The 72,089-nt window shown below is 44.6% G+C and overlaps 1 protein-coding gene across 1 annotated transcript; it reads right to left on the reverse strand.

The window, feature by feature from the left end:
* Positions 1–10,345: 10,345 nt before the first annotated feature.
* On the reverse strand, positions 10,346–52,501 carry LOC133806901 (uncharacterized). Its single transcript, XM_062244998.1, has 4 exons — positions 52,073–52,501; positions 51,508–51,879; positions 10,745–10,881; positions 10,346–10,436 (listed from the first exon to the last, which is right to left on the reverse strand). Exons 1-4 carry the CDS (start codon positions 52,499–52,501, stop codon positions 10,346–10,348), a joined length of 1,029 nt encoding a protein of 342 aa, XP_062100982.1.
* Positions 52,502–72,089: the final 19,588 nt, after the last annotated feature.

The following is a 72,089-nucleotide window of genomic DNA, read 5'->3' on the forward strand; positions in this document are numbered from 1 at the left end:
AACCCTTAAATCTCGGCAGCTCTGATACCAAGTTGTAACGTCCTCCTAATCCATGACTGTTACCCTATGTACTTTAAATAGTGTCAAACTTGCTAATCAAGTCATTTGATCATAAACGTGTAACTAAGATTAATTTCAAGGGTTAGGGTTAAAAATTTTGGTCAAAGGAACATTGACTTTTCATTAAAACATTTCATACATACATGTGAGCCCAAAATATTACAAATAAACATTTAAAAAGGTGTATACATATCAAAAGTTACAACCAGCCGGCCTAAGCGGAAAAATAAGGGATATAGTACTAGTTCTTCTGAAATACCCTCGACAATGGTGGAAGTGCAATTGCATATGTACACGCCGCCACCGAACCTCTCTAACTCATGGCTGGTCAAGCTTTTCTTTTCCCTTACCTGCACCACATAGCACCCGTGAGCCAAGGCTCAGCAAGAAAACTTAAACATGTGCATGAACAGTATATGCAGATTCCAAATACTTATCTAGCATGCCCAAGAGTAATAACCTACTCATGCATGCATACAATTACAAATAAATTATCATTGGACCATAGAGTCAACCTGAGGCCCTATGCCCTAGTTATGTGATCAAAGAGTCACCTGGGGCCCTTGCCCTTAGCTCTGAGAAACTAGCCATGGAGATAGCCAAGCGCTTTGTTTTCCAATGACCATAGGGTCGGCCAACGTAATAGCACGTTCCTAATTGGGCCAAAGCCTTTCGACTAGCACACAACGCACTATTGCCACCCTTGACTAACAAGTCAAGCCTTGAGCCAAGTATTCAGATGCAGATACAGATATAGATACGGATACAGATATAGATACAAATAAGCATACTTCAGACAATACAAGTATGCATACATAGTAATTATATAACACCATCAATTAAATGTAAACATAGTAATAACCATGTTCCTTAATGGGACCAACCCCTAACTACGCAAACCATGCGAACAATCATATAACACTTAGCCAGAAACGTAGTATTCAAGTATGTTTAATCAACAAGCACAACCATAACTCAATCATGTTCATTCTCAGGGGCGCGTGCCCTAATCACATATATCACGTATTCGGTGTAGTTGTCTTACCTCAGGTCCGAATGCAAAGTATAATAAGAACGAACCTAGAGCACGATCCCGGTTCCGAGCCCCTAGCAATATCCTAGTCACAACCATAATATAGAATCCCGTCAATAATGAGCAATTAAAGGCTTCTAGACTGTGTCCTAGCCTCCAGGATGTTGAATTCTACTAAACCGGGTAGTATAATAGATCCTGAGCCCTTAGGTTTAATTCTCTTCACTAAAGCCCTAAGGTGTCCAAAGCTGCCCTGGCGGGCCGTGACTTGTCCCTAAGGGTCGCGGCATGCCTGCTAGACAGAGATCCCTCCTGGTTGGAATAAGGACACGGGCCGCAACTTTCCCTTGAGGGTCACGGCACGCCTCTGAAACTGAACCCCCCCACATGGCCCTAGGTTCACATGGGTCGCTATGCCCCAAGAACAGGGTCGTGACCCGACCCTACGAACCCAAAATTCCTCTATTTTTCCTCAGCCAAAAACCCACCAAAATCCTCCCAAATTATTTCTAAAACCGTAATTCAATCCTCAGAACAATATCAACGTATTACCAGCAACAAAACCCAGCATTAAGTACAGCCAAAATCCTACCAAAACACAAAATCTACATCTTGAGCCACAAAGCTCAAGAACACTCCAAGAACTCTAGGAAATCCTGACAGAATTCAACAAAAATAGGGATTAGAGCTTTACCTAAGTTGTGTTTAGTGGCCTCCTAGCTGCAACAAATCCAAACCCAAGCCTTCAATTCCCTTTGGTTTCTCAAGGATTTCACACCAAAGTTGAGAGAGAGTGAGAGTGAGTGTGTCGGTTGGGAGAGGAGAGAAAGCTGAGTGTTTTGTTTTATGTGGTTTACTTAAGGTTCAAGTAACTTAAGCTAATCCCGAGGCTCGGGTACCAAAAATGTCCCCAAGGGAAAAATGGTCAAAGTCCCTGATATTCCCTCCTAATCTCACTAACTTCAAATATATCCTCAAATACTTATTCCTATAACCTTATAACCCGGTATTGTACCAGTTACCCAAAATACCCCTTGACTCACCCTGAGTCGGGTATTGGGTCCCGTTATGACTTTCCCGCTAACTTTCTCCCTAGGATCGTCTCGTGCCGAGTAACCCAAATAAACCCACATAATAATGCGGTCTCTCAAATATATCACATATATGCCCTTAACGGGCCAAATTACAAAAATTTCCATTCTAATAAGAAACAGATCCACAAGCATATTTAATACACCTAAACATGCATATCTAGTCATATTATCAAAAAACTCACATAATTACACACAATTATATCTCACATAAACATATAATTCCATAAATTGCCATCCTAGCCCCCTAATCAAGGCCCTAAGCCTTATTAGGTAATTTGGGACGTTACAAAACCCATATATCTTGTCAAAGCCCATAAATGAAGAGCCCCTCTTACTCTTCATGGCTGCCTTAAAGAGAGTCATTAGTGCTGCCTTAGTGCACGAGGAAGGCCATGTCGAGCACCCCGTGTATTATGTAAGGAAAAGACTCCTCAGAACATAGTCCAAATACCCGCTCATGGAGAAGCTAACCTTTTTCCTAATGGTAACTTCTCGAAAGCTAAGGACCTATTTCTAAGTGCATCCCATCAAGGTCCTCATGAACCACCCATTACGGCAAGTCCTCCAAAATCCAGAGTCATCCGGGAGACTCCTGAAGTGGTTGGTCGAACTTAGTTAGTTTGACATCACATATCACCCGAGGACTGCCATAAAGGGACAGGCTCTAGCATATTTCATCGTCGAGTGCACCATAAACCACAAGAGACCTGAGGACGCCCTGGTGGTTGGGCCCACGTGGAAGCTATTCGTAGATGGATCGTCGAATGAAAATGGTGTCAAAGCAGGCCTTATTTTGGTATCCCCTGAGGGCCACAGGGTTCACAGTGCTATGAGATTTGGGTTTGACACCTCAAACAATGAAGCAGGGTATGAGGCACTCATTGTTGGGCTCCGAGTAGCACTTGAGCTCATGGTCGAGAGCCTCAAGATTTTTAGTGACTCGTAGCTTATAGTTAATTAGGTACTGTGGGAGTACCAGACCCGGGGGACAAAAATGGCCACTTACTTGGCGAGGACCCAAGAAATGCTATACAACTTCAAAAAATTCACCATTCAACAAGTGCCACGAGAATAGAACTCTAACATTGATGCCCTGGCCAAGCTTGCAACCACCAAGGATGCTGAACTGATCAATGTAGCCCCCATTGACTACTTGGCTGCTTCGAGAATCTCAGCCCCCGAGGAAGTGGAAGCAGTCCAACCCCACGACAGTTGGATGGAGCCCATAGTAAAGTATCTTGTCTCCGGTGAGTTACCTCAGGACAAGAAAGCAGCTCAAAATTTGCTTTACCAGGCGCCTGGGTATGTTATCATGGACAACAGACTATACAGGCGAGGATATTTATTGCCCTTGCTCTGATGTGTGTCCAAGTAAGATGATGGTCTGATACTCTGGGAAATGCATGAGGGCTTTTGCAGGGACCACACTGGGGGACAAAGCCTCGCCAAGAAGATCTTGAGAGAAGGATACTTTTGGCCCACCATGAACGGAGACGCGATGGACTATGTCAAGAAGTGTGACAAATGCCAATGCTTCGCCAATATACCTCAAGCTCCTCCAAATGACCAGTCCTTTGCCCTTTACGGTCTGGGGCATTGACCTTATCGAGTCATTGCCCACGGGAAAAGGAGAAGTGAAGCATGCAATAGTGGCGGTCGATTACTTCACAAAGTGGGTTAAGGCCGAGCCACTTGCTACAATCACTTCTAAGAAGGCACTGGACTTCGTCATTAAGAACATCGTCTGCCGCTATGGGCTCCCAAGGAAGATAGTCTCCGACAACAGCTAGCAGCTTAACAGTGAGGTGTTCACGGACTTTTGTCAGTGGCACGGGGTTATCAAGAGCTTTTCCTCTGTGGCCCACCCACAGGAAAATGGGCAGGTGGAAGCAATCAACATGACGCTCAAAGCCACCTTGAAGAAAAGGTTTGAGCAGGTGAAAGACATTTGGCCCGAGGAGCTACCTAGGGCATTGTGAAGTTACCGCGACACTGCCAAGGCCTCCACTGGCCACTCGCCATTCTCTATGCCCTATGGGTATGAGGCCATGCTCCTGGTTAAGGCAGCAATCTCCATGCAATGACGGGATACGTATGATCCGACCACAAACCACGCTTTACTCCGAGAGTCCCTAGACCTTGTGGAGGAGCTCCGTGAAGCTTCTCCGCTCCGAATAGCATCCTACCAACAAGAAGTGGCCAGATATTTCAACTCTAAAGTAAAGGATATAAATTTTAGGGTCGGAGATCTAGTGTTGCGAATAGTCTTCTTAGCCACTCGAGACCCCGATGTGGGAGTGCTGGGACCTAACTAGGAGGGCCCATGCCAAGTTGAGAGCGTTGTATGTCTGGAGACATACAAATTAGCCAGACTGAGTGGGAAATTGATACCCCACGCCTGGAATGCCAAGCATCTTTGCCAGTATTACCAGTGATATGAGTAGTAAATTTATTTATTTTTGTAATCTCCCTGTAGCCTTCGAGCACAATTAATGGAAACTGTGTAGACAAAACACGGTAAAAAAATTTGAGATTCTTCTTATATTTGTTAGTTTCCTTTATTCTATATGTACTACTCGTAGAGCACTCGCTCGCTGGCCTGGACAAGTGAAGGCTTACTAGTCTCCGATCACTTGGGGGGCATGGAGTTAGGGCAGCCTCGCAGAGTACCATGCCTCGTAGAGGATGACCTAGGAAACTAAGCTTGTCAAAAGCGGAGTAAGCTTAGTGTCAATACCAAGAGAGTAGAAAACCCAAGGAAACTAAGAAGTCTTGAGTCCACGACCTAAGTAACCAAGCTTGTTCAGAGCAGAGTAGGCTTAGCGTCTAGAGACTGAAGACTAGGAATCCTAGTATCACGAGAACAGACTTAGGTCACCTCCCGCGGACATTGCGCCCAAGGAGCACTGACCAAGTCCCTTGATCTTGAAATTTGAAAGGAAGACCGAGTCCTCTGTACTTGGTTTTGAGGCATGGACTTGGGTTACCTCCCATGGACATTGGGCCTGAGGAGAATTGACCAAGTCCCCAGTAAGTTGTAAGAGAAAATAACATCGGGAAGTCGATGACCTATGAAGTTAAGCTAGTCAACGAGTGAAGCGTCCCTAATGTCATGAGACCCCATAGCTAAGTGGCTTGAGAAAAACCCAGTGCCGAAGAGATCCAAGTAATGCGAGATTAGATTTAGTATATTCTCTCAAGGACAACGTGCACCCGAGGAGTAATAACAAAGTCCTAATCCTCGAGATGTGAACGGAAGCCCAAGTCGTCTGTACTCGAACATGAGTCTAAGTCACCTAAGACTTAAAAACCCAAGTAGTGCGAGTATGGACTGAGGTTGCCTCTCGAGGACACCATGCCCAAGGAGTAATGACCTAGTCTTATGATCTCGAGATGTGAATGGAAGCCCAAGCCATTGGAACTCAGAGCTAGACCTCGAGTGCTAAAACTTCAGTATCGCGAAAAACCTAGTCTAAGGGCGGGGAACTCGATTACCTGAACCTAGGATGATGATTTCATGACTTCCACATGATTAGGACCCGAGTTATGCACTCAGGGGGCAAATGAAAAGGCCAAAGCTAACCCACCGGTGACCACGTACCCAGGGGCAAGTAGCTTAGTTCGATTGACCTCCTAGGGGCCCGAGTCATTGGGACCCAAGGACACAAGACGACATTAAAGTTACTTTCAAGGACATCGAACCTGGAAGACAACACTAAATGTCCTAAGCCTCAAGCACTAAGGCAAAACCCTACAGTACAACAGACCTCCTAAAAGCATGAGTTGTTGAAACTCGAAGGCATAGGATAGCCAAGTGCCCTCACTTGACACTGCATCAAAGTTACTCTTAGGACCACAAGCCAAAGAAAAAACACTAAATGCACAAGCATCTAGACACTTGCAGGAAGATCCTCAAGCTCTAAGTACCGTTGGATGGCCTCGTCCTGAGTCGTTGGAACCCGGGGACGTAGAGCCCCATCAAGTGTATCACCTGACCTCGCGTTAAAGTTACTCTCAAGGAACATGAGCCTACAGAGAAACACTAAATGCCTAAAAATTGTCTAAGTACTAAGAGAAGTCGATAAAGACTTAATTCTTCAAGACTCGAGTACAAGACCAAAGTCAATGACTTAGGACTCCAAGGGCGAAATCATCATTTGCCACATTCCTGCTAATCCTCAAGTAGTCCTATAAATTCCTGATTAATCCCGACATTCCCAAATAATCGTTACATAGCTATTTGTTACCCGGTAACCCCGAACACATGCGCTACATTCCAAAAATACCCCTAGGCTCACCCCGAGCCGGGTATTCAACCCCGTTGTGACTATTCCGCTAATCCGCTCCCTAGGACCGTCTCAAACCACACATCTCAAATATATCCCCATAACACTGGGGTCTCACTCCCAACACATACATAATTACATTTATACCCTCAACGGGCCAAAATTACAAACATGCCCTAATTTATCGAAATTGGCCCACATGCATATTTAATACACATAAACATGCATATCCAGTCACATTACCACACAAATCATTTATATCACATAATCACACGTATAATCCATTAATCACCCATATAATTCCAATTAGGCCCTCTAGGCACAGTAATCAAGGCACTCAGCCTTAATAACAAATTCGAAACGTTACAACTATCCCCTCCTTATTAAAATTTTGTCATCGAAATTTATTCAAACATCTCAGGATACTAATTCCACAAACCTGACTATAACTCCAAAATCAGATCCTTTACCTTGCCATTTCTTTGTAACACCTTCCCAAGAAGGATAGTCTTAGTATGTATGACTTTATCTCTTTTATCCAAAATTTCCACTGCCTTTTCCTTACACAATAAACTCCACTGAAATCCCAGGGCCTCTTTTCCCAATCAGGGGTAGTACTCAACACTTCTTCCCTTAACAATGGCACCAGTAATTCCTCATGAGCCTCTACCCATGCTGGGGTAAGGGTAAAATGTAGGCCCCTGGCCTAATCCTTATTTGGATCTCTTAGATCTATCCAAATTTATGGTCAAAATTCCTTCCTTCTTTCCCAAATACTTTTACCCTACTTAGTCCACAATATTCAGAGAAGCACAAAGTCTCCAATCTTGGAACCCTATGTTCTCATACTTAAATTTGCGAACTCTTATGTCCTTCAGTAAAGCAGACACTCCTGCCCTAGCAATCCTTAATAATTTCACTAGTCCTTCAAATCAATTCTGAATCAGGATACTTCCTGTCTCTTGTCTCATTTTCCCAGAATAAGTACTTCTCGCTCCTTATCTCACAATATCTTACTCAGAGCCACTCTAGTCGTCGACTGGTATTCATCACTGTGACAATCCACTCCATGGGACCGTATTTACCTCAAGGTCCCAAAACTCACATATTCGAAGTAAAACACTCAAAGTTTGAGTTATTCCTTCAGGTTATCAGTTTGTCTGAAGGTAACCATTAACTCTAAACTCCAATCTTATACCCATCACCCTCTATGACCCTTTCCCAGAACCTGGGAATCTAAGGGTCTCAGTCTGACACTATCGACTTCGGTGTCTAGTGGATGCATACGGTCTCCTTTTGTACACACTCCCTCATTTGATTTCTCACTCACACAACCATAGTGTGTTAACCCAATAGGTCAAGTCACAACTTCTCGCATCCACTCACCTCATCCACAATCTGAGGTGACCCACCCTTAGGGTCCATAATTATATTCCTCCATACTAAATCCTGGATACCCTAGAGTAACAATAGCCCTTCTGGCTTTTGTTTATCATTTCTCACTTACTAAAATGTTAGGAAGTGCGCCTCCCAGCATAAAAAATTTAGGTCTTAAAACCCATTCAATCTTCTTGGATACAACATTTATAAGGGGTAACCTAAGACTCATCCTGAATCTCCCCCTCAATGCCAACATCCATTGGATCACTTATCCAATCTACATATCTTAACCTATCTATGCCAAAGTGATAGGATTCTTAACGATTCCTACAAGATCTTTCTTTCTGTGTTTCACCATTATTAATAGAAGTATATCTGCCAATTATTAATCATAGGTTCCAAACCAATCCCGGTCATTACTCCACCCTAACCATGGCTAACTGGCATTACTGTCAACTCTACATCCTACGTAAACCATCTAAGTCCTTAACTCTTCATCCACTGTGAGGTACAAACGATCACTCTTTTAGTTACACATGGGCGCACCCTAATGCTTAATGCACCGCACTAATACTCCATGTTTTAGGCAAGGATAGTGTCCATCGCACCGTCCTCCTGTACCAGCCCATCACATGCATATCCTAATACCACAGCGTGTGAATCAACCCTTATTTCAACCTCTGAGAATCTGGCGCACAACTATCCATTCAGACAAACTTTAGGTTTCTATGTTACTTTAATCAATGGTATAACAATCCCCGAAGATGCTTCAAGTAAAAGTGGAGGTGTCTCAGCAGTCTCACCGTGCTTATAACCCCTAAGGCGTTCCTTTTGCAATTTCCTTGCGGCTTCTATCTTAACTTAATCATATGTAATCCTATCACTTCCCATAATGTGACCTTGAATATCATCCGGAGAAATTAGAACTTATCCCTTCTTGAGCCTTACCTGTAATCCCCGCTTCCTCAGCCTCAATAGTATCATTACAGGTATTACTCATATTGTATTCTTAACTGGAAGTAGTCCAAAACATTCTTGATCAAGCTAGATATGACTTATCCAAATCATCCATGTATTCTTTACTTGTTGAATTCACATGGGCCACTGAAGCATCAGTCAGTTCAAGAGCCTTTACTGGTAACCCGTCACATCATACTTAGTGTGAGCGGAAATTCTTGAAATGTCTCTTTCCTTGATCCTCATTTGGTAATAACCAGATCGAGGGTCAATTCCTGAGAGAATTGTCCTACTTTGTAATCGGGCAAATAAATCCATCATTCTTGGAAATGGATACCTATTCTCAATAATTACCTTATTTGGCTATCCATATGCAGTATGCACTCTCGCAGACTTGGCCTTCTCCTTAACAAATGGCATTGACATGTCCCATGGTGAGATGCTCCGTCTAATCACCCTTAAGTCAAGTAACTCCTTTGACTGGACTTTTAATTCTGGCTGCTCAACTAGCGTCATTCTTCATGATGTCTCTGATACTGGTTTTATTCTTGCCTTATTCCCGTATCACACTCAATTTCCTAGTCGCGACAAAAATCCTGGCGAATCCTTGTAAACCCATCTGAAATCCCACTGACTGATCCAGTTTCCCTCTGGTCTAACTGACATAACCCTAGTGGTACCTACCAAAACGACTAGGCATCCTGTAATCACAGCCGGGTCGTTTCCTTTTAAACCCGGAAGTAAACATTCTCCCTTACAATCCATGGTTGTCCCTTACTTGGCAAACTAATCCATACTTAGGATCATACTGAGATCCTCATATAACCATCTCGCCCAATTATTACTACTAACTTTCTACCCATAATACTCTGACCCACTTCCTGGAAATCACCCACTTTCCCTAGCACACACAAGATCGCAAGCCCCATAGCATATAACCATACAGTATGTACCACATATTCGTGTCTCCACTAAGAGATACGTAACACCAAACTCAATCAGTACAATGTAAAAGAATGAGAACTAGAAAGCCAACCTGTTGTCTCTGAGGAACCAGCCTCAGGCTCTATCTGCATTAAGACGGACAGTCGGACCGGAGTCAGGCTATCTGCACTCCTTGGTTCTCCCCTCGTCGATCTCAGGCAATCCTCGTAAGGTTCCCAACTATTCCATATAGAATACATGCCTTCATTTGGCATTCTCCTGCACCTGGCGCACACCGGATAACTACTCCAGACCTCGTTGCCGCCCTGATGGCCGCCCTGAATACTATGACCCCTCCTGCCAGGACCAAGAGTAGTAGAACTGTCAGGGGTCTTTCTTTCCTAGTTACTAGGGCCTCCGCCCCTACCTGCTCCTACAAATGGGGGTACCATTGTCTAAGTTTCCTACCCCACAGCAATCTCACTCCATATCTCACCTCATGCATTCTCTATAGCAAGGGCCCTCCATACAGCTTGAGTGTAGGTAGAAAGCTCATGCACTGGAGCAATCCTAACTCCCTGGGCTACCCCAGGGTTCAGTCCTCGAATGAATCATTCCTTCTGAGAAACATCCATTGTTACAAAATCAAAAGCAAATTTGGTCAACCCATCGAATTCATTGACATATTTTGTCACTATCTTACTGCCTTAAACAAAATTCATAAACTCATTAGTCTTTGCAATTAGAACTGTGTCACAGTAGTACCTCTCGTTGAACAATTGTCTGAATTCCTCCCAACCCATCATAACAACATTCCGGTCTGAGATACCACTTCCCACCATGCTTGGGCATCCTCCCGCAGCATGTACGTGGCATAAGCTACTCTATCATTGCCTACCACTCCCATATAGTCAAGGATGGAGCTAATCATGCCCATCCACTGTTCAGTTCTGAACAGATCCAAGCCTCCCTCGAACACTGGAGGATAATGCTCATGGAATCTTTCATACAGTAATTCCCATCTATTCCCACCCTCAGGTTGAATCGAAACTAGTGCCATTGTTGTCAAAACATTTGGAGCAGCGTTCCCTGATGGAACCCGCTGTCTCAACCACCTAATCTCTTCTTCTTGCTTTTCCAATCTAGCCTGCATGTCAGCTAACATCGATTGCCAATCCCAGGGGGAAAATGGAGGATTCTTGCCCCGACTATCATTCGCAACCCCAGTATTAGCAATGCCTTATCCAGTTGACTGCCTTGGAAATATAGCTTCTAAATCTGTCTGCAATCAATGACTTAACCTATCAGGCATGATACCCATATCTGAAACTACTCCACGAGCAGGGCCAAACAACACAATAGCCACATACAATAAGCATACCAAGACATAAGTGTATAATGCTCATGCTTCCTATATTAACAAGCAGATAAGGCAATCCAGATGAGCAACTAGAAAAATATTTCACTTAATACCAACTAACCCTGAGTCGAGCTTCTCTCTGCAACAAGCGTACATGTTCGGTCAATCTCCAGGAACCATAAATCTTGGCTCGCTCTGATACCAAGTTGTAACGCCCTACTATCCTAGAGTCGTTACCATGTGATTTTTAAAAGGTGCAATTAGCTCGCTAATCAAGATATTAGACTAAAAAGTATACTTAAATCAAAATAAAGACTCGTTTAATGAAAATTAAGTATAAAAAGGTTCATTAAAATTATAAAAGTGTACATTGGGATCCCAAAATATAGTTTCAAAATATATTTACAACTCAAAAGTTAGGGTACAGTTGACCTAAGCGACAAAATAAAATGTTTATAACATGTCCCTCAAAACAACTCCAGTCATGGCAGCCAGGTAGGCCAAACATGTATGCGCCGCTCCATGCCCTCTAACTCATGCTTGGTCGGCCTCTCCTTTGCCCTTACCTGCACCATAGAGTACCCGTGAGCCGAGGCCCAAGAAGAAAACTTCACAACACAGAATATAATAATTTATTTCAACAAATGCATAATTAATCAAGCACAACAAACAATTACAAGTTTCTATCATAATTTACAATAACGGCCTACGTCGAAGACGATGCGTTACCAGGCACCATGTTCACGGTCTTCACCGAGCGAGTGAGTACAACACCCTTAGAGGGTCTCACCTTGGCAGCCTGCATTCAACATGCTTAATGTTGATCCTGGCCTTTGCCGCTCCCAGCCTATGTCATTTCTGACCTTTGTCGTTTCCGACCTCTGCCGTTCCTGGCCTTCGCCGCTCCCGGCCTTTGTTGATCCCAGCCTTTGCCGCTCCCGGACTTTGCCATTCTCCGCCTTTGCTGCTCCGTCACAAACACATGTATGACATAATAATTACAAACAATATACATAACACTACAGACAATATAGCTCTATGGGCACAAACAGTTTTCTTACCTGAGTCCCGAACTGACCGTATAGTGCGATCCCAAGCACGATCCCCTAAACCTGAGCCTGAGCGGTAAAACCTAGTCATGACGCAACAAGGGATAACCATTAAGACCTAACCCATTTTAAAAGCTTCAGAATAATATACTAGCCTTCGGGACCTCGAATTCTACTAAACCAAGTAGTAGAATCCTTCCTGAGCCTTTAGATTTGAGTTCCCAAGCTTAAAACCCTCAATTGGACAATATTTTCTATTTGAGTCGCAGCCCAACCCCTTAGGTTCACAGCACGCTACAATTCAGAGAGCCCCGAGGCTTTCTTCTGGGGGACACGGGCTGTGGCGCGCCCTACCTATTCTGCGGCGCCTGGGCAGCATCAGGAACCCCCAAGGCCCTCTGGGTTCATGCGAGTCACGACGCCTGAAAAATAGGGCCGCGGCTCAAGCCTACGAACCCAGTTTTTCCCAGCATTTTTATATTCCTAAACTCCCAAAAATCAATCCAAACATGCTCTAAGGCCAGAATTAAGTCCCAAAATATCTTTACTACACCTAGAGTAGTACATAACCCAAAAATTTAACTACAATCTCACCACAACTTAAGCTTAATCACTTGAGTTCAAAATCCTAAACACTCAAAGTAAACCAAAGAAATTCATAAAGAAAACTTTTTCTGAACCTTACCTCAGCGATGGTTCCGGCCCTAATCTAGATCCCCAACACCTCCAGCTTTAAATCCTCAACTCCCAGCCCCAAATTCTGAGCTTTTCCTTCAAATTCTCCAAAAACCCTCTAAGCCACCAAGAGAGGGAGAGAGAAATGTTGAGTGTTGGTTTTAGAGTTGTCTGAAGGTTTCCTACAGGTTCTAAGTCTATCTAAGGTTAGGGGAAAAGACTAAAACATCCCTAGCCTCAATCTTAGTTCTTTAATGCCTCCAAGGGAAAAATCGTCATTTGTCACATTCCCGTAAATCCTCAAGTAGTCCTATAAATTCCTGATTAATCCTGACATACCCAAATAATTGTTACATAGCTATCTGTTACCCAGTAACCCCGGACATGCTACATTCCCAAAATACCCCTAGGCACACCCCGAGCCGGGTATTCAACCCCGTTGTGACTATTCCGCTAATCTGCTCCCTAGGACCGTCTCGGACAACACGTCTCAAATATATCCCCATAACACTGGGGTCTCACTCCTAACATATACACAATTACATTTATGCCCTCAACGGGCCAAAATTATAAACATGCCCCAATTTACAGAAATGGGCCCACATACATATTTAATACACATAAACATGCATATCTAGTCACATTACCACACAAATCATTTATATCACATAATCACACGTATAATCCATTAATCACCCATATAATTCCAATTAGGCCCTCCAGGCACAGTATTCAAGGCACTCAGCCTTAATAACAAATTCGGGACGTTACAGTAACTAATCAATATATTAAGATAACTAATTTTCTACAAATAGGCTTTGAATAACATTAAAGTATCTTAAATAATAAGACACCATAATATAACTTAAATGAAGTTATTGTTCGTGTTTTCAACCAGAGGACATGTGACATTCATTAGAGGAGTAATTAAGCTCCTCGTGCACTAGTAAGGTTTTGTACTATGATCTGGCCAGACACGGATGTCTCCAAGTGAGGCAAGGCCCTGAGGTCTGCCTCGAAGCACGGATGTCTCAAGGCGAGGCCACATCCTGTGATCCATCTCCTAGTTGTGGAAGTCTCCAAGTGAGGCCATGCCCGAAGAACATTAAGATGGTCCTCGCTCTCTTCATTCGCCCGTCTCCCAAGTCTAGGATTCTTTTCCTTGGACCTGGAGTAGCTGTCAAGTGTCAGTCGCTACAGCTGTGGCCCACCAGATCATTTGATATCTTTTGGTGAGCCTCGATTAGTGGTGTCGAGTTTGTACCCTTGACAATTGGTATTTCCCACAACATTGCCTAAAGTGGGCGAACGTGCACCATATGCTGACATGGTCAGATGCATGTTCCCCATAAGGTTGGTAGGCAACTTTCTGCAAATGGGCCCCTTGCAATCCGCCTGGGCCCATGGTCTTTGTTAGTGCATCCCTATGTAATTAATTAGTAGTTTTCACCCCAAATAATGGGGAGTGTTGTATTAAATGTTCATTAAGGGCATTGATGACCCAGGCCTCTATAAATAGGGCTGGGGTATCTCCTTGTAAAGGGTTCAGAACTTTGGCTAGTTAAGCATTGTAAACTCAGAGCAATATATGCGCTACCTGAGACTCCATTGAAGCTTGCTCAAACAAGCTTCAAACTCACTAATACCAAAGACTCGTGGACTAGGGCTTTTTTTATATCCTAAACCACGTAAAATCTCTATGTTATTTTCATCTAGTTTTTATTAAGTTCTTAGATTAGGTTGATAATGAAAAAGGCAGTCAACATTTTGGTGCTTTCGTTGAGATCCATAAGAAAGATTGAAGAAAAATGACCATTGTGACCACTAGACGGAATGCACCAGACGACATAGCTCCTCACACGGGAGCTGAGGGAGGATAAACTACTCGTCCACCTCCACAAGACCTCCTAGAGATGGTCTAGGAGGATTATGACAAAAACATCGATTACGACGACATAGACGACAAAGGTGATGATGAATATTATGAAAAGGATTATCCTTAGCCTATGGACACAGAGGATCCACCAGAGGCGGTGGTGCTCCGCAACCAGGTGGTTACCCAGCAGCAAAATCTCGATGCCCTGGACAAGAATATTGCCACCCTATAGGAGATGGTTAACGCCATGAGAGCCACTCTAGCGGCTCAAGGGCTGCGAGTGGACCCGCATGGTGAAGTACCATCGAGACAACCAACTGGTGCGCCACCTGTGTACCCAGCTAGAGTGTCGCCTGTTAACGCATCAGGTGTGCCTCCCAAGCACCCTGCCGGCGTGGCACAAGATCCTTCAGCTAGTACGCCGCCTGCGCACCCAGCTGGAGTTGGGGCTCCACCTACGCCAAAGGAGTGTGGCAAGGGAAAACTTGATGATAACCCTACTTTGGGGTAGAAGAAGGCTTGCTGAGCCCCCGAACAGAACAAGGCCCTGAGGCCAGCAAGCAAGAAGATGGGGCAAGGTGCCCGAGGACATCGCCAGGCCACCTGCACCTGTGGTGTCGCAAGGGTTCTGCCTAGGTGCATCGAGATGGACCACGCTAGACCAGAAAGAGTTGTCCCCCCAGCACCTCGCCACCCTTGCAGAACCCCTGGCCAAAGGGCCATCTAGAGGAACGTCTCCATTAATTGAGAGTAAGGCTTCAACATCTCAGTTAATAACGAAAACATCGATTCTGATAGGGAGACCAAAGTAAGATATCCAAAGGACAATGATTGCCACCCAGGTCAACCAGACCTACGAGATGGCTTAAATGATCGTAGGGGTATAGCAACTTCCGGGAGAAACCCCAGGAAGAAAGGTCAATCAGACCTTTGAGACGATCTTAATGCTTAGAAGAGAGAACACCCGACATAGAGTTCCAATCAAGACCGCGACCCTCACTACGCAAAATTGGAGATTAAAAAAGAATATGCTGAGGATGGTCTAAAGACAAGGCCAGGACCACGACTCAAAGGACAAGGATGGGGAGTCGTGTGCTCCCCACATAGTGGAAGCCCCATTGCCATGAGGCTTCAAGATGCCTGCCATCATGTCTTATGATGGCAGCACAGATCCCACTGACCATCTATCAAAGTTTAATCAATTGATGTCGGTGCATCGTGTCTCCGAGGACGCAAAGCGCCACGTGTTCCTATTGACCTTGATGGGTCCAGCATACGAGTGGATCAAGAAGCACAAACCAGGATCCATTCACTCATGGCATTAACTCTCCTCCTCATTCTAAAGACAGTTTATAGCGTCTAGAAAGGTGAGCTTTGAGGTCAACGCCTTGGCCAACGTAAGGTAAGGACCCCTCGAGACCCTCAAGTCCTACATCAAGCGCTTCAAGGAGGAAGCCGCTAGGACCAAGAGGTTAGACAATGGCCAGCAATTGATGGCCTTGCAGGCAGGCATCCGAGCAAGTTCTCCTTTCTGAGATGACCTCAAATGGAGGGGATGCCATAGTTGTCGAGCACAAGAGTACATAAACTGGGCAGATTGGGGCGTTTGGCTGACCCGTCGCTTTCCCTACTTCGTTAGCTCCGAGCCCAGTGGCTCTGGGGACCCAGTACCCCCCTTACACTCCCATCCAACAGAGTGTGATGGGTACTCTGCTGTTCAGCCCGGCTGTCCAGTCAGTTGTCTTTAGTGTCATGCCTCATGCTAGCTTTAGTGCCGCTCCGACGGGATATGGAGCCGCGCCTAGTGGATACAGTGTTTTTCAGCCTGCGTTCAGTGCTGGAACTGCAGCTCTAGCCCTGTCATTTGCACCAAGCAGGACCCCTACTAGAAGTAAGCGCAGGGGCAAAGGCAAGGGTAGAAAGCCCAAAGTAACTGGACAGCATCGGCTGGGCCCTCGAGGATAATTATGTCTCGTAGTACTCTGAGTACATGGACTCGGTGGAATCTCAGGAGAACATCTTCTTAGCCATGGAATAGCATGTCCATTACTAGAAACCACAACCTATCCGAAGGGACATGGAGAAGAGAGATCCCAACAAATTTTGTCAGCTCCATACTGACGTGGGGCACCACACCAATGAGTGCTGACAACTCAAGGAAGAGAATGAGAACCTCATCAAGCTAGGGCATCTGCATCAATATGCTCGGGGCAGAGCATGCCCGATTCAAATCCCTAGCCACGACAGTGCCTCCACAGCAAGCAACTTCCAAAGCTCTAGGAACAGTACCCGCAGCCCCACAACAAAAAATAGTCCATGGACCTACCCCAGTGATTGAAAAAGTGAGAACTATCTCTGGAGGACCTCACTTAGGAGGCACCTCCCAAGGTTCATAGAATAGATATGTGCGAGCCTTAAATCACGATGATGAAGTGCTAGCGTTATTTCAACTACCAACACAATGGCCTAGGTTGATTGACCAAGTCATCACATTCTTTGAGGACAATGCTCGGAGGGTCCATTTTCCCAATAATGATCCTTTCGTGGTTGAGATCCAAATTTCCAATATGATGGTGGCTCAAATCCTAGTGGACAATGGGAGTTCGATGAACATCCTATTTAAGTCAACCTACAAGAAGATTAAGTTGACCATGAGCGACCTGTCCCCGTGCACCTCGACTCTATACGGGTACTCAGGGGAAGGGCTCATTCCGATGGGGCAAATCAAGATGCCTGTGACACTTGGAGAAATGCATCGTCAAGCCTTCAAGTATTGTACCTTCGTTGTAGTGGACTGCTCCTCAACGTACAACTCCATCTTAGGGCATTCAATCTTGGAAGAATTTAGAGCGGTCACTTCAATTCACCACACGTGCATGAAGTTCCCCACAGGAGCAGGAATCAACACAATCCATTGAGAACAGAAGGAGGCCAGGCAATTCTACAACGTGTCCCTCAAGCAACCAGTAATGGTGATTGAGGCAGCGGTCCCCGAGTAGCCTCCTCCAAAGGATATAGAGGTATAAGTTGTTCAAAGAGGAGTCCAAAGAGCTGGACCCTCGATTTCACGAAGAGAGGGATGCTGAGCCCATGGAGGAGGTCGAGGAGGTTACTCTTGACGCCTCCCTTCCCAACAGGAGGACCAAGGTCGGGAAGAACCACAAGGCAGATGGTCCGAGAAGCGCTGGTGAGCTTTCTCCGGGGCAACCAAGATGTCTTTGCTTGGTCTCACTCTAACATGAAAGGCATTGACCTGAATATCATATGCCACACCTTGAACATTGATCCCAACGTCGCTCCAATTTAGGAGAAGTGTAGGACCATCGACCCAACCCGGGCACTGGATTTGAAGGCCGGGGTGGACAAGCTTCTCATGAACAGGTTCATCCGAGAGGCTTAGTATATGAAATGGTTATCTAATCTGGTCCTAGTTCCCAAGCCAAATGGAACTTGGAGGACATGTATAGATTTCTCCGACCTTAACAAGGTCTGCCCAAAAGATTGTTTTCCTTTGCTGAAGATAGATCAGATGGTCGACGACACCTCTGAATATGAACTCTTGTCCTTCATGGATGCAAACTCAGGGTACAACCATATTTCCATGCATGTCGCGGACCAAGAGCACACCAACTTACAAACTGACAAAGGATTGTACTGCTACAAAGTGATGCCCTTCGGGCTCAAGAATATTGGTGCCACCTATCAGAGACTGAAAACCGCATGTTCAAAAACCAATTGGGTCAGAACATGGTGGTTTATGTGAATGACATGCTGGTTAAATCTAGAACGGCCCCTAACCACGTAAAAGACATGGCAGAAGTGTTCTCGATACATCGCAAGTTCAAAATGAAGTTGAATCCCCAAAAGTGCACTTTTGGAGTTGCCTTTGGGAAGTTCTAGGGTTTCATTGCTAGCGCTGAAGGAATAGAGGCAAGCCCCAAGAAGATCAAAGCTCTGGTTGAAATGCCATCCCCGCGCAAGCATAAAGATGTTTAAAGCCTCACTGGAAGAATTGCAACCCTAAGTCGCTTTGTGTCTAGGGAAACTGATAAGTGCATACCATTCTTCAGCATACTCCGAGGAGGTCAGAGGTTCGAATGGACAAAGGAGTGTGAACAGGCATTCCAACAGTTAAAGGCCCACATGGCCAACCCACTGATCCTCTCAAAGCCCGTAGATGGAGAACTCCTCCTTCTCTATATGGATGTGTCAAAGGATGCCATCAGTGCCGCCTTGGTGTGCAAGGAAGGTCGTGTACTATACAAGTAAGAGACTCCTTGGGGCAGAGTCTAGATACCCGCTTATGGAAAGTTAACATTTTGTCTAATGGTGGCCTCTCAGAAATTTTGGCCCTATTTCTAAGCGCATCTCATCAAGGTCCTCACTAACCATCCATTGTAGTAGGTTCTTTAGAAGTCGGAGTCATCCAGGAGACTCCTTAAATGGGCGGTTGAACTAAGTTAGTTCGACATCTCCTATCATCAGAGGACCGCCGTCAAGGGACAAGCACTAGCAGACTTCATCATTCAGTGCCCGAGAAATCACGAGAAACGTGGGGACGCCCCAACGGCCAGTCCTATATGGAAGCTATACGTAGATGGGCCTTCCAATGAGAACGGAGCCGAAGTGAATCTGATCTTCGCATCCCCCGAAGGACACAGGGTCCACAGTGCCCTGAGGTTTAGGTTCGATGCTTCCAACAATGAGGCTGAGTATGAAGCACTCATCGCTAGACTTCAAGTAGCCCTGGAGCTCAAGGTTGTGGGCCTGAAGATCTTCAATGACTTGCAATTGGTGGCCAATCAGGTGTTCGGAGAGTACAACGCGCGAGGGGACAAAGATGGCTGCTTATTTGGCAAAAGCCCAAGAAATGATGCACAAATTCAAGAAATTTACCATACAACAAGTGTCAGGGGAACATAATTCTAATGCCGATGCCCTAGCTAAGCTTGCTACATCCAAGGACGCTGAGTTAATCAATGCAGTCCCTATTGACTACTTGGTCACTCTGAGCATCTCAGCCTCCATGGAGGTAGAAGCGGTCTAGCCCCAAGATGGCTGGATAGAGACCATTGTGAAGTATCTTGTATCCAGGTGCCTCGGTACGTCATCATGGACAGTAAGTTGTACAGCTGAGGATATTTGTTTCCCTTACTCCAATGTGTGTCCAAGCAAGAAGTCGATCTTATACTCCAAGAAGTACATGAAGGCTTTTGTGGGGACCACGCTGGGGGGTAGAGCCTCACCAAGAAAATCTTGAGATAAGGATACTTCTGGCCCACTATGAACAGTGATGCGATGGATTACATCAAGAAGTGTGACAAGTTCCAACGCTTTGCCAACATACACCAAGCTCCTCCAAATGAGCTCACTTGGATGATGAGTACACAGTCCTTCGCAGTCTGGGGCATCGACCTTATCGGGTCCTTGCCCACAGGGAAGGGGTGAAGTATGCAATTGTGGCGGTCGACTACTTCAAGAAGTGGGTCGAGGTCGAGCCTCTTGCTTCTATCACCTCCAAGAAGGCGCTGGACTTCATCATCAAGAATATCGTTTGCTGCTATAGGCTCCCAAGGAAGATAGTCTCCAACAATGGCCTCCAGTTCGACGATGAATTGTTCATGAATTTCTGTCAAAGGCATGGGGTAGTGAAAATTTTCTCCTCCATAGCTCATCCGTAGGCAAATGGACAAGTGGAAGCAATCAACAAGACGCTTAAAGCCACCCTAAAGAAAAGACTGGAGCAGGTAAAAGGTGTTTGGCCTGAGGAGCTGCCTAAGGCATTATGGAGTTACCGCACCACTGCCAGGACCTCCACCGGCCACTCGTCATTCTCCATGGCCTACGAGTACAAAGCCATGCTCCCAGTTGAGGCGGCATTTTCCACTCATCGAAGAGATACGTATGATCCGACCACAGATCACACTTTACTTCGAGAGTCTCTAGACCTCGTGGAGGATCTTTGCAAAGCTTCTTAGCTTCGAGTAACGTCCTACCTGTAGAAAGTAGCCAAGTATTTTAACTCTAAAGTGAAGAATATAAAATTTGGGGTTGAAGATTTGGTGTTGCGAAGAGTTTTATTAGCCACCTGATATCTTAATGATGGAGTGTTAGGCCCTAATATGGAAGGTCTGTACCAAGTCAAGAGGGTTGTATGTCCAGGGACTTAGAAGCTTGCCCGACTGGGTGGGTAGTTGGTACCCCACGCCTGGAATGCTGATGTAACGCTCTACTTCCTTAGAGCCGTTACTAAGTGAGTTTAAAACATGCATTTAACTCGCTAATCAAGGTTTTAAGGTAAACGTGTAATTAAATCATAATCAGGGACATAAACTTTGAAAATAATTCCATTTACTGAAAATCATAAAACGTTTAACATTTGGGATCCCAAAATACTGTTTATAAATATTTATAACTCAGAATATACTTATAGTTGACTAGACGACAAAATAGGGTTCTTTATAAACAATTCCCAAAAAAAATACCCCTGGCCGTGGCAGCCAGGTAGACCAGACATGTACGCGCCGCCTCACGCCCTCCATACTCATGGTCGGTTGACTTTCTCCTTGCCCTTACCTGCACCACAGAGCACCCGTGAGCCGAAGCCCAGCAAGAAAACCCTCACAAGTAGACAACATATGCACATCAAACACTTAGCATATAAACAGGCCATCATTAAGCTAAACACATACGGCCAAGCCGTCCCAGGCACTTTACCAGGCCCTGGGTTCGCGGTCCACACCATGAGGATATCCCAGGTATCCTTTAGGGTCTCGCCCTGGCAACTCGCACTCCACGTGCTCAACGCTGCTCTCGACCCCTTGCCGCACTCGGCCTTGCACTCCACGTGCCTAATGTCGTTCCCGGCCTTGCCGACCTCGGCCTGAACCGTTCCCGGCTCTTGCCGAACATTTACACATATGCAACCATAGCATAATAAAGCAAATGCAAAACTTGAACAAATTCAATCAAAGGGCTATGCCCTGCAACACATTCACATAGGGCTCAGCCCTACACACAAGCTCTATGGGAACAGTGGTTTTCTTACTTGTAACCAGAGCTTCCCAAGCACCACAATCACGAGCACAGTCCTCTATCCCGAGCCTAGAGGAAAACCTAGTCACAACGCATGATAAAGGATTCCATTAATATTCGAGTAACGGTTTCCAGATATAATTCTAGCTTCCAGGACATCGAATTCCACCAAACATGGTGGTGGAGTCGATCCCGAGCACCCTAGGTTAGGTTCCTGCACTTAAAATCTCCATTCAGCCAAAATTTCCCTTTTGAGCCGCGGCCCTAAGAGCTGGCGCCGCAGCCTGCCCCCAAAACAGAGGCTAAAACCTCTCTGACGCCCATTTGAGCCGCGGCCCTGCCCTATGGCACCGCGGCGCTCCCCAGAGGCAGAGGTTCCCTGGCTCATCAGCTTCGTATGGCCGCAGCACTCAAGAACAAAGTCGCGGCCCAACCCATAGAGCCCAGAAAATAACACCATTTTCACCTCAAAAATCAATCCAATTATCCCCAAAATCAAACCACCAATCCCAACTAATTATCACAATGGTTATACCATAGATTCAACAACAAAACCCAACAAAAAACTCAAGCCAAAACCTTATAGAAATCAAAGTTGAATCCCCATCCCTCCAACATGCAAAACTCTAATATTCAACCTTAAAACCAGCTACAAATTAACACAGTTCCACATATTAGGAGCTTACCTTGATGAGTTATATTTCTGTGTAGAATCTCTAAGTTCCAAGCTTCAATTCTCCAAAGTCCCAGCTTGAAACTCTGAATTTTCCTAGCTCATTTCCTCAAGTTTTCCCCCTTAGTGTGGCTTTGAGAATAAAGAGAGTGAATGGCAGAAGCTAAAGTCAATTTATCCAAGTTTCCCAATATTTCCTTTGTTTTATTTTATTCAACTTAAGCTTATATGGTTACCTCAAGGCTCGAGGTACCAAAACGTCCCCGAGGGCAAAATGGTAAATGTCCCCAGTATTCCTTCCTAGACATTCTAATCTCAAATATATCTCCAAATATTTATTTCTATAACCCAATAACCCCATAAGACATCTAGTACCCACAATACCCCTCGACTCGCCCTGAGTCGGATTCTCAACCCTGTTGTGACTTTTCGGCTAACTGCTCCCTAGAACTATCTCGGATCGTGCTACACAGATATATCACATACATATTTTATTTACCACATTTATACCCTCAACGAGCTAAAATCACAAACATACCCCTAATATCCAAACGGGGCCCACATGCATATTTAATTCAACTAAACATGCATCCTAACCACATATTCATTAAATTCACATATATTAATACAGTATAACAATTATTGCCCTCCAGACACACTAATCAAGGCCCCAAGCCTTATTAGCAAATTTGGGTCGCTACAGCTGAGCATCTCCGCCGGTATTATCGGTGATATGAATGTTGTATTTTTGTTAAATTCTGTAATCATTTTGTAGCCTCCAAGCACAAGTAATGGAAACTGTGTTGACAAAACACGATAGGAAATTTAAAAGAACCTGCTTGTATTTTAGTTTCCTTTTTATTTTATTTGTACTACTCGTAGAGCCCCGTTCGATGGCCTGGAAAAGTGAACGCAGACTATTCTCCAATCACTTAGGGGCAGGGGTTAGGGCAACCTACGTGTCATGGGACCCCTAAGCTAAGATTTGGGACCATTCCCAGCGTCGAAAAAATCCAAGTAACACGAGGATAGACCTAAGGTATTCTCTTGAGGACCGCGCGCGCCCGAGGAGCAAAAACCAGGTCCAAATCCTCGAGATGTGAATGGAATCTCCAGTCATTTTTCTCAGGTGCCCGATTGATGAGAAATCCAAGTAACGTGAGTGCCGACTCGAGGTGTGAACGGAAATCTAACATCACGATGTCTGGCCTAAGGACGTGAAACTCGGTTGCATGCTCAGGGGAATTAGAGCGCACAGACAATGATTTCACGACTTCCATGTGACAAAGATCCGAGCAACTGTACTCGGGGCCAGGGCGGGAAGCCTAGGATAGCATCCCGGGGACAGTGCACCCTGGTGTGCGATTATCTTAGTACATTTGACCTCCCAGAGCCTAAGTGATTGGCACTAGAGGATATCGAATGGCGTTAAAGTTACTCCCAAGGACAATGGGCCTAGGAAGCAACACTAAATGTCCAAAGCGTCTATACTGGGATAAGAACCTTAGAACCCTATAGTGCAATAAGACCTCCTAAGGCTCGTGTTGTTGAGACTCAAGAGCATAGAACTGACAAGTGTCCCACTTGACAAGGCGTTAAAGTTGATCTCAAGGACTGTGCACCTGAGAGACAACACTAAATGCCTGAAGCGTCTAAATACTAAAAGGAAGATCTTTAAGCTCTAAGTACAATGGATAACCTAGGCCCCGAGTTATTGGGACTCATGGACACAGGACTGCGTTAAATGTTCCTACTTGACATCGCACTAAAAGTTAGTCCCGAGGACCGTGAGCCTGGGAAACGACACTAAGTGCCTAAGACTATCCAAATACTAAGAGAAGTCAATAGGGACTCGAGTCACCAAGATTTGAGCGCAAGACCTAAGTCTCTAAGACTTGAGGCTGTAACGCCCTGGATAGCCAAGATTGTTACACTGTGTATTTAAATAGTTCTAGACTTGCTAAACGATTCATTTGGCCATAAACATGTAACTAAATGCGATTAATGGTTTAGGGTTAAAAATTTCGGTCAAAAGGAATAGTTATTTCATTAAAACGTTAAGTTTGTACATGGGATCCCATAATAAATACTTACAAAGTTGTTTACAGTTCCAAAGGGGTAATTACAACACAAAAAGTTACAAGCAGTTGACCTAAGCAACAAAATAGGGTTTAACCCTAGTTCCTCTGAGAAACCTCGGTCGTGATGGTCGAGCAGCCGCATATGTACACGTCGCCACTAAAGCTCTCCAACTCATGGCTGGTCCAGCTTCCCTTTTCCCTTACCTGCACCACATAGCACCCGTGAGCCAACGCTCAATAAGAAAACTTAAACATGCTCATAAGCAGTTAATAACATATTACTGAATCATCATAAGCATGCCTAGTAATAATAACCCTACTCATGCATGCATTCTATTCATACGAATGACTACAGCATCATATCGGGGCCAACTGCCCTAATTAACTGACTAATAATTCATACTGGGGCCCAACGCCCTAGTATATGGGACTAATAAGTCACCCTGGGGACCATTGCCCTATCCTCTGTATAACCAGCCTTGAAGCTGGCCCAACGTACCTGGCGCTTTAATTTTACACGACCATTGGGTCGGACAAGTGTATAATGCGCTCCTGATTAGGCTTAACCATAACGACTAGCGCTCGGTGTGCTATTGCCACCCTTGACTTATAAGTCAATGCTTTCGACCATCACTCAGCTCTATTGCCATCCTTGACTAAAAGTCAAGCTTTTCTCAATCAAATAATGCAAAGAGAAATACATTATATAACAATTATCTAGATACAGAGCATTCAATACGCTTAATCAATTAATCACAAGCATAATCATAATCATGCGCATTCACTGGGCCTAAGCCCTAATCAAATCTATATTCAATAACCAGGCCAAGCCCTAATCATATACATCAAGTATTGGGTGTCATTTTCTTACCTTTGGTCCAAGCACTGGATAAATAAAATTCCCTTGAGCACGATCCTGTCTCAAGCCCTAGCAGTAACCTAGTCAATACCATAAGTAATAACCTCATTAAGATTCAATCCCAAAAACAAACTCTGTGACCACTTTCATGCTCTCGAGACTTCCAATCCCACCTAACGGGGGGTGGAACCATTCTCCGAGCCCCCAAGTTCTTTCCAAGCCCTAAAATAGGGCCTTGTTGAAATTGGTATAACACAGGGGCGCCCAAACCAAGTCAGAGAGCCCCTAACACTTCCCCTGCATAGCGCAGGGCACCCTAATCCAAACAGAAAGCCCCCTGGCCTCCTTTGTACAGCACAGGGGCACCCAACCCCAAGGGCAGGGGCGCTACCCTGCGAACCCATAAATTTTTGGGTTTTTCCTCTGCATTTTCCCTGAACTCAAACCACCAAAATCCAACCTAAACACAACCCAAACTCATAAGTCAGCCTCAGAACATCATCAATACATTAAGACCACCAAAACCCAACCTTAAACTTGATCAAAATCCCACCAAAACTCAAAGCCCACATCTTGAGCTTCAAAGCTCAAGAACACTTCATGAACATGAAGAATTTATAGCAAAACTCAGAGAATTCTTACCTCAAACTATTAGTCTGCAAGCCTAAGCTGTCCCTTAGCCAAACTCTAGCTTCAACCTTCAAATTTCTAAGCTTTCCTTCCTCCAAAATCCAAAAATCCCCCAAGGCTATGAGAGAGAGAGAGAGAGAGAGAGAGAGTTGAGAACTTCCTAAGTGTTTCTAATTGGTTCCCCTAGGTTCTGAGTTACTAAGTATATCCCTTCCTTAGGCTAGAAATGACCAAATTACCCTCTAGTCAAACTTAGGTCCTTTAGTGCCCTTAAGGGCAAACTAGTCTTTTGTCACATGTCCCGTTAATCATAATTAACGCCTCATAATTCCCATTACTTTCAATATCCTCGAATATTCACTAAATAATTTCCCATTACCCGATAAATCTTGTTAATGCACCAAATTACCAAAAAACCTCTAGGCTTACCTTGAGTCAGGTATTTAACCCCGTTATAACTAAACCGCTACTTTGCTCACTAGGATTGTCTCATGCCGAATAACCCAAATATCCACATAATAATGTGATCTCAATCATTATACACACACACACATATATATATATATACAAATATGTCTTCAATGGGCCAAAATTACTAAAAGGCCCTTCTAATAAGAACGGACCCATATGCATGCAAATACAGTCATATTATAATATAACTCGCATAATTCATTTATTCATGCATCAAATCACATAATAATGCAATTAATTAGTTATTGCCATCCTGCCCCCCCCCCCCCCCCCCCAATCAAGGCATTAAGCCTTATTAGGGAATTTGGGATGTTACAGAGGCCCACAAAATATGGACGGGTTGAGGTTTCGGACTCCCATAGCGTTGAGTTACGTGAAAACCCAGCCAAATTAATAAGACCAAATTGCATAATTGTTAAGTGTTAGTTAATAAAAAGGCAATAATGGCAAGAAAAGTAGTGCAAGCTGCATAGACGTTAAAAGGTAATTATAAGTGAGCTCGGGGGCCCTCTAGGTGAAGAGCGGAATGGGAAAACTCACGAATGATTCGACCCATCTCATGTGTTGTGTTGGTGTCGTATTGACAAAACCATATCGTGTGCATGGATGACACCTCGCCCTGAGGCACGAGCCCTTGGGGGTGTTTCCTCCTCTTCGGATGGTGGAGAAAAATGTCGATAAGGTCTTGGTATTCCTGGTACTCCTCATCAGTCCAACGATGCTCTGAGATTTTCCCACACTCAAGGAGTGATGGAGAGAATAAGGAGTGGTCAGGACTATTTCTCTCCCCTACATGATGGGCATAGTAAACAATTATTGGGGATTTACCTTGAGGCACAAAGGATGATTCAATCCACGCCTCGAGCTCGGCTTTGAGCTCCACATCCTCTTTCGCCTCCATGCGGCTTAGATTGCATGTACGATCTCGGTATGCTCCTCGCGGAGACGTTATTCGTACTCTTATTGGGCCTTCACCGCAACATAGTGCGTATGGAGCCTCGTCTCGTAACGTGATTTCTTCGAGTCATGAAACTGGAGATAGCCATGGGGCATATCCTTTGATCCTCCCGAAGCAGGACATACATCCGAAGATGGGCCTTGGTGACGAGGAAGCCGAAGATGGGTCTCGATGATGAGGAAGTCGAGATTAATCTCTTCCTTGAGGAATGCATTCATTTTCTTAAACCTTTCGTCATAGGCGTCAACGAAAGGTTTGCGACAGTAGGGACCTGAGAGGAAATGGTTGAGATTAAGGAGAACTTATAGGTAGATGACTAATACATTGAATAACCCAAGAAGAAACACATATCAACCCTGGCAAAGTCCAAGAGAAGATTCAGGTTGGTCTGCGTGGGGAAGCCACTTGCCAAGAATAAGTGGTCCTTGTAGTCCCTCACGTGGTTCTCATTGCTGCTTAGGGCCTTGTACTTCATCCCTAGGTACGTATGCTTCATCAAAATATTGTACTTGTCCTGCTCATCCTTCTTCGAGCATGGTCGGAAGCTATAGACATATAATATCTCAGTTGGGGATGGAGTGGGCCAGTTCTGCCTCTTGTACAAAACATACAGCCCGCCCAGCACCCGATATCCATTCGGGGATAGCAGGAATGGAGCTGTAATGTCCTCCTAATCCATGACTGTCACACTATGTACTTTAAATAGTGTCAGACTTGCTAATCAAGTCATTTGGTCATAAACGTGTAATTATGGTTAATGTCAAGGGTTAGGGTTAAAAATTTTGGTCAAAGGAATTGTTGACTTTTCATTTAAAAGTTTAATACATACATGGGAACCCAAAATATTACAAACAGATGTTTAAAAGGGTATATACAAGTCAAAAGTACAATCAACAGACCTAAGTAGCAAATTGAGGGATACGAACCAAGTTCCACTGATATATACTCGGTCGTGGTGGATGAGCATATGTACACATCGCCACCGAGGCTCTCCAACTCATGGCTGGTCAAGCTTTCCTTTTCCCTTACCTGCACCACATAGCACCTGTGAGCCAAGGCTCAAGAAGAAAAGTTAAACATGTGCATAAACAGTAAATACAGATTCCAAATACGTATCTAGCATGCCCAACAGTAATAACTTACTCATGTATGCATACAATTACAAATAAATGATCATTGGATCATTCTCGGGCCCGCTGCTCTGGATAGTTGACCATAGAGTCAACTCGGGGCCCTATGCCCTAGCTATGTGATCATAGAGTCACCTGGGGCCCTTGCCCTTAGCTCTGAGTAAAGCCAAGCGCTTTGTTTTCCAATGACTATAGGGTCACCAATGTAATAATATGTTCCTGATTGAGCCTAAGCCTTTCGACCAGCGCGCAGCGCACTATTGCTGCCCTTGACTAATAAGTCAAGCCCTGAGCCAGGTATTCAGATACAGATGAGCATACTTCAGACAATACAAGTATGCATACATATTAATTATATAACACCATCAATTAAATGCAAACATAGTAATAACCATGTTCCTTAACACAGCCAACCCCTAACTACGCAAACCATGCGAACAATTATATAACACTTAGCCAGAAACTGAGTATTCAAGTAATTTTAATCAACAATCACAAACATAACTCAATCACATTCATTCTCATGGGCCCGAGCCCTAATCACATATATCACGTATTGGGTGAAATTTTCTTACCTCAGGTCTGAGTGAAAAGTATAATAAGAACGACCCTCGAGCACGATCCTGGTTCCGAGCCCCTAGTGATAGCCTTAGTTGTGTTTAATGAACTTCTAGCTACAACAAATCCAAATCCTAACCCAAGCCTTCAATTCCCTTAGTTTTCTCAAGAATTTCACACCAAAGTTGAGAGAGAGAGAGTCGGTTGGGAGAGCAAGAGAGAGCTGAGTGTTTTGTGTTTTTTTCCTTTTGTGTGGTTTATTTAAGGTTCAAGTAACCTTAGGCTAATCCCGAGGCTCGGGGTACCAAAAACGTCCCCAAGGGAAAAATGGTCAAAATCCTCGATATTTCCTCCTAATCTCACTAACTCCAAATATATCCTCGAATATTTATTTATGTTGCCCGATAACCCGATAATGTACCAGTTACCCAAAATACCCCTTGACTCACCCTGAGTCGGGTATTGGGTCCCATTATGATTTTCCCCGCTAACTTGATCCCTAGGATCGTCTCGTGTCGAGTAACCCAAATAAACCCACATAATAATGTGGCCCCTCACATATATCACATATATGCACATACATACAATTATGCCCATAACGAGCCAAATTACAAAAATTTCCCTTCTAATAAGAAATTGGCCCTCATGCATATTTAATACACCTAAACATGCATATCTAGTCTTATTATCATATAACTCACATAATCACATAATTACACACAAATATATCTTTCATAAACATATAATTCCATAAATTGTCATCCTGGTCCCCTAATCGAGGCCCTAAGCCTTATTGGGTAATTTGGGACGTTACAACTATCCTCTCCTTACAAAAATTTCATCCTCCAGTTCCCAGGTTGCTTCCTCGACTTTGACGTTCCTCCATAATACCTTAACTAAAGGTATAGTCTTGTTCCTCAAGACCCTGTCCTTCCTGTCTAAAATCTGAACTGGCTGCTCCTCATAGGACAAATCTGTCTCCAGTTCTAGATCCTCGTAACTCAACACATGAGTCCCATCTAATACATACTTTCTCAGCATGGAAATATGAAATATGTTGTGCACACTAGACAGTGCAGGGGGTAAGGCCAACCTATAGGCTATCTGACCAATCCTCTCTAGGATCTCAAATGGTCCAACAAACCTAGGGCTCAGCTTGCCCTTCTTCCCAAATCTCTTCACCCCACTCAGTGGTGAAACCTTAAGGAAGACATAGTCTCCCACTTGGAACTCCACGTTCCTCTGCTTTGGGTCTGAATAACTCTTCTGTCTACTCTGAGATGAGAGCATCTGAGCTCTAATATTTTTAATAGCCTCAATGGACTTCTGAGCATCTGAGCTTTAGGTGATCTGCACTTCCTACCGTACAACATCTCATAAAGTGCCAATCAATTAGTCAACCAGTAGCTGTTATTATACAAAAACTCTATCAGAGGCAAATATTTACTCCAGGACCCCTCAAAGTCCAATACACATGCTCTCAGCATGTCCTCCAACATCTGGGTCCTCTCAGACTGACCGTTGATCTTAGGATGATAAGTTGTGCTGAACTTCAGCTGTGTAACCATCGCCCTCTGCAAACTTCCCCAAAACTTGGAAGTAAAGATAGAGTCCCTATCAAATATGAGAGACCTCGGAGTCCCATGAAGGCGAATTATCTCTCTCACGTAGAGATCTGCATACTGGTCAACCATGTACTTCATCCTCACTGGTACAAAGTGAGCTAATTTCGTATTCCGATCCATGATGAACAAGATTGAATCGTGCTGGCCCACTGTCCTGGGCAATCCTACCACGAAATCCATTGCGATGTCCTCCCACTTCCACTCTGGGATATCCAGAGACTACAACAGCCCTGCTGGTCTCTGATGCTCTGCCTTGACCTGCTAATAGGTCAGGTACCTTGCCACGTACTCAGTCACATCCCTCTTCATCCCAGGACACCAATATAAAACTTTTAGATCCTGGTACATCTTTGCAGTGCCTGGATGTAGAGAATAAGGGGTAGTATGAGATTTATCCAGAATCTCCCGTCTGATCTCAATGTCCATCGGAACGCAGATTTGATCCTTGTATCTTAATAAGCCTATGCCTCTCATTGTGTAGTCCTTAGCTACTTCAGCTAGGATGTCCCCTCTGATCTTCCCCAACTGTGGATCACTCAACTACTTCTCCCTAATCCTCTCCAAAAGAGTAGACTGAAGGGTAATGTTGGCTAACTAGCCCACCACTAGCTCAATACCTGCTCTAGTCATATCGTCAGCCAACTCCCTGGATATTTGCCTGGCACTATACAACACTCTTGGACCCTCCAGCTTAAGGCATCTCCTAGCATGTTGGCTTTCCTCAGGTGATAGAGGATCTCACAATCATAATCTTTTACCAGCTTTAACCAACATCTCTACCTCATGTTCAAATCCTTCTGGGTGAATAAGTATTTTAAACTCTTGTGATCTGTGTATATTTCACACTTCTCACCATATAAGTAGTGGTGCCACACCTTCAATGCAAAAACTACTGCTGCAAGTACTAAATCATGTGTGGGGTACCTCTGCTCATACTCCTTCAGCTAACATGATGCATAGGCTATCACCTTCTCTGTATGCATAAGGACACAACCTAGGCCTTGCCTCGATGCATAACAATAAACCACAAACTTGTCCTGATCTATAGGAAGACTCAGAACCGGAGCGGTGATCAAACTCTTCTTTAGTTTCTGGAAGTTGTCTTCACACTTGTCTGACCATATGAACCTCTGATTCTTGCGTGTCAACTCTGTCAGTGGTGACGCAATCTTGGAATACCCCTCCACAAAGCATCTGTAATAACCTTCCAATCCCAAGAAACTTTTGATCTCTGAAGTGTTATTCGGCTTTGGCCAACCTCTAACCGCCTCAATCTTCATTGGATCCACCATAATTCAATCCTTGCTAACTATGTGACCTAAGAAAGTCACCTGAGGCAACCAGAACTCACACTTCTTGAATTTCGCATACAGCCTGTGCTCCCTCAGCCTCTATAGTACCAATTTGAGGTGTTGCTTGTGTTTTCTTTGACTAAGAGTATACCAGTATATCTTTGATAAAGACGATCACAAACCGATACAAGTTATATTTGAACACCATGTTCATCAGATCCATAAATGTTGTTGGGGCATTAGTCAGTCCAAATGACATCACCAAAATCTCATAATGCCCGTACCTGGTACGAAAAGTTGTCTTTAGTATATCCTCTTCCCTCATCCTCAACTAGTGATAACCAGATCGAAGATCTATCTTGGAGAATACGTCCTACCCTATAACTATTCAAACAAATCATCAATCCTTGGCAGAGGGTACCTGTTCTTGATAGTCAACTTGTTCAGTTCTCTATAGTCGATGCACATCTTTAGAGAACTATCTTTCTTTTTCACAAAGAGAATTGGTGTGCCCTTGGCGAGAAATTGGGCCTGATAAAACTCAAGTCTAGCAACTCTTGTAATTGAACCTTCAGTTCCTTCAGCTCTGCTGAAGCCATCCTATAAGGTGCCCTAGACATTGGCTCTGTCCCTGGTGCCAATTCGATCACAAACTCTATCTCCCTGTGTGGAGGTAACCCTGGCAGATCCTCCAGAAACACATCTAGAAACTCACAGGCTAATCTAGTGTGTCCTGGTCCCATTGGCATGACCTGAGTGGTATTCACCACACTAGCTAAGAACCCCATGCATCCCCCCTGCAATAGGTCTCTAGCTCTAAGTACAGATATCATAGGTATACGAGGTTCATGCACAGTACCAACGAATACAAAGGGGTCCTCACCCTTAGGCTCAAAGGCCACCATCTTCTTCTTGCAATCTATCATTGCCCCATACTTCTCTAGCCAATCCATACCCATAATTATATCAAAGTCAGTCATAACCAATTCTACCAAGTCAACTGACAACAACCTGCCATCCACTATCACTGGTAGTGATCTAACCCATCTCATGGAAACCACTAACTCCCCAGTAGTCAGCATAGTACCAAACCCCACAAGATAAAAGTCACATGGTCTACATAATCCATCTATAATCCTACTAGCAACAAAAGAGTGTGTAGCACACGAGTCAATCAAAATAGTATAAAGGGCCCCAACACTAAAGAGCTCACCTGTAACCACCAAGGGACTAGCCTCAGCCACTTCCTAGGTCAAGGTGAACACCCAAGCTAGCATCAGGCTGTCCACCTTCTTGGGCTCTTTCGTTCTGGCTTTCGGGCAATCCTTCTTCCAGTGTCCCACACTCCCACAGATGAAGCATGCCCTCGCCTGACATTCCCCAATATGGCGCCCCCTGCACTGAGTACACTCTAGGAACGCTTTCCAGGTCTCACTGCCACCTTGCGCGACTTATCTGTATGCCCCGTGGCCTCCTGTCTGGCCTTGGCGCTGAAACTGTATCTGAAGTCTTATCTTTTGGTCACTAGGGCCTCCACCCCTACCAAAGCCTACAAATGGAGGTCTCGGCCTCCTAGAATCCCTTATGGCCGCATTCTAACGCCAGATCTTGTTCTCTGCGCTCTCAGCTGTAAGCGCCTTCTCCACAGCCTTTGCATAGGTAGTCAATCCTGACACAGTAGTAATACGAACATCCTGGGCTATCATAGGTTGTAGCCCCTAGAGAAACCTCTCTCTTATGGTCCCATCAGTGGGCACCAGATCCCCAGAAAACTTTGCCAATCTGTCAAACTTTAGGGCATAATCAATCACTGTCATGTTACCCTGAAGTAACTTACTGAACTCCTCAGCCTTCGTGTCTTTAACTGCATCATTGTAGTATTTCTCATTAAATAGAGTTCTAAATTCTTCCCATTAGATATTATTTACTGCCCTAGTCTGGGATACTACCTCCCCCATATTCGGGCATCCTCTCGAAACATGTAAGCGTCACAGGCCACTCTTTCATTACCACCTACCCTCATGAAATCCAGGATGGTGGTTATCATGGTCATCTGCTGTTCAGCCTGTAGTGGGTTTGAGCTGCCTTCAAAAATTGGAGGGTGTTGTTTCCTGAACCTCTCATATAGGGGTTCCCATCTATCTCCCCATGCCTGGGGTTGTACTATCACTGGTACCCCTAGCTGTGTCACTGAGGGTACTACGGGTGGTAGGTTCCCTGTTGGAACCTGATGTTGTCTCAAGAGGCGGATCTCATCTTCCTACCTCTGTAACCTGGCTTGCATATCAGGAAGCAACTACTGCCAGTTCTCTGGAGTTAGCGGTAGGGCCTGACCCTAGTCATTCTCTTCCCTAGCCTGTATCTCATGGCCAACCAACCTCTCTGACCTTTGAGGAAGCATACTGATACATATCCCACTCTCAGTGATCAAATCGGCTGTTAGGTAAGTAATAAATATACCTCTTGCTACCTGATGGTCCAAGATCAAACATGCAAACAAATGTGATGCTAATAAGCATGCCAACATATAATACATTCAATCATGGTGCTAATAAGCACTTCCTGATATTCATCAGCACATAACAATGCTAATAAGCATTTCTGGCATTCATAAGCAATTAACGATACAACTAAGTATGTTCAAACATTTACACATGTATAGCAATGCTAATAAGCATGTTCTTTAATCCCTTCTAGTATTAACAGTATAAGCATTTCCTAGCCTATATGCAAATAACGACGCTAATAAGCGTGTCCTGACCTTCATGTCCCTATAATAATGCTAATAAGTAGTTCCTTTGCATCGCAAGCAATAACAATGTTAATAAGCATGTTCTCTATCATTCATGCAACAGTCAAGGGCCAGACCCTATCATAATATCTCATGCTCCCTAATAAGGCATGTAGATAGGGCATGTATATCCTATTTAAGCAAATAAATACGTAACCACATAAATAGTTACCGAACCCTGAGTCGAGCTTGTCTTTAGTGGCGAGTGTACATGCCTAGCCAGTTGTTAGGAACCCTTAAACCTTGGCAGTTCTGATACCAAGTTGTAACGTCCTCCTAATCCATGACTGTACACTATGTACTTTAAATAGTGTCAGACTTGCTAATCAAGTCATTTGGTCATAAACGTGTAACTAAGATTGATGTCAAGGGTTAGGGTTAAAAATTTTGGTCAAGGGAACTATTAACTTTTCATTTAAAAGTTTAATACATACATGGGATCCCAAAATATTACAAACAAATGTTTAAAGGGTATATACAAGTCAAAAGTACAATCAGCCGACCTAAGAGGCAAAAAGAGGGATACGACCCTAGTTCCTCTGAGACATACTCGGTCGTGGTGGACGAGCAGCCACATATGTACACGCCGCCACCGAAGCTCTCCAACTCATGGCTGGTCAAGCTTTCCTTTTCCCTTACCTGCACCACATAACACCCGTGAGCCAAGGCTCAACAAGAAAACTTAAACATGTGCATAACCAGTAAATACAGATTCCAAATACTTATCTAGCATGCCCAGCAGTAATAACCTACTCATGCACGCATCCAATTACAAATAAATGATCATTGGAACATTCTGGGGCCCGCTACTCTAGATAGTTGACCATAGAGTCAACCCAGGGCCCTATGCCCTAACTATGTGACCACAGAGTCACCTAGGGCCCTTGCCCTTAGCTCTGAGTAACTAGCCATAGAGCTAGCCAAGTGCTTTTTTTTCCAACGACCATAGGGTCGGCCAACGTAATAGTACATTCCTGATTGGGCCTAAGCCTTTCGACCAGCGCACAGCGAGCTATTGCCGCCCTTGACTAATAAGTCAAGCCCTGAGCCAAGTATTCAAATATAGATAAGCATACTTCAAAAAATACAAGTATGCATACATATTAATTATATAACACCATCAATTAAATGCAAACATAGTAATAACCATGTTCCTTAACAGGGTCAATGCCTAACTACGCAAACCATGCGAACAATCATATAACACAGTTAGAAACGGAGTATTCAAGTATGTTTAATCAACAAGCACAAACATAACTCAATCAAGTTCATTCTCAAGGGCCCGAGTCCTAAACACATACATCACATATTGGGCCCGAGCCCTCAAGTCTGAGTGCATAGTATAATAAGAATGACCCTCGAGCACAATCCCGGTTCCAAGCCCCTAGCGATAGCGTCAGCTATGTTTAATGATCTCATAGCTGCAACAAATCCAAATCCTAACCCAAGCCTTCAATTCCTTAGTTTTTTCAAGAATTTCACACCAAAGTTGAGAGATAGAGAAAGAGAGTCGGTTGGGAGAGCAAGAGAGAGCTGAGTGTTTTGTGTTTTTTCCTTTTGTGTGGTTTACTTAAGGTTCAAGTAACCTTAAGCTAATCCCGAGGCTCGTGGTACCAAAAACATCCTTAAGGGAAAAATGGTCAAAATCCCTAATATTCCCTCCTAATCTCACTAACTCCAAATATATCCTCGAATATTTATTCCCGTTGCCCGATAACCCGGTAATGTACCAGTTACCCAAAATACCCCTTGACTCATCCCGAGTCGGGATTTGGGTCTCATTGTGACTTTCCCGCTAACTTGCTCCCTAAGATCGTCTCATGTCGAGTAACCCAAATAAACCCACATAATAATGTGGTCTCTCACATATATGCACATATATACAATTATGCCCATAATGGGCCAAATTACGAAAATTTCCCTTCTAATAAGAAACAAACCCACATGCATATTTAATGCACCTAAACATGCATATCTAGTCATATTATCATATAACTCATATAATCACATAATTACACACAAATATATCTCACATAAACGTATAATTCCATAAATTGCCATCCTGGCCCCGAATCAAGGCCCTAAGCCTTATTAGATAATTTGGGACGTTACAGGAGCTATGCCGACGAACTTCAAAAAGTAGACATAGTGCTAGCGCAATGGCAAAGTTGCATCAGCTTGGATATGAGACACGCTCTAGGCCCCGAGGTCGTGGACGCTCTCATGTTCTCTCTCATCCTCCCAAGACAGGCGCACCCACATGGCAGTGGTGTCCACCCCATGGTGGGTTGTAATCCTCTCCAAAGCTCCTCGATGTCTAAGCTTGCTGGGGGTCATCTATGCCTCAAAAGCCACAACATTATATGTTTTGTCCGACGACAAGGGGCCCAAGTTCGCCTCTTCCTTCGAGAGGCCGTGTCGGGGGGTTATCTTCCCTTGCCACGAAAGCCTGACTACTCTTCACCTGTCTTTTCTTCTTGGGAAGTCTTCCTGCCTCTTGGGCCATCTCCAGTATCTCTGAGTCGAACGCGTAGAACGCCTGCTGGTGTAGTTGTTGAAGCTCCTCGAAAATCTAAAACAAGAAACCAAGAAGTTAGCATCATGACCCAAAGAAGATAGGCCAAGGACGTGAACCCCTAATACTACTATTCGAGAAGATAAGAATGAGAGTTTCTAAGGGTCTTGAAAGTCTTCAGGACTGAAGGATGGTTGCCATAGAGCACCACCGGAAATTATGAACATCGTCGAGCTTTGGAAATTTTCCAGATTTCGGTCAAATGTACAGAAATGCAAAAGGTCACATGCGGAGTGTAAGGGTCCATTTCAACCATTTCTAACGTCAAAATGTGTCTGAGAATGCCTGAAAAAGGTTTAAAATATGTCAAAATGACCTCTAAAGTGCGAAAAATTCAAAATCTCAAGCATGCACCTAAAACCCTCAACAGAATTAAAAAGTATGCTCAAAGTCAAACAGGAGACAGAAGTAAAACTTACTCAAAATGAAACGCTTGTAAGTCTTGAAGTGAGTCCAGACTTTGAAAAACTATTTGCCATCTGACCAGAAGTATGATGATTCTCACCAGTTGTCCAGAGTATCGAAAACTCGAAAAATGGGGAAATCTAGGAAACAAGGAAGTGAAGGGGAAGAGAGGGTTTGAAGGTTCTGAGGTTTTGGATTTCGAATGCTAAATGTTAATTCTTGGTAGGTGATTCTTGAAGTTTTATACTCAAATAGCTTGTGGTGGAAGCAACTCCACCCCTACCATTGATTACCTACGACATAGGCACTCGAGAGCAATCCAACGGTAAAAACCCAAGAGACATGGATCGTGATCATTAGAATGGGAAAATGACGCCTTGGATATGGAGTGAAATGACACCTCGGGTATTGATTAGACGCTTTGGGTAGTGGAGTGGACTCCTCTTTAATGGCACAGATTGATGGGCCCAACATAGGGAGTTGACACGTGGCACTACCTTATCCAAGAGTGACGTTCAAAAAACTCCTCTCAATCTAAGTCTCCACTGTCTGAAGACAAGTGAAGACTTGGGGGGCAAATGTTGTCCATGTTTTCAACCAGAGGACATGTGGCAATCATTAGAGGAGTAATTAAGCTCCTCGAACGCCAGTAAGGTTTTGTACTATGATCTGGCCAGACGTGGATGTCTCCAAGTGAGGCCAAGCCCGAGGTCTGTCCTCGAGGCACGAATGTCTCAAGGCGAGGCCACGTCCTGTGACCCATCTCTAAGGTGTGGATGTCTCCAAGTGAGGTCACGCCCCGAAGACCATTCAAATGGTCCTCGCTCTGTTCATTCGCCCACCTCCCAAGTCTAGGATTGTAATGTCCTAAAATTACCTAATAAGGCTTAGGGCCTTGATTAGGGGGTCGTGATGGAAATATATGAAATTACGTGTTTAATTGCTATATTAATTGTTAATGTGTGAATTATGTGATAATATGACTAGATATGCATATTTGGGGATATTAAATATGCATGTGGGCCCGTTTCTTATCGGAAGGGCAATTTGGTCATTTGGCCCATTGCAGGCATAAATGTGTATTTATGTGCACATATGTGATATATGTGAGAGACCACATTATTATGTGGGTTTATTTGGGTTACTCAGCACGAGGCGATCCTAGGGAGCAAGTTAGCAGGAAAGTTACAACGGGATCCAATACCCGATTCGGGGCGAGTCAAGGGGTATTTTGGGTATTAGATATTTAATTGGCTATCGGGTTATGAAACTAAATATTTTGAGATATATTTGAAGTTAGGAAGTTTAGGAGGGAATGTTGGGGGAAATTTACCATTTTGCCCTCAGGGACGTTTTTGGTACCCTGAGCCTTGAGAATAGCTTAAGTTAGATAAGCATAATTAATTAAAGACAAAACAACAGATATACTAGGAGCTACCATCAAAACCGACACACTCTCTCTAAACTCACTCTTTGTTTCTCAAGTTATTCTCAAGGCTTTCCTTCAAGTTAACCATTGAAATTAAGGGGATTTAGTGACTAGAAGCCATAGAATTGAAGCTTGGGATTAGGTTTCAGATTTCTTGAGGATAGAAGGTCTTCTTCTTCAACTGAGGTAAACATCTGAACTTCATTTAATGGTTTAATTTATGTAGAATCTATGGTTTCTTGAGGAGTTTTTGAATCTCTTAACTAAAGGATTGAATTGGAGTTTTGATGAGGATTTAAGCTAACTTTCTGTTGGGTTTTGCTACTGGGAACATATTAGAGTGTTTGTGATGATTTAGTTGTGTTGTTGGGATGATTTTGGGTTAAATTGGTTGGGTTTTGGCAGCTGAAAATGGAGGTTTTCTAGGTTTGAAGGGGTCGGGCCGCGGCTCTGTTCTTGGTATGCTGTGGCCCTCTAGAACAGATGGAAGCCAAAGAGTGAGGGCGGGGCGCGGCACCACTATGGTTGGGCCGCGGCGCATGTCTACTAGTTGGGGAGGCTGGGCCTGTGGTTGGAGGCGGGCTGCGGCATAGGGGCATAGGGCCGCGACTCTTAAGGGATTTTTGGACCCCTAGAAGGTTTTGAGCAGGGAACTCAACCTTAGGGGCTCGGGATTGTTTCGACTACCCGGTTTGGTGGAACATGAGGTCTCGGAGGCTAGGACATGGTCCAAAAGCCTTTGATCACTTGATATTAATAGAATCCTATTTTATGGTTGTGACTTGGGGTATCACTAAGGGTTCAGAACCGGGATCGTGCTCGAGGGTCGTTCTTATTTACTCTTGCTTTGACCTAAGGTAAGAAAACTGAACCCAGAACGTGTTGTATGTGATTAGGGCTTGGCCCGTCTATTGTATATCAATGTAATTAGGGCGTGGGCCCTAATATTGGTTATGTTAGGTTATTGTTTTAAATGCTTGTTTTTAGATGCCTAAGTTCTTATATTCGTCATGTGAATTCTATGGTTAGGGCATGTGACCCCGTTATATGAATGTGCTTAGTATTATGAAAAAGGTTATTCAATGGGATTGTATGATTAGCATGAATATGTGATTAATTTTTTAGATGTGCCTATCCACATCTATTTCTTATAAGTAAGGTATGTAATCCTGGATCGGGGATTGACTTATAAGTCAAGGACGGCAATAGCGCGTTGTGCGCGGGTCGAGAGGCATTGGCCTAAACTAGCAACGTACTATTACGTTGATCGACTCTGAGGTCGAAGATGAACCACTGGGGTTGGGCTAGCTCTATGGCTAGTGAGACAGAGCTAAGGGTGAGGCCCCAGGTGACTCTATGGTCATGTAGCTAGGGCATAGGCCCGAGGGTTGGCTTAAAAGCCAACCGAATAGGGCAACGGCCCCAGGTCGATCCAATGATCGTGTGTTTGAACTAAATGACATTCGCTATGAATTAATATTGTTGATTATTGTTGAATGGTTATTTAAAGTTATATTCTCTGTTGTTATACGTTCTGTTTTCTTGCCGAGCCTCAGCTCACGGGTGCTTTGTGGTACAGGTAAGGGAAAGGGAAAGCTGGACCAGCCATGAGTTGGAGAGCTACGGTGGCAGTGTGTACATATGCGGCTGCTCGACCATCACGGCCGGGGTTATTTTGGAGGAACTAGGGTTATAGCCCTGTTTTGCCGCTTAGGTCGGCTAATGTAAGTTTTGATATGTATTTTCCCTTTTTAACAGTTGTGTTGTAATATTTTGGGATCCCATGTTGTATAACACTTTTGGAATAAAATTCAATGGTTCCTTGCCCAAAAATTTTAACCCTAACCCTTGTCACTAACCTTAGATACATAATTTAAGCCAAATGACCTGATTAGCAGGTCTAACACAATTTTAAGTACATAGTGTAACGGTCCTAGATTAGGAGGGCGTTACAAGGATTCTTGTCCTCGAACCTGGAGTAGCTGTTAGGTGTTAGTTGCCACAACTGTGGCCCACTAGATCATCTGACAAATTTTGGTGAGCCCCAATTGGTAGGGTTGAGATCGTACCCTCGATAATCGATATTTCCCACAATGTTTCCTAACATGGGCGAACGTGCGCATATCCTAACAAGGTCAGATACATGTTCTCCATAAGGTTGGTGGCAGCTTTCTGCAAATGGCCCCCGTGCAATTCCACTAGGCCAATGGTCTTTGTTAGTGCATCCTAAGTAATTAATTAGCAGTTTACTTCCCAAATAATGAGGAATGTTGTATTAAATGTTCATTAAGGGCATTTGTTGACGCGGTTTTTCGCCAACAGTGAATTATGAAAATAACTGGAATGAATTAGTGCTTAATGATAAACCGCAATAAGAAAAATAATACTCAAGAGTGCCAAAAAAGAACTCTCAAGAACACTCGTCTTTTTTACATGGTTCAGTGGTTAAAATCCACCTAGTCCATGAGTCTATATTATTATTGTTTCTCTCTCTAAATTTTGACAGAGTTTTTGTATTACAGAAACTACTACTCCCCCTCCCTTGTCCAAGATCTTAGTATTTATAGAGAAAATCCTTGGTTAGGCCTAGGGGTCATCACGTGACATAACCCTCAGTGTTATCTGTAACACACTAATTATAAATATTACAATTTATCCTTAGGTATGGTCTGAACATTAGGTAAAACTGATCATGGATCCTCAAAGATAATCGGACATGTCATACCTGACTATGCACGATTATCTTACGTGTCCGGGTTTTTAGGGATCCATGGACATGCTATGTCTGACCATGCACGTCTATATAACGTATTTGGGTTTCTAAAGATCCAAGGATACGTCAAGTCTCTAGCGTACCCGAGCTGAATATATCGTGAGCTCGTGTCACGGGTGCTATGCCTTATAAACATTACAAGCTTGTGCTTATCGCTTTGCATTCCCCAGCTTGTGTTATTGTTCTGGGGAGTCGTGCTATCTTTGCAGAGAAAATATGGACTTATGGATCATCCGTTACAGTTCTTTATTCACCAGCTGTACACGAGCTAAATAAAAGACTAGTGCTGAATTTTAGGATGTACATTTGCCCCCCAAGTCCCTGCTCGTGTTCTATGACGTCACCTTCGGACTTACACAGTGGGGACTTTTAAACTTTCGTCGCGATTATCCAGGCTTGCCCACTACTCGAGTACTGGACACGTGGAGCACGACGATTGGCGTTTGTTCGGGTTTTGAGGACTGCATTAATGGTCTGGCCAACTTTTTGCCGTCGTTTCGCCCTTCGAAACATAGCCCTTGGATCTGGTTCTGACCAAATCGAGCGACTCACGCTGATCTATGCCATTTACGTATAAAAGGGATAGACAATTCTTACAAATCACCATCTTTCATTCGAAAATTTTCTCCATCTTCTACCTTCTGCGTTTTTGAACCTCCTCTCTTCTTAGAGAAAAGAAAGAACCCCAAAACCCTTTGTTACAAAGTCTTTCGAAGACCCAACTGTTCAGTTGCTCAGGAGTGAGTCCTTCTGACTTTACGAGATACACCTCTTCTATCGACAATCATATTGTAAGTCCCATCACTTCACATGGGCTCTATTATTATTTATTTATTATTTTTATTATTTCTTTCTACATTTTATTAACCATGCTTCACCGTAGTCGATATTAGGGTGTCTTCTTGATTTTTGGCACATAGGTTTCAACTTTAGATTTATAAAGAAGGTTTGGAACCTTTCCTGAAAATATGACACTTACGATATAGGATGTTTTCTGGGTAGATTTGGGTAACCTCAAAAAATACCCATTTGGTGCATAGAAGATGAAAGGTTATGGTTCAAACATTAGATTTCTTAGGGAACACGCTTTCTTGGGTGGTTTTTTTTATAAACTGCCCCCCAAGGATAGTAGTGGCTGGATTTTCTGACACACGGATCCCTGAATGCCAGGGGTCTATTGGGAGACCTAGGCGCGTAGTGTAGGTAGCGCGTGGCACCACGCAACGGGCTGAGATTAGCTCAGCTCGGGCTTCAAAAGCATTACTTCCTTTCGTGCTTCCTTCCTTTGCCTTTATAAAAATGTTAGGTCGCCTAGTAAGTGACTCGTCATTCTTGTTCGCTAGGCAGTCTAATGGCACCCAAGAAGAGTGTAGCCGGCTCCTCATCTTGACAAATCAATAAGGGAAAGGAGATCGCCTCTGAATCTCCTATTCCTCAGTTCGGCCCTATGGTGGAGAAGGAGGTCGTGGTTGGTCCTAACGCCTTCTTCAAGGCAGAGACAATCGTCTCCAAGATCATGACCCAAGGAAGGGTCAACAAGATAATGATGTCCCATAACATTTAGGTCGGGACCAGTGTCCTCATAGCTTGACCTCCATATGAAGGGGAAAGGAGCTGCGCGACTCTGCAGGACGACTTCGCGGCCTGGAGCGATGAGCATTTGAAGGCGGGGGCCTTCCTTCCTCTAGACCAGTACTTCGCCAACTTCCTCAACTACGTGAAGTTGGCACCGTTTCAACTTCCCCCGAACTCATACCGACTATTGGCGGGGTTGAAGTATCTCTTCCTGAAGCATGAATGGGAGGTCCCTACTCCAGCGAACATCCTTTACTTTTTCTGCCTCAAGGCCAGCCCGGAACAACGAGGGCGAGGTGACGGGTGTTTACCCTAAAAATGGGTGCAGATGATGTGGCAAGGATTTCTCACACGTAGTTGACACGTGGCAGAAGTACTACTCGACTATCGACCAGAAGCACACCGCTTCGTCAGGGTTAATTTTTAGATACGACCAAGCTGGTCGTATAACCTGATTTATTTCCTTCTTAAACTATAATCTTATAATAATTGCATTGAATATTTCTTCATTATTATCTTGATACGCGATTATTAAGGAAAGATAGGGCACGTTGGCATATGTAACCCTCCTTGAGCCTATAAATATACATGAAATAGCTCAAGGAAGGGACTTTTGATTCCTGAATCTTTTTGCTAAGATAGAGAAAAAGAGAGAGCAATAATGCAATTATCCATCGCTTTATTGATTTTCTTCCAATGTTTGTGAAACTCAAGAACCCTAGTTCTTTGATCACTGCTTTGAGATTCAATCCTAATAATAGCACTAAGTGGATGTAGGTCATTACCATCCTTTGGGGCCGAACCACTATAAATCCTTGGTGTTTTCTTCTCTTCCATTAGATTATATTTCTTATTTACCTTTTTATCCATTGTCGTATATTTGACTCCGTGTCGTTGGCCAAATCGCGGGTCAACATTCTGATGCTTTCATTGAGAGTTTGACAAAAAACTGTGAAAAAAATCTAATGGCGAAAACATCCAAGAAGACTGGACAGGCTGCTGGCGCTGCACCATCCCAACCTCCTTCCCCAAATGTGGCTGAGAATGAACCACATTTGGAGTTTGATGAGGAGGATTCTAGACTCCGAAATACCGAGGGCAATGCTAGGAGTGTTGCAAGATGAGTTGGCCATTCTGAGGGCCAATCAAGAGAATGCTGCGGAGAGGATGGCGCTGCAGCAAAGGGAAATAGAACACCAGCGCCAAGAGATGAGTGAGCGGCACGAGGAAATGGATCGTCGGCAGAGGGATGCCATGGCCGCCCTTGAAGCAGCCATTCAACTGGCTAGGAGTCAAGTTGTACCAGCCTCCCAGCCAAATCAGCCACCAAGCGCACCACCTCAAAGAGGTCCCAATCCAAGCCCTCCACTCTAGCCAACAAGCCCTCAAAGACCGGAACAGCCGCCTATGGTTCAGGATGGTGTCCCACCTAGGGATCCTGAGCAGTAGCCTACATCCCAGGCTGGTCGAGGCAATCCCCAGGGCCAGAGGTAGAATAGGGCAGGGCAGCCACCCCGTAGCCCTAGACGCCCAGGGGATGAAGAGCCGAATCTACCGAGCAGGGGGCAGTGTCCTTCTGCCAACAGAAGGAACATCGAGTTAGGCTCTACGGTCAAGGGCCCCCCACGGCATAACAATGCATGGGGACCCAACGACCAGCGCAGGCCTCCCCCTGACGCTTGGGAGATGCCAGCCCGAGGAGGAAATAGCATGAACAGCCGGTCACGCCATAGTCAGCCACAATTCAAAGATGGCCATGGCTATAATGAAGCTGATTCCGGCAGAGGAAATGCTGACCAGAGAAATGAAGAGAGAGGTGGCGGCAGAAGCCCCCCACCTAGAGAAAATAGGCCAGCTAGCCACAACGCTGGGGGGCAACCCAGGCAGCCGAACGTCTTTAGTCGACTAGGATCTAGCAAGCAGAGACATAGAGATGATGATCTTAGGGACGTGGTTAATGACCGCCATGAGAAGCACGACGAGTACGCTCCCCCAGCGCCGGTGGCCCCAGCAGTCCCAGAAGCTGTTCAGGCTCATATTGATGCCCTGAACCAGGTGGTACAACAGCTGGTCGGGGGATGAACGTCCCATATCGAGTACGATAGGAGGAGGGGCACCCCCTTTATACAGAGGATTGCCTCGTTTGAAACTCCCAGTAAGTTCAAGATGCCTACATTGCCAAACTTCGATGGGTACGGAGACCCAGTATCTCATGTTAATAAGTTTGAGATACAAATGGACATACAAAAAGTGTCGGAAGACGCCCGCTGCCGGATCTTCCCTACGACACTGTCTGACACCGCTCAGAAGTGGTTCTTCAAGTTCCCTCCTGCTAGTATAGTATCTTGGGAAATGTTCGTGAAGGAATTTTACGGACAGTTCTACGCGGGTCATGTACACCCCACAGAGGCCAACCAGCTGGTCGAGATACGCCAGAAAGAGGGAGAGCCCTTGAAAGAATATGTCCAATGCTTCATGTGAGCAGCAGCTGGAGCCAAGACAGCGGGCGATGAAGGTAAGATGATGGCCCTAACTGCTGGGGTGAGGCGCCATTCGCCCCTCTGGAGTAGCCTCAAAAAGCATGGGGTTAGAAGTACCAAAGAGTTCTTGGATCGGGCTGATCGATATATCAAGCTTGAAGACGCGATTGCCAACGAAGGGAAATCGCCAACCAAAGACAAGGGACCCAAGGAAGAGCCCGCCAAAGCCGCCAACGGGTCAGAAAAGCCCAATGGCAACGGCAAAGGCAATGGGAACGAGTGAACAATGAACCCTCAGCTTCTGAGAGTAAATGCCCCAAAGGCAATCGATATGAGCCGAGATTCACCAACTACACGACCCTTGTCGAAAGCCGAGCTGAAGTCTACTAGGCGACCAGCTCAAGCGTGCCTTACAAAGGACCCGCAGCTATAAGGAAAGATATCTCCAAGAGAGATACGACAAAGTTCTGTCATTTTCACAATGACTACGGGCACGACACCAATGAATGTAACCAGTTGAAAGATGAGATTGAGTTCCTGATCAGGCAGGGACATTTGAGAAGATATGTGCTAGCCGCAGGAGGGTCTCAGCGAAAGGCTCAAGGTGGCAACGATCAGGCGCATGCACGCCAACGCTCGCCACCTCTACAGCCAGCTCTTGTGGCAGGCACTTTATTCACCATATGCGGAGGCCCACATCTTATAGGAGACAGTGGGAAGGCAAGGGAACGATACGTTCGAACCCTACCCCACGACCAGGACATCAAGATGATTAGTGTGGAAGATCGAGCACCAAAAAAGGCTCATACAGAGGAGGAATTGATAACCTTCTCTGATGACAATGCCCAGCACGTACGATTCCCACACTCCGATCCCCTAGTCGTAGACGTACAAATTGCCAACATGATGATGAAAAGGGTGTTGGTCGACACAGGGAGTTCGGTTAACCTCCTATACAAGTCTTCGCTGGAGAGAATGAAGTTGTCCGTCAAAGACCTGGAGCCATGCAACCAAACCATTTATGGTTTTTTCGGTGCAGGGCTCGCCCCAACAGGGTCGATTAGGCTTCCAGATACAGCAGGTACTGCACCTGCTAATAGGACATTACTCACTACTTTTATAGTAGTTGATTATCCTTCAGCATACAATGCTATGATTGGGAGACCAATTCTGGTCGACCTACGAGTCGTCACCTCGATATGGCACCTCGCCATGAAATTCCCAACAAACGCAGGGATAGGTTGCGTATTGGGAAATCAGTGGGAAACGAGGGAGTGCTACAATGCCTCGATCACCAAGGCGAAGAAGGGTGTATCGAGAGATGTTCACGGGAAAGAGTTGCAAGTGGCAACTGATGCTCAGGCCCACTTGGGTGATAATGTCACCAAATAGGGCGTTGCCCAAAGTGAGGATAGGGATTTCGATCCTCGCTTTGGGGATTTTGAGGAAGAAATTGGCCCCATCGAGGACCTTGAAGAGGTCCAACACGATGAAGAAAATCTGATCAGGGTTGTGAAAGTCGGTAAAAACTTAGAGACAACAAGAAAACAAGCATTGGTGGAGTTTTTAAGGAGGAACCATGAAGTCTTTGCCTGATCGCACAAAGACAAGGTCGGGATAGACCCTGCAGTCATCAGCCATGTCCTAAACATCGACAAGAGTTTTCCACCAGTGCAACAAAAAATAAGGCTGCTCGACAAAGATAGATCAAGGGCCTTAAAAGAAGAAGTCGAGAAGATGAAGGAGAATGGGTTCATCAGGGTGGTGTTTTATCCATCGTGGGTCTCTAATCCCGTGCTAGTTCCTAAGCCGAATGGAAAATGGCGTACGTGTGTGGATTTTACAGACCTAAATAAAGCCTGCCCCAAAGATTGTTTCCCACTCCCAAGAATCGACCAGCTGGTCGATGCCACTGCAGGACATGAGATTCTCTCATTCATGGATGCTTACTCCGGGTATAATCAGATTAGTATGCATCCCCTAATGAGGATCACACTAGCTTTCGGACTGATACAGGGCTTTACTGTTACAAAGTAATGCCCTTCGGTTTGAAAAACGTTGGTGTGACTTACCAGTGACTAGTCAACCACATGTTTAAGGAACTGATCGGCACAAACATGGAGGTCTACGTTGATGACATGCTGGTTAAGTCAAAAAGGGTAGAAGGGTATGTAAAGGATTTGCAGGAATGCTTCATGTCTTGAACAAATATCAGATGAAGTTGAATCCCCTTAAATGCTCTTTCGGAGTAGGATCAGGGAAGTTCTTGGGATTTATAGTTAACTCGAGAGGAATTGAAGCCAATCCTGAGAAAATTAAGCCCTGGTCGATATGAAATCGCCAGCAAAGATTAAGGATGTTCAAAGTTTAACCAGAAGAATTGCCGCTCTTAGTAGATTCATTTCGAAGTCAACAGATAAGTGCATTCCATTTTTTAATCTACTTAGAGGCAACAAAAAGTTTGAGTGGACGGAGGAGTGCGAGCAGGCCTTTCAAGCATTAAAAACTCATATGGTGCAACCACCCATCCTATCAAAGCTGGTCGATAAAGAAACTTTGTTCATCTACCTGGCCATCACGGAATATGTTGCTAGTGCCGTTTTAGTAAGGGAGGAAGAAGGCGTGCAGAAGGTCGTTTACTATGTGAGCAAAAGGCTAATTGGAGCAGAACAGCGGTACCCACCCATCGAGAAGCTAGCCTATTGCCTAATTTTGGCCTCCAGGAAGTTGCGGCCTTACTTTCAAGCTCACCCAATCACGGTTTTGACCGACCAGCCTCTACGGCAAGTCCTACAAAAACCAGAGGCTACGGGTAGATTGCTAAAGTGGGCGGTCAAACTTGGGCAGTTCGATATATCTTATTTGTCGCGAGCAGAGATAAAAGGGCAAGCCCTGGCAGACTTCATTGCAGAGTTCACTGAACTTACAGACAGCAAGCAGATTGAAGAGCCTAGAAAGCCTAAGTGTCAAAACCAAGCTCCCTCGTGGAAATTATTTACAGATGGTTCTTCTAACGAGTGCCATGCTAGAGCAGGAGTGATATTGATAACGCCAGAAGGGCATCGATTTCACTGCGCAATTAGGTTTGACTTTACTGCTTCCAACAACGAGGCCGAGTATGAAGCATTACTCGCTGGGTTGCGGTTAGCCAGGGACATGATTATAAAAGTGCTTGACATCTATAGTGATTCTCAGCTGGTGGTGAATCAAGTCATGGGAGAATACCAGGTGTGAGGTTTAAATATGGTTGCCTATCTAAACAAAACAAGAGATCTATTGGCTCAGTTTGACAAAGACAGCCTCCAGCAAGTACCTCGCAACCAGAATTCCAATGCTAATGCTTTGGCCAAATTAGCAAGTGCGAAGGATGCTGATACTCTGAATATAGTACCGGTTAAGCGGCTATCAATGCCAAACATCCAAGCAGAGGAGACCGCTATGGTGATCCAAATGGAGGATACGTGGATGACACCATATATAGAGTATCTGACACAAGGCGTATTATCAACGGACAGAAACAAAGCCAGGACCCTTCAGCGACAGGCTGCTAGGTATATCCTGGTAGATGGAATCTTGTACCAAAGGGGATACTCAATGCCACTCCTCAGATGTGTTTCGAAAGAGAAGGCCAAAGAATTGATGAAAGAGGTACACGAAGGCTTTTGTGGAGACCATGTTGGGGGGCAAAACTTGTCAAAAAAGATCCTGAGGCAAGGATACTTCTAGCCCATGATGAACGAAGACTCGATGGATTTTGTGCGGAGGTGCGACAAGTGCCAGAGGTTCTACAAAATCCCACGAGCAGCCCCCAATGAGCTTAAACAGATGCAAAGTCCATGGCCGTTTACAGTTTGGTGCATAGATCTAATCGGATCCTTGCCCACAGGAATGAGCGGTGTCAAGTATGTTGTGGTTGCCGTCGACTACTTCACTAAATGGGCCGAAGCCAAGCCACTCGCAACCATAACAACCAAGAAGGTGCTGAATTTTGTGATCAAAAACATCATTTGTCGCTATGGATTGCCAAGGAAGATCGTCTCGGATAACGGCACCTAGTTTCACGGATTTTTGCAGACGGCATGGCATTATAAAAAGCTTTTCTTCAGTCACTCATCCCCAAGCAAATGGACAAGTCAAAGCAGTCAACAAAACGCTAAAGGATACACTGAAGAAGAAGCTAAGGGGGTGTGGCCAGAACAATTGCCTGAAGTCCTTTGGTCGTATAGAACTTCCCATCGAACAGCAACAGGCCATACTCCATTCTCTTTAGCTTATGGATATGAGGCTATGTTGCCTGTTGAGTTAGATCCGCCTTCGCATCGCAGAATAACGTACAATCAGGCCTCGAACAGCCAACTACTGATGAAATCCCTAGACTTGATCGATGAGAAGCGTGAGCAAGCCCAACTCCGAGTAGCTGCGTACCAGCAAAAAGTTGCTCGGTATTTCAATTCTAAAGTTTCAGAAAGGAAATTCAGTGTCAGAGATCTGGTACTTCAAAGAGTTTTCCTGAACACCCGCGACCAAGCTACTGGAGTACTCGGACCTAATTGGGAAGGGTCATACCAAATCGAAGAAGTCCTTCACCCAGGCACCTACAAACTTGCTCCCTTAAACAGAAATCTCGTTCCTCGCTATTGGAATGGAGAACACCTGGACAAGTACTATCAGTAAACAATCCTTCTTAAAGGATTGGCTTGTATTAATTTTACTTTTTACAAGTTATGAAAAAGGGTTGGTCATTTTATGTGACTAATTGCTTATAAGTGTAAGATCTTTTTTATCACTCGTACAGACACGTTTTGTCCATTTATTATGAGAAATATAAGGGACTGTGTGTAGCCAGTCATTCTTGCCAATTATTGTATTTTATACAAGTATTTGCTCATTACGTGTGTTGTTTTGCTGTATTACAAATTTAATTATTTTGCTACGAGCAGTATTGTTCAAACAGGTTTTGGTCAAGGCAAGTGACCAAGGACCTAAAGCTCCTCGATTACTTAGGGGGCATATAACGAATCTAGTAAGAAAATCATATCGAAAGGTATGTAAACACATGAGAAAAATAAGTGAAAGCATGCTAGGGTACTTAGAGTATTTTTCAAAATTTTGTATTTTGTTAAATCAAACCAAAGTACTATGCTAAGTTCGGTCATGCGAATAGATGTTGTAATAAAATGAAAATATATTATAATGTCAAAGTGTATCCTTTTACACCGCGAGCAGTCGCTGCTCGGATGTAATTGTTCAATTAAAAGTAAAAGCTGCCCATGCAGCAATAAATATTCAACTGGAAAATAAGTGTCTTTACATCACGACTTATGGCCCGTGTACTTGAAAAATTAAAAGAAAAAAAAATTGCAGACTACGAGGCTGGAGGATCTTGAGGGGTGTCCTGGTCGATGACATCTGTAGCTTCATTGTCTGCCCCGTCCAAGCCAGCCGCCAAGGAGATTTCGGCCGAGGCAGGTACCCTTGCCCTCTCCTCTTCTGCCAGACGAGCAACGCAGTGGGCTATCTTGGCATGCCTTGCGCGATCGGGAAGGTAACTGAAATCAGCCCCTTGCTTGTGTTTCCAGAAGTCATAAAGACACTTACTCATGGCGTTCTTGTACCTTTCCACATTGCTAGCGTTGGCCTGTTCAAGCTTCTCGATACGGCCCTCCAAGGTTGTAGTCTCTTGTCTACTCGCAGCCAACTCCTGCTCGAGCTTTTTAGCCTTGCGGTAGTTAATGCGGGTAGAGTCCTTGAACTGGTCTCTTTGCTCGACGGCTTCATCCAGAGCAGTCTGCTTCTCCCTTAGCTCCGCAGCCAGTTTATTCTTCTCCTCGAGCACTGCCTCAAGCTGCTCAGTGTATTTCGCTTCGGCAGCTTTGAGTTCTTCAATGTGTCATTGCTCCAAAGTCCTGGACTGCTCGATGACGGCACCCGAGCGGAGCCAACCGGTAGTAAGGGATAGAATTTCCTGCTATCAGAGCAAAGATTAGACTGACTGTAGAGTATAAAGGGGGATGTCTCCACAGAAAAAGATAACTTACACTGGCAAAATCACTCAATGCGCGGGTTAGGATCTGGTCGACGTCCATTGTCTCAGTCGAAGCCATCGCCTCTCGGCAACGATCATGCTTCAAAAATTTTGCGACCCTGTCTTTGACCGATCTTAAGGCGCGACTTGATATGTCGCCCCTAGTGGAAGCAGGACCAGCCTGCTGAGTCTGGTCAGTTGGGGCTGGTGGAGACGGTGTCGACCCAGCAGGAGCAGGGGGAGGGTCCGTCTCGAGAGGAGAAGGAGGTGGTGTTGCATTGGCTGAGGGTCCGTCTGACAGGGGGCCTGCAGTGCAGGCTTTCTTGGCCTGAGGCATTTTACTGCTTTCCTCGGGATGCCTCTTGCTCGTTTTCTTTTTGCTCGAGGGAGCTTTGGGAGCCTCATGGGCACTGTATATGTCGAACATGTACTCGGAGTCCATGTTTGAAAGAGAAGCAAATACACGAACAGTGAGATAGTATAAACAATTGAGTATGTTATGTCAGGAAAAGAAACAAAGAAAACTGTAAGTGAAATACCCGAGCTATCATTACTGGTCGCTACATTATATACTCTACTAGTCTTACACTCACTCTCCGGCATGAAGAAGTCTGAATCTAAATTTGGAGCGTACTTAAAATTGTTGTCCCCGTCAAATAAGTGACAGGGAATTGTCAAGCCATCTAAGAGCGAGAGATCAGTACCATTCTCATCCGAAGATTCGTTGAGGGGCTCGAGGGGTTCGGTGGCCTTCTTTTTTCTTTTTCCCTTTGGGGCGGGGGGAGCAGCAGCCTGTGGGGTGATGAAGGGTTCCCTGATTATTACTCTAGTGGCCCTCCTCAAAGGGGGTTGTTCCACGTATGGGTGCTACTCGGGAACCTCTCTGCTAGTGGCACTCCCCGCCGTTGACTCCCTCACATCCTGATGAGGGGCCAAAAGGCTGACCAGTCTTAGATTGGCCTCCGTGACCAGCTGTTTGATGCTTTTCTTTATGTTGGTCATGCTGTCCAAGAGGGTTGATCGCATCTCCATGTCTGGAGTAGGGTTTGGTCGCAACCATGGGCCTAAAACGCACTAAATTTCTAAGGAAAATGCAGCAAAAAATTGAAGAAAGATTGATGACCAGTGGTATAAAGACTTTACCTCCTTGAGTGAAGGCCAAGTTGTTCACGACCATGTCAGTCATTAGGAAATACTCCTGATGGTACTTCCCCATGTTCAAGATATGAGTGGTGTCAGACAGGAAAGTGCGACCTGTCTCTTGGTGACAAAAGTGGAAAAACCCCGTGTTTTCTTTGTTGGGGTTAGATTTGAGGTTGAACAGATAGTTGACCTCATGTGGAGTGGGGACAAGCCATTTTTTGTGGCTATAAAGGATATAGAGTGCATCAAGAATTCTACATCCATTGGGAGTTATTTGAAAAGGGGCGACCCCGAAGTAATTGGCCACCCCCTGGAAAAAAGGATGAAGAGGCAGGGTCACTCCTACCTCAATGTGATACCTCGACCAGGCGCTGAAGGCGCCTCCAGACAAGTTCATCCATTGGTCTTGAGTGGGTTGAACTAATGTCACCCCAGGGAGTCCATATTTTTTGATATAATTAATGATCATCCTGATCGTTACCCGGCTGACAGGTGCGATGTACCATTCAACATCTGGTTGAACGGCGTTTCGGGGCTAAGCATGAGTTTGAATGTTTGGGTCGGAGATATTCCTTTCCCGACCACTAGTCGAGGGAATTCCAGCCTAAGGAGCGGGCTGGTCTGAAGGTTTGGAAGATTTCTTTTTCTGGGCTGTAGATTTTACTCTACCCATGGTTGGAAGGTTTGTCTGAGGTCTATTGGGTGGGGTTCGAGAAAAAGGAATCTCTGGCACCAGCTACGACAGATGCTCCTCATCTTCAAGTAATTGGGCATGCAAGTCATCGTCGATAGGCTTCTCACCTCCCCAAGGATCTTGCATGAAGAGCTGCGAACAGAGAAAGGGGGAGGTGAGAACGTAAAGCCTAAAAATCTGTGTTGAAACTTAGAATAACGTTGCTCGCGTATAAAAGTTAAGCTTTTATACGACCAGCAACATTCTAGCAAAAACACTAAGTTCTATACGAGCAGTTAGTAAAACAAATTGAAAAGCAGAAGTAAAAAGTTTTTCGAGAAAAAGCTTTTTCGACTCCGAATGGGCGGGAAAAACCCAGTTTTTCAACTAGCCTAAAAGTCGAATTTTTACTTCGATTTTACGCCCTAAATCTGCAATCTCGACTACCAAACTGGCTCTTAACCCCTAAAAGACGTTGTTTCATCACCCTTTCAAACATAGATTAGCATTCCCAAGTTCCCCAAAACAGTTTCAGTCAAGAATAGTATAAATCTCCAAGAACTCAGAAATCAGAAATAGAGATAAACCAGTATTGCATGGCATATTAACAAATGAAAGGTTCGAAGAAACGTACTTGTATGAAAGATAGAGTGAAGTTCTGAGGCACTAAGTTGATTCGGCTGGGCAAGAGCTTCGTGATCCGTCTGAGTATCTGGGCTTCTGGAAGTATTGCTCCTGGTTCTTCAGTTTCTTGAAGATAAAGTTAAAGTGTAAAAAGTAAAAACTGATTCTGAAGGGTCATTTATATTAGCCGAGGAGCGGTTACCAAAGTAATCATAAAGGGTAACTTTCCAAGGCATGGGGAAGTGTGATAGCTGTCAGACAAGTTATTGGGAAGCCGAAAAGACTTGATTGGACATGATTGATCACCTTTTCTCGAGAAAGCATGGGCGGCTCTAACAGATTTCGTGGGGTATTCAAAGAGTCATTTTCCTAAGTTTACTTATTGTTGGTCGCAATAAATAAACTTGGGGGCAAATGTTTACCCTAAAAACGGGTGCAGATGACGTGGCAAGGATTTCTCACACGTAGTTGACACGTGGCAGAAGTACTACTCGACTATCGACCAGAAGCACACCGCTTCGTCAGGGTTAATTTTTGGATACGACCAAGCTGGTCGTATAACCTAATTTATTTCCTTCTTAAACTATAATCTTATAATAATTGCATTGAATATTTCTTCATTATTATCTTGATACGCGATTATTAAGGAAAGATAGAGCACGTTGGCATATGTAACCCTCCTTGAGCCTATAAATATACATGAAATAGCTCAAGGAAAGGACTTTTGATTCCTGAATCTTTTTGCTAAGATAGAGAAAAAGAGAGAGCAATAATGCAATTATCCATCGCTTTATTGATTTTCTTCCAATGTTTGTGAAACTCAAGAACCCTAGTTCTTTGATCACTGCTTTGAGATTCAATCCTAATAATAGCACTAAGTGGATGTAGGTCATTACCATCCTTTGGGGCCGAACCACTATAAATCCTTGGTGTTTTCTTCTCTTCCATTAGATTATCTTTCTTATTTACCGTTTTATCAATTGTCGTATATTTGACTCCGTGTCGTTGGCCAAATTGCGACTTGGAGCGACGAGCATTTGAAGGCGGGGGCCTTCATTCCTCTAAACTAGTACTTCTCCGACTTCTTCAACTACATGAAGTTGGCGTCGTTTCAGCTTCCCCCGAACTCATACCGACTATTGGCGGGGTTGAAGTATCTCTTCCTGAAGCATGGATGGTAGGTCCCTACTCCAGCAGACATCCTTTACTTTTTCTGCCTCAAGGCCAGTCCGGAACAACGAGGGTGAGGTGACGGGTTCTATTACTTGACCCGATTCCCAAACTCTCCCTCGGTCATCGAGCTCCCCAGCCATCCCAATGACTATAAAGATCAATTCTTTATGTCGAATGGGTTCTGCAACTGCGAACACCGATACTTCAACAGTCCTCGTAAGTCTTCTTTCCTTTCCTTTCTTAGCTCATGAAATCATTCTTTTTGTACCTGAATCAACTTCTTGTGTATATACTAATTGAGTAGTATTTTTGTGCAGCCATATTTGTGAGGACGGATAAGTCTGCGACCCTCGGGGGGTCAATATGATACACTATCTAGGCTTCTGCCTAGCGAGAAGGACTACTGCCAGCTTGTGTCAGACGACATGATGCTGGCGTGTAAGTTAATTGCTGAAGGCTGGACTCTGGCTTTGAGAAGAACATGGGCTAACCTCCCGGTGGTCCGTGAGCTCCAGCCTACCCATGAAGGGGATGCCGAGGCCGCTGAAGGCGAGGAGCAAGAAGAAGACGAAGTGCCCCTCGTGCGGAAGAGGCGGGCTCCCGAGGCTGCTCGGAACCCTGAGTTAGAGCGAACTTCTTTGGGAGCAGCAGCCGGCCCCTCCGGCCAAGGTAACCCATACCCCTATAGGGATTTAGATAGGGCTATCGCTAACCTTAGGTTAGTTAGGTTTCATCCAAACCAACTCGTCCATCGCCACCCTAGTGACCCAGACCGTAATATAACCCTTCTCCAGTGCATGGACCACTTAGTGTTACGCCATGACATGGGCTACTCTAAGGGCACCGTTGTCATAGTCAATACACTATCCTTTAGGTTGGCCTTTTTTGAAGAGTATGGGACCAATCTCAGGTCGTGGCCCTCTCTGCTCTAGGGTACCCTTGCCCCTGGACTCAGGCCGTACATAGAGGAGTCCAGCCCCGAGATAGAACCTGAGCCTGAACCTCCCCTAATCCAAGAAATTGTAGACTTAGAATCCCCCTCTCCTCCAGCAGTTCCAAGGTCGGAGGTCGTGACAATAGACTCCTCCACTAGCCCGGAGGGTAGGATCTTTTATTATACTGTATATGTATACACATTTTATGTAAACTGATGACTTCACATGTATACTAACTTCCTTTTCCTTCTTTTCAGGCGAAGAAATGGCACAACCAGGAGCTCCCGACATCCGCACGATTTTTCGGGAAGGAAAAACCAGCTCGGGGCCTGCCATAAAGAAGCCCCAATTCACAGCAAAGAGGATGCCTCCTGTGACAGGGACTACCTCCAAATCCCTAGCTAAGGGGAAAGTCACAAGCTCTGCCACTACGACTGCTGCCGTGATGGAGAAAAGGGGTCCTCTGCCTCCTCCTCGATTTCCATCAGCTCTTGCTCGAGACTAGACAATACAAGCCAACCCCCCAACTCCAATTGTTCCTGTAACGCCCTAAACTCCAGGGACCGTTACGGTACGCATTTTAAACAGTGCTAAACTTGCTAACCGAGTCTTTTGGCCATAATCGTGTAACTAAGTATGATTAGCGGTTTAGGGATTTTAAATTTTGGTTAAGATATAACGTTTCACTAAAACGTTTATTGTATACATTGGGATCCCAAAAAAATATAATTTAAAGGTTCATTACAAGAAAATATTTACAATCAGCCGATCTAAGCGGCAAAACAGGGTTTAACCCTAGTTCCTCTTTCATCCCTTGGTCGTGGCGGTCGAGCAGCCGCATATGTACACATTGTCACCTAAGCTCTCCAACTCAAGGATGGTCCAGCTTTCTTTTTCCTTTACCTGCACCACATAGCACCCGTGAGCCGAAGCCCAGCAAGAAAAACTCAATATGCTCATGAACAGTAATAACATGTCATCCAATCATAATGTGCATGCCTAGCAATAATAGCCTTAATCACGCATGCAAGCAGGTACAAGTAAATGTTTATGGAGTCATGCGCTCTGAGTAAATGACTAGTAAGTCTCTCACTCTGAGGTGGATGAATAGTAAGTCAATCTCGGGGTGGGTTACTAATGAGTCACACCTTGCATAGGTGACTAATGAGTCACACTCTGTATAGGCGACTAATGAGTCACACTCTGTAGATGACTAAGGAGTCCATCTCTGTATAGGTGACTAATGAGTCACACTCTGTATAGAAGACTAATGAGTCTATCTCTATATAGGTGACTAATGAGTCACACTCTGTATAGAAGACTAATGAGTCTATCTCTGTATAGGTGACTAATGAGTCACACTCTGAGGTCCCATACCCTCTTAGCCATGTGACGTGTAGGTCACCTTAGCCTTTCTAGCTCTGGCTCTAAATAACTAGCCTTTAGACTAGACAAGCGCTTTTAGTTTTCATCGAACTTGAGGTTGGTCCGGCATTAATGCTCATTTGAGTCATTCAATGCAGATGTTGATTAGATCTAATCTTTTATCGGCTTGCGTTAAACACGCTAAGACCGTTCTTGACTTATGAGTCAATACCAGGTGACCAGTGCTCAGTACCACTACCGAACTTGACTAATGAGTCACATCCTTACAGTTAATACTGACACCATTGCCAAATCTAACTAGTTAGTCAGTGCCACACACAAGTAAGCAATGCTACCAGGCATATATCATATGTCAAATATCCAAATGTAGGGCATTCAGCATGCTTACTTAACAGTTGCTAGCATAACTATGATCATGCACAAACACAGAGACTCAAGCTCTGATCAATCTTATATTCAACATTCATGGCATCCCTAATCACATGTTTCTCATGCATTACATGCATCACATTTAAACACTCGACATGCCTCAATAATAACCATGCATGTCACATATGGGGTGCATTTTTCTTACCTTTGGTCTAAGCACAGGTTACCAATAAATGAGTCACAAGCACGATCCTGATTCCAAGCCCCTAGCGATAACATAGTCACAACCATAAACGGTGATCCAATGAGTTCAAGTTCTAAAATCCAATCCTGGAACCAAAACCTAGCCTCCGGGACATTGAATCCCACTAAACCGGGTAGTAGGAACGATCCTGAGACCTAAGATTTGAGTTCCCATAACCAAAACATCATTTTGGCCATAAATGGCACCAAGCGCCGCAAGCGCCGCGACCCCCAGGTCTTTCAGAATCCTCCACCTGCTTCATCGAGCCTGGGCCGCGGCGCCCAAGAACAGGGTCACGGCCCAACCACGAACTAACCATTTTTCCCCGATTTTACCATTTTAAAACCTTCCAAAAACCTATCCAAACATCTCCAAACTCAAAAATCAAAGTTCCCAAACATCCCCATGATCCAAAACCAACAAAACCCAAGTCTCAAATCAATCAAAAACTCATCAAAACACAAAGTCCAATTCAAGCTTAAAAACTTAAAACTTGAATTACCTCCGATTAAGTTGTTTCCCAACTAAATCCTCTGGCTAATAAGCTTATAATCTTCCCTAGGATCGCTATGCCTCAATCCTCGCTTGAATCCGAGTCCTAGAACTCAAGTTTCCTTCGAAAATGCGATCGGGAGACAAAAATGGAACTTTGAGGGAGAGAGAACTTATTGAACATTCTTTTTATTTCTTAATAGGTTACTTCATGCTTAAGTAGCCTCAAACAAATCCTAACGCTCAGGGTCCCGAAAACCTCCCCGGGGACAAAATAGTCAAAACCTCCAGAATTTCCCCCTGATCTTACTAACTCTCAATTTATCATCAAATACTTATTCCCATTACCCAATAACCCGGTAATGTACTAGATACCCCTTGACTCATTCCGAGTCAATAATAAATCCCGTTGTGACTTTCCCACTAGCTTACCTCCTAGGATCGTCTCATGCTAAGTAACCCTAGCGTAACCAAATAATATTAAAGCACCACACACATATCACATATATGTCAAATATGCTCGAAATGGCCAAAATATGAAAATCACTCAATTAATCAGAAATGGGTTCTCATGCATATTTAATACACCTAAACATGCATATAATCATTTAATAGCATAATAAATAAATTATGGCCCTCCCAGCCTCCTAATCAAGGTCCTAAACCTTATTAGGAAATTTGGGGCATTACAGTTCCTACCACCACCGTGCGTATCCCCGTCAACCCTCAGGATTTGGAGAAGATCCCCGATACTTTTTGGGGGACTCTCTATGAGACGGAAAACCATGTGGTGGAGCATATATACAAGGCCAACCCGAAGGACCTACGGGTAATTGAAGAGAGGAGCCCGGAGAACGTCCTGGAATCCGCCTTGGGGATGACCCTCACAGTAAGATAGCTGTCCTCAGTTAAACATGCATATATTATTTTTTTCCTTTTATTTTACCCTAGTATGCGTCTAACTTGTTTCCTTATTTTTATTTTTGCAATCGGTCCTGGCTCACCATCGCAGCATAGCCTGGGCCAGGGCTAGGAATGAGGAGCTTCAAGCTGAGCTCTAGGTTGCCCAGTCTGCCCTGACTGTTGCTCAGGAAAATGAGCGGGCTGCCAAAGCTGCCCTTGCAGCTGCTCAAAAAGGCGAGCTGATGCCAAGGCTGCCCTTGCATTATCCCAAGAAAGCGAGCAAGATACAAAGGTTTCCTTGTCCACTCTTCAAGTTGAGGTCGCGGAGGCCAAAGCCAAATAGCTGGAGGCCGAGGTTGCTGTTAAAGAGGAGAAAGCGGCCTCGCTGACCTCCATGGAGAGCATGCTTTACCATTGCTGGGCCTTCAACCAGGATGGTAACTTCTCCTTCCTAGCTCCTGAAGTGTGGGATTCCTACCTTGAGAAGTTCAAAGCTCGGATCCTATAAGAGCAGTCTGAGACCGGGGATGCTTCCACCGTGAGCGAGGAGGAGACCGAAGAGGTTACATCCTCAGAGCGCCCTGGAGGGGCTTGATGGCATTTTCCCTTTGTTTCTTCTTTTTTTTTTTTGTAAACATTTGCCATTTGGATTAGTTTGAGGCTATTTTCCTCGAGACAATTTGTTTTTAATTCATATATCTAACTTTTTATCTATTTGTCTTTTCCTTGATTGTTTCTCATGTTTATGATTTTCTAGACTTGCACACTCAAAATCTTAGGAATCGACTTTTAGATTGAGATAGACATTTTGAACTTGGTTATATCCAAAATTAATGTGTTGATTTGTATCATACCTATCAAGCATCAGTGTAACGCCCTACTTCCTTAGAGTCGTTACTAAGTGAGTTTAAAATGTGCATTTAACTCGCTAATCGAGGTTTTAAGACAAAAGTGTAATTAAACCATAAACAGAGTCATAAACTTTGAAAATAGTTCCATTTACTGAAAAACATAAAGCGTTTAACACTTGGGATCCCAAAATACTGTTTAAAAATATTTACAACCCAAAAGTATAACTAAAGTCGGCTAAACGACAAAATCAGGGTTTAGTACAATCATCTCCCAAAATACCCTTGGCTGTGGCAGCCAGGCAGGCCAAACATGTACGCGCCGCTTCACGCTCTCCGTACTCATGGTTGGTCGACTTTCCCCTTGCCCTTACCTGCATCATAGAGCACCCTTGAGCCGAATCCCAGCAAGAAAACCCTCACAAGCATAAACATATGCATATCATACACTTAACGTATAAACGAGTCATCATCAGGCTATCCACATACGGCCATGGCGTCCCAGGCACTTTATCAGGCCCTGGGTTCACGGTCCACATCGTGAGGATATCCCAGGTATCCTATAGGGTCTCGCCCTGGAAACTAGCACTCCACGTGCTAAACGCTGCTTTCGACCCCTTACCGTTCTCGGCCTTTCCGCTCTCGGCCTTCGTCGTTCTCGGCCTTCACCACTCTCGGCCCTCACCATTCCTAGCCCTTGCCATTCATTCACATATATGCACACATAGCATAATTAGACATATACTTAAACATGAATAAACTCATCAAGGGCTATGCCCCTGCAACACAAGCATATAGGGCCATGCCCTGTAACACAAGCTCTACGGGTACAGCAGTTTTCTTACCTGTGCTCTGAGTTTCTTGAGCACCGAGATCCCGAGCACAGTCTCCTAACCCGGGCCTCGCTAAAAACCTAGTCACAACACATACATAGCACTCTCATTACTAACCAATTCACAATCTTCTCCCGGAACCAATCCCGTGCTCTCGGGACCTCCCGTTTCCCCCACAAGGTAGCGGAAGCATCCCCCGAGCCCCCTGAGCCAAAACCCCAAAAACACATTTTTCCTCTGCCCAGAAATTGGCCTAGCACCGCAGCTCAACCCTATAGCGGCCGCGGTGCCCAGAATGATGCCCTCCTCCTGATTCAACCTAGCACCGCGGCGCGGAAGAACAGGGCCGCGACGCTCATACGCGAACCCAGAAAACTGGTTTTTTTCCCCAACATTTTCCCGAGCCAAAACTCTTCCAAATCAACCCCAAGATCTTCCCAAGTCCCAAATCAACTTAAAACCCCAAATAGATAGTATAGTAACCCAGAAACAACAACAACTAGCTTAAATACACATTCAAACCCATAATTCACCAAATGGTTTAAAACTTCATAAAACTTAAACCATAACCGAGCATAACCTCAGAAATGCATGAAACTCTCACCTCAATTGGAGATTCGACCTTGAGCTGCTTTCCCTATCCAATTCCAAGCTCAATTCCACTAATCCCAATCTGAACTTCACTCCAATAATCCACAAGACAACACACAATTCAACTCTTAAACCATAACATTCTTAGCTGAATTCTACAAAATAATTACTCAGATTTCCTTACCTCAATATGCAGAACAATCCTCTAGTTTTTCCTTGGCTTGATTCCCCTCTTAATCCCACAAAACTCCAAAGATCTTCCTTCCTTCCTTCCTTCCTTCCTTTCTGGTTTCTAGTTCTCTCTAGAGCTCCCAAAACACAATTCTTGCATAAGCCAAAATGTGAGAACGTTCTAAACTTTTCCCTCAGCCAAAGCTTATCTATCACCTAAGCCAAATGACCCAATTGCCCTCCTTTCTAACTTAGATTCTAGCTAATCCTCAATGGCACCCTAGACCTTTCCTTAATCTCTTGCAAGAATACCAGTTTCCCACTTAAAACAATTATCCTCAAGAGTTACCTATAGTTACCCAAGTTACCAAAGTGCCACTAACCATTTCTCAATAATTCTCATACTCAAGTTATAATATTCCCAAAATATCCCTAGGCTCCTCCCGAGCCGGGTATTTAACCCCGTTGTGATCTTTAGCAAAACAGCTCCCTAGGACTGTCTCGAAACGTGCATCACAATTATATCACCACTCACACGTGGTATCAATCACAAAATATACAAGTATTACATTTATGCCCTCAACGGGCTAAAATTACAAATATGCCCTTAACAACAAAATGGAGCCCACATGCATATTTAATTCACCTAAATACGCATTTCCAATCACATATTCATTAAATTCACATATTAATTCAATATAACAATTATTGCCCTCCAGGCATGCTAATCAGGGCCCCAAGCCTTATTAGCAAATTTGGGTCGCTACAATCAGGCCTTGGACCCAGTTATATCCGGGATTTTAAATATTTCAAACTCAGTGCATGTTAGGTTTACTGTTATCTCGAGCTTCTAGGGAAGCCATCGAATTTACAATTTTGCTAACTTCTAAGTTTTGGACCTGGTTGACTCCATGATAGTTTTATATGATTTAAAACTTAGTTCGTGCTAGGTTTATTGACATCTCGTGTTTTCTTAAAAAAAAACATCGGTTAATCAATTTTACTAACTTCTAAGTTTAGGACCTGGTTGTATCCAGGGTTTTAAATGTTTTAAAACTTAGTTCGTGCTAGGTTTATTGACACCTCATGTTTTCTTAAAAGACATCGGTTAATCAATTTTACAAACTTCTAAGTTTAGGACCTGGTTGTATCCAGGATAGTTTTGTACCTGGTTATGTCCAGGATTTTAAGTGTTTCAAATGTTCTGATCCATCTCGGGTTATATGCCCCCCAAGTAACCAGAAAGTGAACTTTCTCGGTTGCTTGGACAAATGTTTTCACACAAAATACACAACGATCCCTTCATTTCTTAATCAAATGGCTTTTATAAATAAGCCTTACATAGATGGATGGTATCATCATTGATAATACTTCTTCAGGTGTGTGGCATTCCAGATCCGTGGGACTGTTTGTAACGCCTTGGATAGCCAGGCTACACTGTGTACTTATAAAGGTGCAGGACTTGCTAATCAAGTCATTTAGTCAAAACGTGTCACTAAACCATAAATGTGCTAGGGTTAAAATGGTTTTGGTCTCAAAATATACATTTCATATATTTAAACAGATTTACACATGGGATCCCAAAAAAGGAACAGTGTTTAAAGGTTAGTTTACAAAATTTCCAAAATACAGACTACCATCAGCCACTCTAAGGCAAATCAGACATTTATAGCTTTTCTGTCCCTGTTATCCTCTCAACTGTGGTGGCTAAGCAGCTGGTCATGTACATTCCGCTCACAGAGCTCTCCAAGTCAGGGCTGATCAAGTTTGCCCTTGCCTTTACCTGCACCACGTAGCACCCGTGAGCCAAGGCCCAGCAAGAAAACATATTACACATCTCAACAATCATATCAAGAGAATAATTCATCAAGCATGATCAATCACTTAGCATTCCACATTAATCACATAGCATGTAATCAGAATCAAAGATGTAACCAATCATTAATAACAGTAAAATCACATAATAACTAGGGCTGACAACTTAGGTCGCACCCTCTGTTTACCCCACTGACTCCGGCCCGCTTAAACCGAGCTCAGTGCATAATAAGTTGTCCTTGGCTACCAATGGTCGAGCCGCGCCCTGTGCGCAAGTGTAACCTTTGGCACTCTTAGGTCGTTGGTTCACTATTTACATGGTATAATACCATTCTTTTCAATGCGTACATATTAGGGAACCCTTAGTCCCATTACAAATACACAACCAGGTGCAGTTTTCTTACCTTTGGCTTCCAAGTGAACTAGTTACGAGTGATGCTCCTTAAGCGCGATCCGATCCCCAAGCCCTAGCTTAGCACCTAGTCACAACCAAGATAAAGGATACCATCAACAATCTTAAATGAGCTTCTAGACAAAGTTCTAGTCTCCGGAACATTGAACTTCACCAAACATGGTAAAAGATTCAATCCCGAGCACCCTAGGTTAAATTCCCAAGCCTAGAATCTCAAAATCCCAAAATCCCTTAAGGGTCGCAACATTAGCCACCCATGCCGCGGCATGGCCCCAACCAGAGGCCTCCCAATGCCCAAAAATAGGTAAGGGCCGCGGCCCTACTCAGACCATGTCGCGGCCCACCCTCCTTCCTCAGCACCCATCAGCTTCGAAGGGCCGCGGCTCACCAAGAACTATGCCGCGGCCCGACCCCTTCGAACCCAGAAAAACCTCCATTTTTTACTCTCAAACCTCATGCAAACTCACTCAAAACTACCCCAATTCCACAACTCAATTATCCAAAAACTTACCACAAGATTCCAGCAACATAACCCAGCTGAAACCTAGACTAGAAACCCATCAAAAACCTATTTCAATCACTGAAACTTTCTAACTCAAGAACACAAAACCCAGCCATGGAAACACTATAACTCAGCCATTAAACCTTAAATTCGAGCTTACCTCAACTGCAGAACCAATCCTCCAAGAGCTTTCAGGGCTAACTTCCAAGGTTCTAGCCTCAATTTAATCTTCAAATCCAAAACCCAAAAACCACTTAGAACACACTCAAAATCACAGAATTTTCAACAACAAAAAGTGGGAATCAATCCTTACCTTAGTCCTGGTTGAATTCCTTTACTAAAATTGAGCTAATCCCTCAAGACCCAAGCCTAAATCACAAAGCTTCCAGCTAAGTTCCTTTAGATTCTAAGAGTTTCCTTTGAGAGAGAAAGGGAGAAAGAGGAAAGAGTCGGTTTATTATGTTCTACTATTTTCTACAGTTCCTTAAGTCTATCCTTAGGCAATTAAGCTAATCCCAAAGCTCGGGGTACCGGAAACGTCCCCAAGGGCAAAATAGTAAAATTCCCCAATATTCCCACCTAGACTTCCTAACCTCAAATATATCTCCAATTATTTATTTTCATAACCCGACAATCTAAATAACCACCCGATACCTGAAATATCCCTTGACTTATCCAAAGTCAAACATTAAGCCCCTGTTGTGACTTTCCCACTATCTAGCTCCCTAGGATCGCCTAAAGTCGCCCGTTGGAGATTTACCCACATAACAATGTGGTTCTCACAAATATAGCATTTAACCACATTTATATTCATATAATCATACAAGCATGCTTATCATGTAATCATGCATTAAATCAATAAATTCACACATAAACTAATTATGCCCTCCCGGCACACTAATTAATGCCCTTAAGCCATATTAGTGATTTTGGGTCGTTACACTGTTTCTCCACTCAGTCGAGCTAATTTGAAAGTTCCTTCACGCACGACCTCCACTATTTGATAGGGCCCTTCCTAGTTCGGACCTAAAGCACCGTCTTTAGGGTCCTTGTTTGCCTAAAAGACCCTTCGGAGGACTAGGTCGCCTAAACCAAAATTACGCCTTTCAACCTTGGAATAAAATAACGAGTGATTTTTTGTTGGTAATGTGCATGCTGTAGTTGTGAATCCCCTTGTTTCTCATCAATTAGGTCGAGAGACGCCTTAAGAAACTCATCATTCCGCTCCTGGCTGAATGTCTAGAGCCTATGTGTGGTTACTTTTGTTTCGACGAGAAGGACGACCTTGCTTCTGAAAGTCAGGGAGAAAGGGGTATGTCCTATGGAAGTTCGGTGGGAGGTCTGGTATACCCATAGTACCTGTGGGAGCTGCTCAGGGCAGACTCCCTTGTCTTCGTCTAACCTCTTCTTAAGATTCGCCTTGAGGGTCTTATTCACGGCCTCGACCTGCCCATTGGCCTGTAGGTATGCAACCGAGGAGAAACTTTTAACTATGTCGTGCTTTTCACATAATTCAGTGAAGAGATCACTGTTGAACTGAGTTCCATTATCTGACACGATCTTCTTCAGAAGCCCAAACCGGCACACAATGCTCTTAACCACAAAGTTGAGGACTTTTTTTGAGGTGATGATTGCCAACAGCTCGACCTCTACCCACTTTGTGAAGTAATCAATGGCCACCATCGCATAACAAACTCCTCACTTTCCCGTCGGTAAAGCTCCTATTAAATCAATTCCCCATGCTGCAAATGGCCACAGGGATGAGATCATTGTTAGATCAACCAGCGAAGCTCGTGCAACTGTGCCGAATCGTTGGCATTTGTCGCATTTTTGAACATCGGAGATGGAATCTTTTGTCAAAGTGGGCCAAAAATAACCCTACCTTAATATTTTTAAGGCCAGGTTTTGCCCCCCAACATGATCCCCATAGAAGCCTTCATGCACTTCCTGAAGGATAGTTTTAGCTTCCTCTGGCATAACACACCATAGCAGAGGCAAGGAATGGCCTCGTTGGTACAATGTCCCATCCACTATCACATATCTTGGAGCTTGATAGAGTATCCTTCTCGTGTCTTTTCTTTCTTCGGATAGTTTTCCTGTTGTAAGATATTCTATCATGGGGGTCATCCAGGTTAGCCTAGCATCAATCATCTCGACCTCCGTCGCGCTTCCTGCCACGCTTGGACTTTTCAAGAATTCCATCGGTACTACGTTTAAAGTCTCAGCTTCCTTGGAGGTGGCGAGCTTTGCCAAAGCGCCTGCATTAGCGTTCTGCTCGCGAGGAATCTGTTTGACGACGACATACTCAAATTCTGATAGCTCTTTCCTCACCTTGGCTAGGTAAGCTACCATCTTGGTACCCCGTGCTTGGTATTCCCCTAACACTTGATTAACCACGAGCTGGGAATCGCTATAACACTGGACGACCCTGGCCTTCAATTCCTTTGCCACTTTAAGCCCGACTAACAAAGCCTCGTACTCGGCTTCGTTGTTCGATGCCTCGAACCCAAATCGTAGCGCGGTATGGAATCAATGCCCTTCCGAAGAAATCAATATGATCCCAGCTATGGACCCGTTCTCATTAGAGAAGCCGTCCACGAATATTCTCCACAACATCTGTATTGGTTCTTTCAAAAGCTCTTCTTGAAATCCAGTGCATTCAGCCATGAAGTCAGCAAGGGCCTGGCTTTTGATCGTAGTCCGTGGCATGTACAGTATTTCGAACTGGCTGAGTTCGATTGCCCATTTTAAGAGACGTCCCGATGCTTCAGGTTTTTGTAATACCTACCTTAGAGGTTGGTCGGTCATGACATGGATTGAATGGGACTAGAAGTATGGCCTAAGCTTCTTGGAGGCTAATATCAGGTAGAACGCCATCTTTTCCATTAGGGGATACCGTGACTCAGCTCCGAGGAGTCTTTTGCTGATATAATATACTGGTTTTTGAACCCGTTCTTCTTCTCGGACCAATACGCCACTGGCTGCATTTTCTGTCACAGCCAAATAAAGGAATAGGGGCTCCTCTACCACCGCTTTAGACAATACTGGGGGTTCGACCAAATGCTTCTTTAGATCGAGAAATGCATGTTCGCATTCCTCAGTCCATTAGAATTTCTTATTCCCCCGAAGCAAGTTATAGAATGGCAAGCATTTGTCCGTGGATTTTGAAATAAACCGATTAAGGGCGGCCACTCTTCTAGTCAGACTCTGGACTTCTTTACGCGAGTTGGGCAAAGGCATCTCCAATAATGACCTGATTTTATCTGGATTTGCCTCTATCCCCCTTGTATTGACTATGCATCCCAGAAACTTTCCCGATGCCGAAAGTACAATTCTAAGGATTCAACCTCATATTATATTTCCTCAAGATCTCAAAACATTCATTTAGGTCAAATACATGGTTGTTGGCAGTCTTAGATTTTACTAGCATATCGTCGACATACACTTCCATGTGTTTTTCCGATCTGACCAATGAACATTTCGTTAACTAACCGTTGGTAGGTAGCCCCGACATTCTTTAATCCAAAGGGCATGACTTCATAACAGTATACATTTGTTGGTGTCATAAAGCTAGTATGCTCCTGGTCTACAGGATTCATCGCGATCTGGTTATATCCAGAATACGCATCCATGAAGGTCATGAGCTCGTGCCCCGCAGTGGCATCTACCAACTAATTAATTCTTGGCAATGGAAAGCAATCCTTGGGACAAGCTTTGTTCAGGTCGGAGAAATCGATGCAGGTCTGCCACTTTCCATTAGGCTTCGGGACCAGAACAGGATTCGCGATCCAGATTGGATATTTTGCTTCACAAATGAACCCGCACTTTAATAACCAAGCTACTTCTTCCTCCAACGCCTCAGCTCGGGTTGTTCCTAAACGTCTCTGTTTTGGGGATTTCTCAGGTACGCTCTTATCCAAGTTTAGGGTGTGCATGATCACACCCGGGCTTATTCCCACCATGTCTTCATGAGACCAGGCGAAGACATCCAGATTCCCTTGCAAAAATTGTATCAGCTCCACTTTTCTCTCATCGTCAAGATTTTTCCCGATCTTAACGATTCTCGAAGCATCCTTGGGATCTATATTTACCTCCTCGAGCTCTTCGATAGCTTGGATTTCTGATCTATCCTCGCCCATTCGCGGATCGATATCATCGCTTGGGGAGATGCCTCTATCCTTGGCTTTCTGAGGTTCTTCCATCCCGAGAGTAACTTCTACTTCCTAGGGCTCCTTGCCTCCGTCATGTACGGCCATTGTTTGCTGCCCGGGTTGGGATTTTCCCTTCATGGAAATGCTATAGCATTCTCTGGCAGCAAGCTGATCGCCTTTGACAGTGCATATTCCCGTAGAGGAGGGGAATTTGATTGCCAGGTGGTGGATAGAGGTTATGGCTTCAAACGTCATCAATGCAGGTCGGCCCAAGATCACATTATAGGCCGCTGGAAAATCGACCACCACAAACTCAAGGAGTTTGGAGATAGTTCGTGGACCTTCTCCCAATGTCACCACTAGCTCGATCGTTCCGATGGCTGTTGATCTCTCGCTGAAAAATCCATATAGGATCATGGAAGTTGCCTTTAGGTCGGTCATAGACAACCCCATTTTTTCTAAGGTGGACCTAAACAATAGATTCACAGAACTTCCATTATCTACTAGTATCCTCTTAACTCTTCAGTTGGCGAGCTGAACCGTTACGACTAAAGGGTCATTGTGAGGGAATTGGACATGGCTGGCATCTTCTTCCGTAAAATGATCGGTTGCTTTTCTAACCATTGGTGCTTTGATAGTCGTTGCTCCGGGACAAACTCCACTCCGTTGTAGGATTTCAGCTCGTTGATATATCTCTTATGGGCACCTCTGCTCGTGCCTGCCAAGTGAGGACCTCCAGAAATGGTTGCTATATCTCCTCCTGTGATCGGAGGAGGGTTGTCTTGATTCACCTGATCTCCATTTTGATTCATTGGAGCCTCCGAAGTTGATGGAATGTTTTGTCTAGCGGGCTGTCTATGAGTTCCTCGATTCCAGGCGTACTGAGCCAAAGGTCCTACCCTGATGAGAGTCTCGATTTTGTCCTTTAATTATCTGAAATCATCAATATTATGACCGATATCATTGTGGAATCGACAAAATTTTGAGGGATCTCTCTTCGCCCTTTGATTCTTTAACGGTTCTGGCTTTTTCCACGGAAGGCGGGCATAATTCGCCAAGAAGATGCGCTCTGTAGTATCCGTGAGGTCAGAATAAGTTGCATAGATCGGCTTAAACTTCTCCACGGACTTGTTTTTCCTTAACCCGCTCTGGCTACCTTCACCATTTCCCTTTCTTTTACTACCCCCTTGGTTATTCTGGGCAATGGTTTGAGCTGTAGCACTGGCCACAGTGGTTGCCACTCCAACGGGCTGAACAGGGGCTTGGCTGGTTCCTACAACAGAAGCTCGCGCCTCTTCTAGATCCACCTCTGGGCTCGGTTTAGGAACTCATCCACAGTGTTAACTCCCTTTCTCTGTAGCTCCTGCCATAGGTCGCCTCCCACGAGGATCCCTGTCCTCATTGCCATGAGTTTAGAACTCTCGTCAGCGTCTCTAGCTTGGGCGGCAACGTTGGAAAACCTACTTAGGTATGCTTTCAGAGATTCCCCGGGCTGCTGCTTTATATTTTCCAGGGAGTCGGCCTTAATCCAAGCTGCCTAAGAAGCCTTGAAAGCTCTCTTGAAATCCGTAGAGAAATTCTTCCACGAGCTGATAGAGTGCTTTTTGTACTGTTTGAACCATTGCCTAGCCGGCCCGATCAAAGTCGAGGGGAATATTAGGCACCTTAGCTCGGGTCCAATGTTGTGGGCCATCATCAGGGTGTTGAACATTCCCAAATGGTCGGATGGATCTCCATCTCCATCAAATTTTGATAAATGGGGCATCCTGAAACTCGGTGGGTATGCGGTTGCCACAATGTTCGGGGCGAAAAGCTCGAGCTCATCCCCTGAATCATATTCATCTTTTTCTTTTTCTGATAGGAGTCTTTTCATTAGCTCCTCCATCTGGGCTAACCTTTCGAGGGTTTGGTCTTTGATTCCTTGGTTATTCTGGGGCTGTTCAACAGCTCCCGTCCTACCGTACGCATTCGATGGGTTGTTGTCCCTCCAAGTTCAAGCTTGGTTTGGTGGGACATTCTCGTTATCACGTACTTCGGAAGGACCTCCCTCTTGATGTGTGTAACTGACTACATTTTGGGCTGAATTTCTCCTCTGTGAGTTTAGGCGATCTCGAAGATCGATCTGGGGATCGACTTAAGGGCTTTGAGGCGAACTCAAGTGATTTCTCAAATCTGTATCAGACCTGCCACTTCGACGGCTCTCAGTCCAATAACTCCCATTAGCGAAGCTCAGTGCTCGTGGTTGAGGATGAGGATCTGGGATACTGCCACGTGTCCGCGGGGCACGAGTAAGGGCAGCGGGAGGAGGATTTCTCCCGCTGTCCCCATAAGCAGGAACATTTCGCACAAAATAAGGTGGTGTTTGATGTCTTATGGGCGATGGGGGATGCCTAACTGGCGAGGCGATTCTCGTCCCATCGGGACGTACCAAATTAGCCTGCGATCGTTCTGCTCCACCATTTCTAACTCTCTGCGCTCGGCGATCTGATCGTGATGTAGGGGGTTGGCTGGAACATGCTGTTTTTGTGAGTTTGCCCCAGATCTTCCATGTGGGTTGCCACGGGAGTTTCTAGGTGCATATGACAGGGGTACTGAACTTGGAGTCGAGGTCCTAACCGACCAGCTGGCTTGTCGATGACCCCTGGAAGGGCCATCAGGCTGAATATCTTGGTGTTCTTGTGCCATGGGTGCGGAACTTGGGGTCGAGGTCCTAACCGATCGACTTGGTCTGGATCAGCCTTCCCGTCGAGACTTATGAGTCCCAC

The sequence above is a fragment of the Humulus lupulus genome, chromosome X (genome assembly GCF_963169125.1).
Source record: "Humulus lupulus chromosome X, drHumLupu1.1, whole genome shotgun sequence".
NCBI lineage: Eukaryota > Viridiplantae > Streptophyta > Magnoliopsida > Rosales > Cannabaceae > Humulus > Humulus lupulus.

Bases quoted from the DNA above. Each gene is read 5' to 3' on its own strand.
- LOC133806901 (XM_062244998.1), bottom strand. From the start codon at position 52,501: ATGGACTCCGAGTACATGTTCGACATATACAGTGCCCATGAGGCTCCC. The intron at 51,880-52,072 runs GTAAGTTATCTT...TACACTGAGCAG, and splicing joins CATTGAGTGATTTTGCCAGT to CTTGAGGCAGTGCTCGAGGA. The intron at 10,882-51,507 runs GTACCTGCCTCG...GCTGACATGCAG, and splicing joins CAGAAGAGGAGAGGGCAAGG to GCTAGATTGGAAAAGCAAGA.